Below are 72,089 nucleotides of genomic sequence, written 5' to 3'. Positions count from 1 at the left end.
GAGATTAAATTGAATTTGTTTTTGGTACTGGTTCAGGGGTCAGATTGCCAGTTTTTTTGTGCTACTCTTTTGTGGGATCGCATTGAGTGCAGTTCTTCAGTAAACCATGAGTTGGTGTGTAGAGATTTCTTCTCTTTTTTCCATTCGAGTGGTGCTATTTCATGGATAGCTTTGCTGATGACATCTTTGTAGATGTCTGCTAGGATATTGGGGTCATTAGCGAATGGGGGTGCTAGTTCGGGGGTGTTGAGGTACCGGCGCAGGTTATCCTCTTTGAGTTTTTTAGAGCTTCTGACTTGTGCAGCGATAGCAGGGGTCAGAGTTTTGTGGTTTTTGGTGATAGGAATAGAGAACTCGATACAGTTGTGGTCGGTCTAAGGCAGTGAGGAGTTAGAGGTGATAGTGGAGAGGGAATTATGGTCTGCAATCCAGTCAAGAATGCGACCTTTGGCGTGAGTAGGACTTTCTACTTTTTGGGTGAAGCCCAGGTCATTAAGTTCCTTAGGGAGGGTGACTGCAGATTTGTCTTTGGTATCGTTGAATCCGAGATTGAGGTCTCCTAGTAGAAGGGTTTTGGCGGAGTGTTAGGCAGAAACCTGTGCAGTTCCCTTGGGGAACACTGCAAAAGATTTAAGACTACAGGTATAGCAGTAAACCCACTTGGTAGCAGTCTGCACCACCCAGATTTACCTGGTAGCTGTAGCTGAGCAGTCAGACTTCCCTCAAGAAGAGTTAGGCAGTATGCAAAGTATACACAATATGTACTCAGACACAATAGCACAAGCAAACACTGACCAGAGCTTGGTTTCAAAAGTATATAGTTATTTATTTTTTTAAGAACACATAAGTTGAAAACACTCTAGCAAAGTATAGTAAAAACACTTAAAACACAGTTATAAGGAAAGCAGTTTCAACCCTTACTCCTATCTAGACAACTCTAAGTTAACCCCACATAATTAAAACAGAGGTGAGCGCTTAACGTTAGATGACACTCTAGTAGGTTTAAGGAAGGGATAAAAAGAAACAGAAATGGGTTAAACACACCACTCTAAGGTCCAGAACACTTGCAATAGGCTCAAAGAAGCACAAAGTCACAGGTGAGCAAAAGTCACTAGGCAGGGCCCACTCTTAGAGTAGCCGGAGCGAAAATGTGCCCAGGATCACACTGTTATTAGGGATTCAAAGTCTTGCAAAGAGTTAGAAAGAGTTTAGAGTGGCTTAGAAGTTTAGCCAGGGTATTCCAGGCACTCCCAGGTTCGAAAGCCGGGGGCTAAATCTACCCCGTACAGTCGGTGGCAAGGGAAGCCAGGCGGAACACGGTACCTTAAGCGGAAAGGATCCTCCAGCGGTGGCAGTTGTTCCAGGCAGTGGCAGCAAGGCTCGACGTCGGTCAGGGGAGAAGAAGTTCTCGCAGAAGAGCAGAAGAAGAAGGTCGTTGCACTGCCCGGGAAGAAACCAGCCGCGGAGTCCTCCGGTCAAAGGGTTGTACCGACTTTCGTGGTTGGGGTAAAAGTGGTGGGGTTCCGGTTGCCGGGGTGCTTGGCACTGGCAAGGCGGCCACGAGATACCTCGAGAAGCGAAAAGAAGGCGAAAACTGGTTGTCCCCACCAGTCAAGGGAAGGAGCCACTCCGTTAAGAGTTCTCCTCGGTCGTCGGGAAAAGTGGTGAGACGGTTCAGCAGGGCTCCACCGGGTGGTGTCGTCGAAGCAGGTCGGCTCAGCTCTTCCCTCGTCGGATTCTTGGTCCTGTGGCGACTTCTAAAGTTCCAGTCCCCAAAGCCCTGCTTTTATGCAGCAAACCCCCATTCACCCAGCCTAGCTGTCACTCAAACATGCTAAGTGGTGAGCCGGCCGGCTCACCACTTGGGCCAATCAGGACGGAGTGCGACTTGAGTTACCAAGGTAACTCAGTCCAGGGTGCCTAAACCCCCCTCCACCCCTCCTAAGTACCCCAGACAGAGTGGCACCACTTTGGAGGGCTTCTGTGGAGAAGCCCGCCAAAAGTGGAACAAAGGGCTCCACTTTGGGTCAGAGTAACAGAGGCGAACGCCAACGCCATTTTAGAATCAAGTTTTGGCAAAAAGTCCCAACCGGAGTTATAATAATAAATATATAAACCGGCGGTATGTTTAAGGCTACCGTAAATAAATAATTAAATGTGTTAGCCTAAAACAATGGGAAATCCCATAGGAAAATATTCGCGGTTGAATATAAAACGTAGTTTCCACTGCCACCAGCCAAAACTCGATCAGGGGGGACGGAGACGTGCCCCCTCGACTAACAGACCCTGGGGCAATCGAATTGCCCCAGCCAGTACGTCCACAATATGATGGTTTGTACTGGTTCTGTTCAGGATTCAAGACTAGCAAAGTCTTTGGTGACTTTACATGCCCTGGGAGACAGTAGTCAGTCCCAGGGTATGGAGTCTATGTTGGGGAGTCCCTAGGACACCCCTGGGTCACGGCACAGAGGGTGCTGTGTAACCCACATCACAAAAATACATGAGGCCCTATGGAGTAAAAGACCCCATAGCCCATTCAACACAAGGTTTAACCAAGAAAACACACTTCAACATGTCCAAGAGTGAGGGTAAAAGAGTCTCACTCTTGGCAGGAGAAAAAAAGAAACCCCAGAAATCCAGCAAAGCTGCTGGGGGACTCACTAGGTAGGGAAATTCAGCCTAAACAGAGAATTCTCCCTAACACTCGCCCCCCCCCAGACTAAGGGACAGGAGGATTTAATCCACTCCTGGATGAACCTCATACCTCTAGTCGATGATATACATCCTAGAGAGTCCATCAGCATTTTGATGGTGACACCTTGACCTATGTTCAATGGAGAACTCAGAGGTTTTCTTTTGCAAGCTAAAGGACCTACAAACCCTTTGAGGAACATCAGTCTTTTTGTTATAGGGGATCTGGTTGACCAGTCCCTCAGAAGTTGGTACAACTTCTGAACCAATGTTAGGCTTTTTGAAGGGGTCCTTATAAAGGATTCCCTTAGATCTAGAGGGGCCTCCAAGGTTCCTCACCACCTCTCTTGTGGGAGCAGGTTGGGTCTTAGGCCTCTTGGTTGGAGGGGTTGGGGTTAGGCAATGTACCTGCTTCCCCTTCCTCTTAGATCTACCCTTACCTATTTTAGGAGTTTCCCCCCTAATATTAGGATTTGAGTTGGGGTCTTCAGTAGAAGGTCCAACAGTCTGAAGGTTTTTGGCCTTAGACTTTTCTTTTCTGGTTTTCCACCAGCACTGAGAATTACCAGTTCTCTCAGAGACAGATAGGGGCCTAGTTGGTCTATCCACCTCTTCCTCAGAAGCAGGGGGAGTCAGAGACTCTGAGACTAGGGGAACAATGATGGAGCTTGGTTGGGGCGCCCATGTTCCTAGCATACTATCCTGAAATGTGCCTGGGTTAGAGGTCAACTTACTAACACCAGGGCTTGTAGTGGGGTTCTCAGTAGAGGGTCCCACAGGCTTAGAAGGGTCCTTCAAGGTAGCCTTTCTAGCCAATTTGGTTAAGTTCTGCTTCTCCATACTGGGAGGCCTGGGGGTATGTGACACTACTCCTAGAGTTCTTAGGTCATTCCCTAACAGGACCTTCCCAGGTACCTCAGCCTGAACACTGACAGGGATCCTTACTGTCATGTTGTTACATTGAATGAGGGCTGGTAGAATAGGAACCATTTGGACAGGGCCTCCAGACATCTTAGTGGGACCTTTGGGTGCTTTGGCCACATCCTCAGGTTGAAAGAAGCTTTCATCCACTACTGTTCTGCTGGCCCCAGTGTCTCTCCTGGCAGGAGTATCCTGGCCATTGACAAGAACACTGTCCACATAATACACCTTAGAGTTAACAGGTAGGGAGTTATACACAACCCTATTCTGGGGACTAACTAGACCCATAGGCTCTAAGTTTACAGTTGCTTGCAGACCCAAGGGTTCTTCAGCAAAGAGTTCAAAGTGGGCACTAGCCATCTGTACTTCATCCTCAGGAGTGAAGGCTAAGGAGACTGTGCTGATCCCTGCAGGTTTACCCTTGCACTTGGGATCTCCTTTGATATGGTCAGTACCCTGACAGACATAGCATTGTCCAAATGCTCTCTGGAAGGGTGGCTTGTTCTGACCTCCTTCTGGCTTGTGGCCAGAAGGTACAGTAGCCTGACTAGGTTTCCCATGTGGCTTACCCTGGTTATTTTGTGGTTTGGGGCCCTCTTTGGGATAGGAATTATTAGAATTCTCTTTGGAGTCTTTTTTAGGCTGTTTCTCCCCATCCTTCATCTGAGTGACCCCAGAATCCTTGTGAGTGGCCCTGTTGGCAACCCACAAGTCAGCAGCCTTAGCTAGTTTCCGGGAATCTAATTCCCTGGAATCAGCCAAGTGTTGTCTGAGCTCAGGGGAGCAGGCATCATAAATAGTCTCCAACATAAACAAATTCTTCATACCTTCATAAGTGTTCACCTTGTAACCCTTAATCCATCCCTCTAAGTTTTTCAAACATTCACTCACCCAGGTAGCCCAAGGGGTACCATCATGCTTTTTGAGGCTCCTAAACCTCTTAAGATACTGGGAAGGGGTCTTCCCAAACCTAGCTATCAAAGCTAGTTTCACACATTCATAGTCCTTCCTATCCTCCTCCCCCATCTCCATTACCACATCAGTTGCAACAGGGGGAAGCCTAGAGAACAACCAGGTGAGTAAGTCATTTCCTGTGATGTTCTGGAGCCCATGATTATATTCAAACAGAGACAACCAATCCAACACATCCAACTTAGGCTCATACATACCAACCAATTCTTTAGGCATCCGGGGTCTTTTAGGACTGGAACTTCTAGAGGAGCCAGAGAGAGAAGCATTCTCAACAGATAATTTCTTCATTTCTAAGTCATACTTGAGCTCCATTTCCCTTAGCCTTAGTTCTTTGTCAGTTTGAGCATTAAGTTTCTTATACTCCAATTCTAGCTTCATTTTCTCCAGTTCAAAGTACTGAGGACTAAATGTGGGACCTGGTAAAGGTCCAGTAGGTACAGCAGGTAGAGCAGGCAGAGGCCTAGGGGGGACAGTCACAACAGCCTCACCCTCCTCTTCTGACTCTTCCTCAGAATCATCAACATTTTGCTCCATGTAAATTTCAATACTGTCATCTACAGTTACTGGAGTGGTAGGTTCCTCTGAACCATCACCCAGGCTTTGGTTAGCTAGCAATCTTTCAATCAGCTCCATTTTCTTGCCCTTAGTCAGGAGATCCTTATGTTTACAGAGCACTCTTAAACAATCAGCAGTTTTGGCTGCAAGGGACTCTTGACTATAGCTTTCTATAACTGACATGTTAGAGGATTACTTTTACAGTGCTAAGCTTTGTGGTTAGTTGCACTAAGGTATCTAAAGCACAATAAAATGTATACTCAATACAAATCCCACCGCTGTACACCAGTGTTAGGCAGAAACCTGTGCAGTTCCCTTGGGGAACACTGCAAAAGATTTAAGACTACAGGTATAGCAGTAAACCCACTTGGTAGCAGTCTGCACCACCCAGATTTACCTGGTAGCTGTAGCTGAGCAGTCAGACTTCCCTCAAGAAGAGTTAGGCAGTATGCAAAGTATACACAATATGTACTCAGACACAATAGCACAAGCAAACACTGACCAGAGCTTGGTTTCAAAAGTATATAGTTATTTATTTTTTTAAGAACACATAAGTTGAAAACACTCTAGCAAAGTATAGTAAAAACACTTAAAACACAGTTATAAGGAAAGCAGTTTCAACCCTTACTCCTATCTAGACAACTCTAAGTTAACCCCACATAATTAAAACAGAGGTGAGCGCTTAACGTTAGATGACACTCTAGTAGGTTTAAGGAAGGGATAAAAAGAAACAGAAATGGGTTAAACACACAACTCTAAGGTCCAGAACACTTGCAATAGGCTCAAAGAAGCACAAAGTCACAGGTGAGCAAAAGTCACTAGGCAGGGCCCACTCGTAGAGTAGCCGGAGCGAAAATGTGCCCAAGATCACACTGTTATTAGGGATTCAAAGTCTTGCAAAGAGTTAGAAAGAGTTTAGAGTGGCTTAGAAGTTTAGCCAGGGTATTCCAGGCACTCCCAGGTTCGAAAGCCGGGGGCTAAATCTACCCCGTACAGTCGGTGGCAAGGGAAGCCAGGCGGAACACGGTACCTTAAGCGGAAAGGATCCTCCAGCGGTGGCAGTTGTTCCAGGCAGTGGCAGCAAGGCTCGACGTCGGTCAGGGGAGAAGAAGTTCTCGCAGAAGAGCAGAAGAAGAAGGTCGTTGCACTGCCCGGGAAGAAACCAGCCGCGGAGTCCTCCGGTCAAAGGGTTGTACCGACTTTCGTGGTTGGGGTAAAAGTGGTGGGGTTCCGGTTGCCGGGGTGCTTGGCACTGGCAAGGCGGCCACGAGATACCTCGAGAAGCGAAAAGAAGGCGAAAACTGGTTGTCCCCACCAGTCAAGGGAAGGAGCCACTCCGTTAAGAGTTCTCCTCGGTCGTCGGGAAAAGTGGTGAGACGGTTCAGCAGGGCTCCACCGGGTGGTGTCGTCGAAGCAGGTCGGCTCAGCTCTTCCCTCGTCGGATTCTTGGTCCTGTGGCGACTTCTAAAGTTCCAGTCCCCAAAGCCCTGCTTTTATGCAGCAAACCCCCATTCACCCAGCCTAGCTGTCACTCAAACATGCTAAGTGGTGAGCCGGCCGGCTCACCACTTGGGCCAATCAGGACGGAGTGCGACTTGAGTTACCAAGGTAACTCAGTCCAGGGTGCCTAAACCCCCCTCCATCCCTCCTAAGTACCCCAGACAGAGTGGCACCACTTTGGAGGGCTTCTGTGGAGAAGCCCGCCAAAAGTGGAACAAAGGGCTCCACTTTGGGTCAGAGTTACAGAGGCGAACGCCAACGCCATTTTAGAATCAAGTTTTGGCAAAAAGTCCCAACCGGAGTTATAATAATAAATATATAAACCGGCGGTATGTTTAAGGCTACCGTAAATAAATAATTAAATGTGTTAGCCTAAAACAATGGGAAATCCCATAGGAAAATATTCGCGGTTGAATATAAAACGTAGTTTCCACTGCCACCAGCCAAAACTCGATCAGGGGGGACGGAGACGTGCCCCCTCGACTAACAGACCCTGGGGCAATCGAATTGCCCCAGCCAGTACGTCCACAATATGATGGTTTGTACTGGTTCTGTTCAGGATTCAAGACTAGCAAAGTCTTTGGTGACTTTACATGCCCTGGGAGACAGTAGTCAGTCCCAGGGTATGGAGTCTATGTTGGGGAGTCCCTAGGACACCCCTGGGTCACGGCACAGAGGGTGCTGTGTAACCCACATCACAAAAATACATGAGGCCCTATGGAGTAAATGACCCCATAGCCCATTCAACACAAGGTTTAACCAAGAAAACACACTTCAACATGTCCAAGAGTGAGGGTAAAAGAGTCTCACTCTTGGCAGGAGAAAAAAAGAAACCCCAGAAATCCAGCAAAGCTGCTGGGGGACTCACTAGGTAGGGAAATTCAGCCTAAACAGAGAATTCTCCCTAACACGGAGCTTTTGATATTATTGCTGAGGATGTGAATTATGTTTTCCTGGGAGTCTGGGGTGAGGCTTGGGGGGCGGTATAGTAGGTGAATGTTGAATGCACTATGCACCTGATTGGCTGCCTGCCTGCATGAATGCCCTTCTGACCGATTGGTTGCCTGAGTGTGACCCAGCAGAATGAATGGGAGACCAACTAGTATATCTGGGGGCCTCTCACTGCTAGAATTTGCGTTCAGAAGCTGAAGTCCAAACTACAAAGTGTAACTGGAGTGAAACTGAAGCTTGAACTTGAAGCCGTGCCAGAAGAGAAGAATTACTGTTGCCCTTCTTCATCAATCTGAAAGCTTCTGTGTCTCCAAGGACTGGCCCAGAGAGGACATGTTAAGACGCCCTCTTCCCAAGCTACGAGGGACCATCGTGCACCAGCTGATCTTTGCCAAAGCTCCCTGGTAGACAGACCTACGACAGGCTGCCGACCGGAGACGGGGACTGCCGCGGAATCCCAAAGAGAAGTGGCCGGACTGTTGTCCGCCACTGTCGATGACCACCATCGTCGACCAGAGCCGCCATGCTCCCGTTGCCTAAGAACTTTCGATTTACAGACACGCTCGTCCGCACCGCCGCCCGCCTTATCCCGCCGGAGAAGGCCAGGCTGTCGATGCGCCGAGGAGCATCCGCTGGTGGGTTTCCCACCACCCAAAGACCACAGAGACGCCAACGACTCAACGCCCTTGCTGTGCCACAGTTCTTCAAACTCTTTGAAATCCTGAACTATCGACACCGAAGTGCCCCGCTGTTACTCACCGGTATGGGGAGTGTGTAAAACAGACCGGTCCTCTTGTGCTGGAGAGTTGCTTGAAGGAGCTCGGGTTGGAGCCTCCACCCGAGCTTCCACTCTGTGAGGGAATGAACTCTTTAAACTGATATGACCACCTGCTGAACTATACAGACAAGGGGACCGATCAATCAAAAGAGCGGGGAGAACACACCGCCACGGACCCAGCTGTAAAGAAAAGACAAGAGATGAATATTCTGTCGGATTCAACCCTGGCTTTCCCCAAGACTATTACCCTTAATAGAGTACCTGAGTGAGTTCCCCTTAAGCCATAAAAAAGGACCTGGAGCAACCTATAAAGCAGAAGAGACTTTAGATACTAGCTAAATGTGAAACTGCCCAATGATGGTAATCAAGGCAATATACTTTACCACTGGTGGAGGTAAGAGTAGTGTAAAGAATCCTGGGCAACAACGAAAGTATAAAACAAAAAAAAGGAAGGTTAGTAGGGTAGCTATTCCCGGACGGAACGAGGGTCGCACTGGTTTCGGGATGGTGCACCAAAGCAAAGCATTCCAAAATGCACTTTAGAAATGAAGCAATGTTATCCAAAGATGAGGTAACAGTTCGATGAAGACAGGATCCAAAATGAAGAATTGTTCTTACCAGTGTTATTCCCCAGAAGAACGGAAGCACTCTGAGGAAGGATTTCAAGAGTCCGTGGCCAAGTGAGATATGGTATTCAAACAGGAAGTAGCGGTAGCAAAATCACAATCCAGGAGTCCAGGAGCAGGCAAAAGGTCTGGTACACAGGCGGTCAGCAAACACAACAAAATCACGATCCAGGAGTCCAGGGAGCAGGCAAGGGGTCTGGTACACAGACGGTCAGCAAACAATACCAAAGTAGAATCAAGATGTAGGAGTCCGTGTGCAGGCTAGGTCGGTACACGGAAAAAACAGGTGACTTCCGGAATTAAGGTACAGAAGTAGCACTTCAGAAAATGCCGGTTGTAACTATAAACAGAAACAGCGTTAACAAGGAGGCGTGACATAATCAAAAATGAGGCTCCTGTATTAATGCCGGGAACTACAATCCATTGCAGGTTTTCTGGGAAATGTAGTTTGTTGCAGCTATTCTCCATGGCAGCTGCCAGCGTGAGAAAAATAGTGCATGACGGCGCCGTAGCCCCTTATGAAGAGCAACCACTTTCTTGTCCCTCTTTCTGGCCTTACATAGAGCTCCCCAACTATCCTTGTTAACGCGGGAGACTGAAGAGGCATGGGGCAGACCCCGGGGAGTGTGATGCAGCGAAGGTCGAGGTGTAACAGCATCCAATCCCTAAAGGCGGCGCAGACCCCCTCCGAGCATGGAAACGGCGTAAGAATGCTGGAGAATGTATGTTGCACAATGGCTCCCACGATTTATCTTCGGGACTGTACCCTTTCCAATCAACCAGATAAAGGGGGCACCCCCTGCGGAGACGAAAGTCCAGAATCTCCGCCACTTCGTACTCATCACCCCCATCCACCTGAACTGGAGGGGGGCGATTGGGCAGCTGAATAGAGGGCGGACAAGGTTTCAAAAGACAGACATGAAACACAGGATGCTGTTTCCAAGAGGTAGGTAAAGAAAGGCGTACAGCCACCGGATTTATAATCTCTGTAATGGAAAAAGGACCCACGAATTTAGGCAGCAACAAGCATTTGCCAGGTATTCACAAAATGCCCACTTTATAGTCAGGTGCCGGTTTTCTGTGACGATCAGCATTCTTTTTTGCCCTTATTTGGGCTTGAAGAAGAAGTGAACGGACCGTTCTACGGATCGTCACCAGTTCCCTCACACAGTCCTGAGCCGCTGGGTTGTCGATGGGAAGAGTCGGATCTAGTGGCAATGACCGTGGATGACAGCCATATAGAGCGAAAAACGGTGAGATCGCTGAGGCTGTATGCATAGAATTATTATAAGTGAATTCTGCAGAGGGAAGCATCGTCAACCATGAAGCTTGAAAGCGGAGGCAGAGGCACCGAAGGAATTGCTCAAGGGTGACATTCACCCTCTCAGTTTGCCCGTCAGTCTGAGGATGATAAGCAGAACTGAACCGGTCGTCATACCAAAGGAAGCAGTCAAGGCCCTCCAGAAGTAAACTGAGAGCCACGGTCCGAAATCATGATAGCAGGCAACCCAAAGAATCGGAAAACGTTCCTAAGAAAAAGGGAAGACAAAACAGGAGCAGAAGGCAGACCTGAACAGGGAATGAACAATGCCATCTTGGTGAGGTAGTCAATGACCACCCATATGGTATCAAAGCCTTTCACAGGAGGTAAGTCCACAACAAAGTCCATAGAAACCATGTATCATGGTTTGTGGGGCACAGGAAGAGGCCGTAACAGACCCACAGGTTTAGAACGGGAGATTGTGCATTGAGAACATACTGAACAGGATGCCAAATAGTCAATCACATCCCTTGACATAGTGGGCCACCAAGACCATCGGCGTAAGGCCTCCAGCATCTTTTGGTGACCCGGATGAGCCGCGAATAGAGAGTCATGTGACCAAGCCAGAGCACGTAAGCGTGCCTGTCCTGGAGGCACAAACAAGCGTCCCTGAATGTAGGGCAGGCCTTGAACCATATCAAGATTAAGAGTGTCACATTCTTCTTTATGTGTGGAGACCCAATCTGAAATCAAGGTCCGCAGAGTAGGTTGAGGGGTGCAGGCACAGACAATGTTACAAGGTAACAAAAGATGTTTGTCAGAGACATCGCTGCTAGAATGAAGGGCAACACGTGACAAAGCATCTGCGCAAGAATTCAATCGGGACGGCCGATATGTGATTGTGAAATAAAAATGGGAAAAAAAAGATGCCAACGAGCCTTTGGGGCAGTAAGGCATTTCATTGATTTAAATGCCAAAAGACTACGATGATCTGAAAAGACGTGACCTGATGACGAGCCCCCAAAAGATGATGCCGCCATTCGGAGAAAGCATCTTTTATGGCTAGGAGTTCCCGTTCCGTGATTGGATAGTTGCGCTCATAAGGTGTCAATTTCCTTGAAAAGAACGCGACTGGATGGACCTCTCCTGAATCTGGACATTTCTGGGAAAGAACTGCCCCGATAGCCGACCCAGAAGCTATTCTCCATGGCAGCTGCCAGCGTGAGAAAAAAGGTGCATGACGGCGCCGTAGCCCCTTATGAAGAGCAACCACTTTCTTGTCCCTCTTTCTGACCTTACATAGAGCTCCCCAACTGTCCTTGTTAACGCGGGAAACTGAAGAGGGAGGGGGCAGACCCCGGGGAGTGTGATGCGGCGAAGGTCGAGGTGTAACACCCGCACGCCTCTTCCTTGCAGGACGTTTACGCTTCCCCGTCGACGAGCACCGCTAGGAAAGAAGCTGCCACTTCACTGTCGTAGTTCACCCTGTTCTCCGTCAGACGTTCGACGACCCATGACTCCTGGCTTAAAGGGAGTGCACTCAAGAAATGCAGTCGATTCCCCGACGAGGAACGCTACAACGCCAGGTACTTTGGGGTTGCAGAACTATTGGAAAGTCTCTTGCGAACAATATATGGACTGGGCTTGTGATATATCTTTATTCTACAGGTTGCCCAGATGGGGGGATCTCCACACAGAACTGTGTCTAGGTATCAGGCCAGTTTTCTGCCACTTGTTCTAACCAACTGCTTTCCTCTTATATCTATTGTTGGTTTCCATTACAAACTGATTTGTGTGCCATTTAACCGTACAGTTGATGCACTTTAAAGAGATCTAAAAGTAATTGTGGTACCATGTAGAACTGTATATTTGTCATTATAGATAACCAAGTACAAAGTGAGTTATCGTGATATTGTACATAACCTTGAATATTAATTATATAAAAGCTGAGTTTTAACTAATACAGTGTGCGGACATTCCTTTGTGGATGCTTGGGGACTACACTGTACTTAAGAACCAGCCTGCATCACCTCCTGAGAAGCTAGGCCTTGATTGCTCGTCCATTGCTACCACAATAGAGAATCTTGGCTGGGGTCCTCTGTGCCTCTCCTCTACCATATAGAGAGCAGAAGTACAGACACCCCCCCTCCGGTCTTTACACTTGTGGCAGCGGTGGGATGGTTATGGTTTTAAGAATCAGTGTATAACCTTGCCACTTACAAAATATCTGCACTTTGTTAAATTGAGGTTTAATTGTGTACAAGATAACTACATTACAAGCAATGGAGTCTATTGCAAATGGTAAATTGACTAGGATAAGCTTAGAGGCTCTCCACAGTGCTTGCTTGTGAAGCCAGGGAGTTAGACTTTGTGGATAAGTCTAGGGCTGAGCTGATAGCTGCCCTGGTGGACTACCAGACTGATGGTGAAACACATGAAGGGGTGAATGCAACCTATGAGGACTCGTCCCCTGGGGTTGTTGCTGAATCTGTTTCTGGGAATGCCGCCATTCCTGCTGCCTCTGTTCCAACACCCAGCAATTCTGTGGAACTTGAGTTATTAAGGATGAAATTGGCCTTTGAATACCGGAAGTTGGAAATAGAAGCTGAGCTTAAGAAAGAGGAGCTGGCACAGCAATTGGAACACACAAAACAAAACCCAACTGGCTACCCTTCGATGTTGCAACAGCTAGGGACTTGTAATAGAACTGACAAGGTGAAATATCATCTTTATAAGCATATATCAAAAGATGAAAGTAGGGTCGGATATATAGAAAAGTATGAAATGTATTCAAAACACATAGTAAAACACCTCAGACTGTTTAGTCATGAGAGGTAATAAACACAGACTCATCAACAGTCAAAGAGAATCAACAATACATTTCATGTGTGATCGTAACCATTATATAGAGGAGACAAAAAATCTCAATGTGGTGAATTATGACACAGAGTGGAATTGATGTTAGTAGCTGGTGGGTAACCTATGAAACTACATTTGTTTCGATTTCATAAGTCCCCACACATATATGGGTGTCGACAGTTTTCAATCTGTTTCCAGCCATGCAATTTGAACACAAAAACACAGCCTTATAGATGCAACCAATAGGTGGTGGTGGAAGGCTTTCTTCAGGACAGACACAAACTCCTGCAGATGGAGTGATATTGTATCTTGATTTACATTTAGCCGCATACAATTTTGTAAAAAAACAGAAACATGAAATCTATTACATACTACTATTTTTCTGACCTGGCATTATTATGCCACAACATTACATATAAACATATTCACATTGCGAGTTCACAAGTTCACCCAACATATTATTTTGCTGTGCATCATTTCTATTTCTGATTATCATTATTTTAATTTATGAGAAAACTTTCTCAGAGCTGTCACATATTTGTGGTATTTCTACATTAATAGCTTCAACACTGTTTAATTTCAGTGTATTTAATTAACTGAGTAAGTTTCATTTCACAATTTACTTTTTTTTTACTGTGGGGATACTCAAATAGGTATCTACCGAAATCGAATTACCATAAGTGATCTCTGTCACAACTTAGGACTGGCTGTGTTGGTATGTCAATGCAGCACAGTGCACTGGAATGTATTTTCCTGGAACTACTGCGGGCGGAGACACAGAACCTGGGTGTACATAAGGCACAGTGTCAGGGTATTCCCATGTTAAATATTCTAATGTTGTTTCATTCAGACATTCGAAGAGACAAGCCTACATTTGCATGCTTTTTGTAGTGTGAAAACCTTCCTGGATTTTTGAAGGAGGGCAGATGGCGTGACTAATAGTCTGGGATTTCTCTATCACACCTGGAGCTGACTAGAAATATAAAAACATATAGGGCGCTCTTTAAACAAACGCAGTGTCATGGGTATCAGGCAGGTAGTTGGGGCAAGCTGGGTGGAGGCAGGCCTGGCATAATCACACAAAGGATTCATAGCAGATCCATCCTTTAATTCCTTCCTAGTGTTTGTGGTAACTTCCTGGTTACCATTTCCTGTTGCCAAACAGGAAGTGCCTGACAATTCATGAGCTCTCTAGTGTTTAGGTGTGGCTGGCTATATCAGCCACACCCAAGATTATTCCAGTGCTTTGTGTTGCTTACTGTGAGCTTATCAGCAACACACTTGCCGTGCTCTGGATCAGCCAGCTCTGCTTATCTGCTCTGGATCATCCTACTTCTGCTTACCTGCTCCGGATCATCCTGCTTCTGCTTATCTGCTCCGGATCATCCTGCTTCTGCTTACCTGCTCCGGATCATCCTACTTCTGCTTACCTGCTCCGGATCATCCTGCTTCTGCTTACCCTCTCCGGATCATTCTGCTTCTGCTTACCTGCTCCGGAGGAACCTCCGTTCTTACTCCACGCCGCAGCAATCTCCAGTCAAGAGGGGACTTCTACACCGGCACTTGTAAGAACAAAGAAGAACTGGGTTAACACGCGCACATCAGTAAACGCTGCGCATACTCACCGAATCTTCCTGCAATGCTGGAATCCAGGTCAGTTGTACGAGCCCACAACCCCTGCAAAAGAAAGAGAGACATTATTTATAACGCTCGCCCCAATAACGCGGACACTTATTTCACTGCTCTCTCTCTCAACGCGGTGCATACTTACCAAAGCCTCCGTGCATACTTACCAAACCACCAAGTCTCCAGTAGCGCTGAACCCGGACTCGAGGTGCTACTACCACATAAGTTCTCCTGCAAGGGAAAGCGAGAGACATTACCAGGCGCGCTCGAATTGAAGGCGCTGCGCATACCTACCTGCGCTACTCACCCACAAAAACACTGGCAAACAAAGACATTACGGACAATTTTGGACACTCAACATTCTCCACGCAACGTTCACTTGTGGGAAGGACTTTCTGGCCAGTGAAGAAACTGGCGCCTTGAACACTCGGCCTCGCTGTGAAGGCATAAAACAGCATGTGGCATCTGAACTCAGCCTATAGACATTAGCATCAATCACATGAGTGAATCGCGCCCCTGAGAATGCAGGATGGAATGCACACCCTACTAAAGATCAAGGTAAGATCTTAGGGGACATCACAGCACACAGTTAAGAGAAGGGAAGGGCCCAGGGGAATCAGGTGAATTCAGGTCTAAGTGTACACCTTGTATTTGACAGGTATCCCTCCGGGTGAAACAGGGGAAGTGAGAACTCGGGGTCAAGGGAGGCTCATCCATCGCTCCTGCAGAGACACAGGTGAGTATGAGAAGCAGAAACGATTGCTCCAAGGTCCAAATAAATGGGGTGGCCAGACAGTAAGAGGTTTCAGCCGTGACTTACTTTAAACAGCTTATCGGTCACTCGTTCTTCAAAGTACAAACGCAGCAGTATTCTCGCAGCTGCATTGTTGCGGTCATGTGATTATTTATGCAGAGAGGCGTGCATCGGCGTGCAAGCGCTGTGCATTGGGCGTCAACTGCCATCTTGGATCGGGAGTATTGAATCCCATCACCTCTCTGAGTTCCATGACGAACCGATCGAGTGGGTGTGCCCACATATTAATGAGAACCGCAGCCCGCCCTTGCTGAAATTAAGGGATCATATGAAATAGATGATATATAATCATATATTATCTTATGTTTGTGGTATTAGCAGAAAATATTAACCCACGCTGGAACCTAAACAAAGACGGCAACCCCAAGTCAGAAAAGAGACAAATGACACAAACATTTGTTAAATGTTTCATTTCGTGGAACAATCCCATAGATGTATTTCAAGTGTGCCATAGTCAAGAATATTATTTGGTGGATCTAGTCCAGACAGATCCGTTGCTGCAGAGGAAACTGCAAAACACCTCCCACGTTTCTTTATTTTCGTAAATATATAGGTTAAGGCCGTGATTAACCGAATCCAACTTATAAATCAATTTTTGCTCTAGTTTCCGGAACTTGAGGTCTCGATCAACACCACTTTGGGTGCGCATTTAATGTTTGCAAAATGCACCAAAAGATATCTTTCTACGTATGGTTACCTTTTTTAAAATGCTTGATGAGCGGTTTGTCAGTGATTTAATTTTTAACACATGATCTGTGTTCTCCGATTCTTTGCCTCACAGGTCTTTTTGTTTTACCGATGTAAATGAGGTTGCAAGGACATTTAATGCAATAAATGCCCCATTTGGTACCACAGTTGGTGAATGTATTAAGGTGGCATTTTTTGCCATACAGATCAATCGTTTTAAGATTTTAGGCCTCATCACGAGTTGGGCGGTAATGCCGGTGCTATTAGCGCCAGCGTTAATAGCCCTACCGCCACACCCCCCGGCGCTAATAGCGCCTGATCACGGGTTTGACGGAACGGGTATTGCCCATTCCCCACTGAGCCCATTCGGGAATTCCCCATTCCCCATTGGGCTCAATGGGGAATTTTCGCACTCTTACCGCTGGCGGATTTCCCGCCGGCGGTAATAGCGCAACATTTCAGCAGATTTCCCCCCAGCTCAGAGCTGCGGGGAAATCTGCCAAACCCGTGATTTGGCAGACCCTTAAATGTGGCGGTAATAGCGCTACCGCCGCATTTAAGGGTTACTGCCAAACTCGTGATGAGGCCCTTTGTGTTAAATCACATACCGAACAAGTTCCGCATTTATAATGTCCCCCAACTGGTGGTTGATTCCAAAGTGCCCGTTGTGTAGGGACATTGATGGTTGGTGAACGATAACTATGAACAAGTTGGGGGCGTGGCTACATGGCCACGGACTAGGACGCGCTTTCCGTGTGCTCCTGCGATCCGGAGATGATCTCTCGTCAATAATTTCTCTAAAGCTGATCTAGAAACGTGGATTGCAAGCTACAGCACCATGAAGTTGGCAGGCATGCTATGGTGCAGGGTCCGACTCGAAACGTGCATGAGGGAGAGAGTGAGGAGGCAGTGAAGTTGGAGCGCACCCCGGGACAGAAATAACAAAATGGCATCTATCGGAGAACAAAGAGAAAGGCTGAATGGTGCGGCGCTGATGATGTAATGGAAGGATTTGCCTGCATGCGCAGCAAACCCGATCATACGAGGGAAGATCGTGATAGTGTCGCACCCGCAGTGCTGCAGGCGAAGCCGACACGGAAAAACAATAATGCGGCTGATCCGCGAGGCGCAGATGGACTAAGGAGAAGCCCGGTCTTCCGAGCTAAGCAGTCCCGGCGCGGAGAAAGAGGCTGGCAAGATTGTAACAAGGGGACACTGACGTGGGAAAGCGCATGAAAGAAGCAGAGAACATGAGGGCTCAGCGGCTACATTGTGACATTGTATCACGGCGCGTCAACATACGCGTGCACTGCAGGAACCTCATCGTGATTCCATCCAGTTCTCGTGAATCGCAACGCGGGCGTGGCCGGGAATACTGGAAAAACCCATTAATGCTCGTCGAGCAGTGTAGACACGCTCCCAGCGCGCTTCTGACTTGGATTTAGCAGGTGATTACCGTCACCTCAGCAACACATACTAAAGCCGGGTTGTGCATTTCACCCACGCAAGCAGTACAGCATCTGCCAGCTGTATGTCCGCCTCTGCCTCAGCTGGGATTAAGCAGCACTTCAGGGAAACGAAACGAAAGCACTCCACAAAGGCTGCGAGTAAGCAACTAATTGTAATCCTGACACTGGCTATAAGCGCCAGCCGGAGCACATCGGATATCAGCACCAGGTGACATCATCACGTGGAAGATGAGGCAGAGTGTGACTATATCACAGGAGACAACACCTTGCGGGCCAGACACGTTGTGGGCAAGGGTTGCAGCACGGCCTGGATACTTTAGATGCAACCTACTACTTGAGATCTTACTGGTGGGACGGAGGCAGGTGAGCAAAACACTATCGCTGCATAGTGTTGTATGTGCCGTGGTGCTGTGTGAGACGCTGCGCGATTCAGACCCAAACGTGCAAGGCCTGGCAATGGGACGTAGGAACACCATATGAATGCCACCGCAAAACACGCTATTGAGACACTGACTACAGTAGTCAGAGGAGAGACGTGGGAGGACACAGCCCACTCGAAACGCAACTTTGCGTGCCACCACCCAATGCAGCCCATCGTGGATGGCGCCCCAGTGCCTGACTGAACTGGTGAATACAAAACAACACTGAAGAGCTGGGACCAGACAAGTGAGAAAGATTGCAGAATGTCAGTGAAAGGAGCGAGAGCCAAGAGCAAACAACCTACAATGGAGACTTTTGCAAAGGCACGCGGGCCCCCTCCACCCCAGCACAAAGTGCGGTGGCGGCTTCCGGGGTTGCTACCCCAGAGTGAGAAAACCAAGAAGTCCTAGCAGCCATAACAGAACTGAGCGCTAAGTGGGGTACGACAATGGCAGATTTACAGACAGCCCTGGAGAACAAAATAGATGCTGTAGGAATCAAGGTTACCCTGCTGGGACAAGACGTTAGAGCGCTGGCAGAAAGGACAAGCAGCCTGGAGAGCGTGGTGAAAACTAACACAGATGTAAGCACAAATAATGCTAAGGAGGTCCACGTACTAAGACAGCAGGTTGCTAACCTTGAAAATCGAGTGGAAGAGGCGGAAGGAAGAGTGAGACTGTCATGCCTGCTGGACATATCTCTGGACCAGCAACAACCTCTCCATACAAAATGAGTTACGCCCATAGAACCGCTAGACCATTCTATTCGAAATGGAGGTTGTTCGATGCATTGCCCAGAAAAAACAACGTCTGCATTTTTCACGTCGTTAAATTCACGTGACTTAGTTCTGTCACGTGTATCACGGCAGTACGTACATAAGCAGCGTGGAAACGTCGATCGCTGCTTCTGATTAATTCATTTTTGGCGTTTTGTAGCTGAACTCCGGACCTGCGTCCTCGCATTCCTTTCAGCAACTTCTTTGGCCTTTAGAGCGTGTTTTCCTCCACACGCTAATTACTGGAGCTGCGTGTATCCTTTTCGCGTGTCAAATCTTCACGCGGACGTTGTCTTCAAGCGCAGCTGTCCTGAGCAGCGTGTATCCTGTTTGCGTGCAAAATCTCCACGCGGACGCTGTCTTCAAGTACGGCTGTCCTGAGCTGCGTGTATCCTGTTCGCATGTCAAATCTTCACGCGGACGTTGTCTTCAAGCGCAGCTGTCCTGAGCAGCGTGTATCCTGTTTGCGTGCAAAATCTCCACGCGGACGCTGTCTTCAAGTACGGCTGTCCTGAGCTGCGTGTATCCTGTTCGTGTGCCAAATCTCCACGCGGACGCTGTCTTCAAGCGCGGCTGTCCTGGGCTGTGTGTATCCTGTTTGCGTGCCAAATCCCCACGCGGACGCTGTCTTCAAGCGCGGCTGTCCTGAGCTGCGTGTATCCTGTTCGCGTGCCAAATCTCCACGCGGATGCTGTCTGCAAGCGCGGCTGTCCTGAGCTGCGTGTATCCTGTTCACGTGCCAAATCCCCACGCGGACGCTGTCTTCAAGCGCGGCTGTCCTGAGCTGCGTGTATCCTGTTCGCGTGCCAAATCTCCACGCGGATGCTGTCTGCAAGCGCGGCTGTCCTGAGCTGCGTGTATCCTGTTCGCGTGCCAAATCTTCACGCAGACGTTCTATTCAAGCGCGGCTGTCCTGGGCTGCGTGTATTATGTTTGCGTGCCAAATCTCCACGTGGACGCTGTCTGCAAGCGCGGCTGTCCTGAGCTGCGTGTATCCTGTCGCGTGCAATCCTGCACGTGGTTTTCTGAAACTACTTTGAACCTTTGGTACCTGTGACAGTTAACAGGTGAACTTTTAATTTTTCGTTCTTCGTGGGAAAGGAAGTATTTCATGAACTATTGGAAGGTGATTGTGCACAGTACTTTGGACGCTAACCTGTGGTGCACCAACCCGGTATCTAGCGTGAGCCTAGTGCCGTTCGGGATAAGTCTCCCTTACTAATCTTCCCCTCCTTTGTCGTTGGTTCAACTCCTGGTTTTCTTCAAGAGACTTTCGTTGAATTACTTCAGTTTTTTGCCATAAGGTCAGTATTTTGAATTAATGCTAATACTGTACTATAATAGTGATTTGCGTTTGGGACAGTTTCTTATGATACTTTATCTATCGTAGGTGTACTTCCGATACAATACCCAGGCCCTTTCTAGTGATCCAACTCTCTTCCTGTTTCATCAGTCAGAGAGTTGTATCATTTGGAAGGTCTAATTTGACCTACCTACAATCAAGTTGTGTGAAAAAGGATCCGGAAGAGCCCTACCAATTGTATCCTTTTTTTGGTTACCGTATCCTTTTCAGTTGATACATTGGTGATTTATGACAGAATCAGAAACCATGGAGGGTACGGATCCTTTAACTGTTTTGACTCAGTTAATCACTGACTTGAGAAATGAAATGATTACGGCACAGGACATGCTACGGCATCAAATGGATGTTATGCAAGATGCCATGCTTGCCACTCCTCAGGGAGCACAGATTCCAGTAGCCACTGCATCTGGATCTGGTCCTACGGCACCATCATTATCACAGGAAACTCTTAAAGTGGTTATGCCGACACAGTTTCCCTTGGCTCCCCCGGAAAGGTTCACAGGTGATCCTAAAACCTATAGAACTTTTGTTAAGCAGTGCCGACTTCATTTCCTTTGCCGGCCTAATACGTTTCCCGACCTAACTGCTAAAGCAGCATTCGTGCTTTCCCATTTGGGGGGTACAGCGGCTGCTTGGGCTAATCCTTTATTGGAATCAAATAGCCCCTTGTTGTATGATTGTGATGATCTTCTGGCTGCTATGAGCAAAGTCTTTGATATGCGCTACGCTACTCAAGCCACAGATCTAGAGTTGCTGAATCTACAACAAGACAGTCAGCCTCTGTTGGCTTACATTGCCCGATTCAACCAATTAACAGCCGAAACCCAATGGCCTGAAGACAAGAAGACGGTTGTTTTCTACAAGGGTCTTTCAGAAGAACTCAAAGATGCCTTGTCCACGGTCCCAGTGGTTCCTACAGGTTTCTCAGAATTTCTTGATTTGATTTTACAAATTGATGCCCGAAGAAATGCTCGCAAAGGAGAGAGAAAACCTTTCCTGCATGCACCGGCTCGTTCTGAGACACCGGCAGCTTCTTCGAATGATCCTGAACCAATGCAAATTGGGGCGGTGAGAGGCCGGTTGTCTAGAGCAGAAAGAGAACCGAAGAAAAAACAATTTATGTATGTATTGCGGTTCATCTGAGCATTTACTGGCGGCATGTCCTAAAAAACCAGTTAGGCCTTCGGGAAACGCCAAAACTCGACAGTAGCAGGAATCCCTGTGTCGAGTGTTACATCGGACTCCATTACATTTCCAGCGCACACACCTATAGCTGTTGAGATGACTTTACGTTTTGATGATCAAGAATTGGTTTCCAAGGGTATGGTTGATTCTGGAGCCACTAATAATTACATCGACATCACATATGCCAAGAAATGTTCTATACCATTTGTAGACAAGAATAAACCTGAAACTGTTAATACGGTGGATGGATCTGTCTTGATTTCCGGTATGGTAACTCAGGAGACTGTACCTATTCAGATGACTTTATTAAATGGTCATTCGGAGGAAATAGTCTTCGATGTCATTGCGGCCCCTCAGTACAAAATATTACTTGGACTTGCTTGGTTGACTCTTCATAATCCCACCATTGACTGGGTTACGGGATTGATCCAATATCCTTCCGTTTTTTGCAATGAACATTGCTTTACCAGTCAAGAGGTGTCAAATAAATCACATATTTTGGCCTCTATGGATGGAATGTTCACTATTAGTATGGTACATCAGAGCGGTACACATATACCAAGTGAATATACAGATTTTGCTGATGTGTTTGACAAAGGCCAGGCAGAACAGCTGCCTCCACATAGGCAGTATGATTGTCCAATTGAACTAATTCCTGGAGCTAAAATCCCCACTGGTCGAGACTATTCTTTAACTCCCAAAGAAGATGTTGTCTTGAAAGAATACATCAATAAAGCTCTTGATATGGGATTTATACGGCCATCTCAATCGCCGGCTGCCTCTCCTTTATTCTTTGTTCCGAAGAAAGAAGGAGATCTAAGGCCTTGCATTATTACAGGGCTCTTAACGACATCACCATAAAGAATCAGTACCCTTTACCACTGATAAATGTTCTGTTAGATCAATTAGGAACTTCCAAGTACTTTTCTAAATTGGACTTGCGCGGTGCTTACAATCTGGTTCGCATTCGTGAAGGAGACGAATGGAAGACCGCTTTTAAGACGCGGTACGGCCTTTATGAATATTTAGTGATGCCTTTTGGTCTTTGTAACGCTCCCGCCACATTTCAGTTCTTCATGAATGATATCTTCAGAGATATGATGGACCAATTCGTGGTTATTTACTTGGATGACATTTTGATATATTCATCATCTTTTCCAGAACATGTTAAACACGTGTTAGCTGTCTTACAAAGACTGAGAGAGAACACACTTTTTGTTAAAGCCGAGAAATGTGTCTTTCATGCACAAGAAGAGGAATTTCTGGGTTACGACATTACCAATCAAGGTGTTTGAATGAGTCGTTCCAAAGTAAAGGCCATATTGAATTGGCCCGTTCCACACAATGTCAAGTCATTACAGTCATTCCTAGGTTTTGCGAATTTTTATTGCAGATTTATTCGTTCTTTCTCCAAAACAGTGGCCCCATTGACAGCTTTAACTAGTTCCAATGTTCCATTCTGTTGGAACCAGAATGCCCAAGCATCTTTTGAGATGTTAAAGGAAGCATTTACCAGTGCACCTGTACTTCAACATCCTGATCCGGATTGTCAGTTTATCGTTGAAGCAGATGCTTCCAGTGTCGCTACAGGAGCTGTACTTTCGCAAGTTTGTGCAGAAACCAAGGAGGAGCATCCAGTTGCTTTTTTCTCACGTAAGCTTACCTCATGCGAACAGAACTATACTGTCACTGAGCGTGAACTACTTGCAATCAAGGATGCTTTCCGAGAATGGTGACATCATCTTCTTGGGGCCAAACATCAGGTGCTGGTGTACTCGGATCATAGAAATCTTCAGACATTTAAAACTATGAAATGTCTTACAGCTAGACAGGCCAGATGGCATGTCTTTTTTGCTCAATACGATTTCCAGATTACTTATCGCCCTGCCAGACAACATGTCAAGTCGGATGCTTTGTCTCGCATCGGTGAAGAGGTGAAGGAAGAACCATCGGTGCAAAATAAGTTGTTGGCAGATCACGTGATATGTAGTTGTTCTGCACAACCTTCCCTAAAAAACGAGTTACAGGAGTGGGTGAAACTAAATCCACAATCGATTCAGGAATTGAATCTTGATATATACAATGGTTTGCCTTTCAAACAAGGAGTACTCTATCTACCAACTGGTACCACTCGGAACAAGGCCCTCAGTTGGGGTCATGATTCCTTGATTGCAGCCCATCCTGGACAGAAGAAGACCCTAGAGTTACTGAAAAGATGGTGTTGGTGGCCGTCTATAACACAAGATGTTATAAATTATGTTTCAACTTGTTCTGTATGCAGTCAATGCAAGAACACTCCTGGCAAACCAGTGGGTTTACTCCAGTCCCTACCTGTTCCTAAAAAACCATGGGACATGATATCAATGGATTTTGTGGTAGAACTTCCAAGAAATGATGGCTACGATACCATATGGGTTGTGGTAGAATACTTTACAAAATTGGCACTTTTTATCCCCTATATTGGTTTACCAAAAGCTACTGGTCTGGCTGATTTATTCATCCGGCATATATTCCGTTTTTTTGGCCTACCTTCAGTGATAATCACTGACAGGGGCTCACAGTTTGCATCACGTTTTTGGAGAGCACTAAATTCGGCATTACTAATTGATGACAGGTTGTCTAGTGCTTATCACCCTCAAATGGATGGACAGACTGAGAGAGTCAACAGCACTATGGAACAATATCTACGATGTTTGTGCCTGCAGTTTCAGTCAGATTGGCACAATGTCCTGCCGGCAGCGGAGTTTGCCTATAATAATTCCTACCATAGTGCCATAGGTACTTCGCCTTTCTATGCTCTGTATGGGCAACACCCCAATCCATTCCTTTGGATTCCAGTTTGTCTTTGGATACTCCTGCAGCAGGACGTAATATTAGAGATCTAAAGAGTCTACAGACGAAAGTTAAGCAGCAATTGGAGCAAGCTAAAAAACTAGATAAGACATATGCCGATGCTCACAGAATTCCTGCACCTGTCTACAAAGCAGGTATGAAGGTATGGCTATCCACTAAAAACTTGAGGATACCTGGTAAAAATAAATTGTTTCCTAAATACATCGGGACATATGAAGTGCTCCACGTTATAAATCCGGCTGCTGTCCGTCTGGCATTGCCACAACGGTGATGAGTGCATCCTGTATTCCACGTGTCACTCATCAAACTGTGCTCTGATGCTACTAGACTGCCTATAGGGCCTGTTGCTATTTCTGTGAAAGGCTCAGACGAATATGAAGTACAGGACATACTGGACATGAGGCTATGGTCTGGGAAGCCATATTATCTGGTGGATTGGAAAGGCTATGGTCCCGAGGATAGATCCTGGGAACCTCTGTCTAACATTCATGCTCCTGCTTTATTAAGGCGATTCCACTCGAAAAGGGGAGAGGTTGCTCCTTTGGGGGTGGAACTGTCATGCCTGCTGGACATATCTCTGGACCAGGAACAACCTCTCCATACAAAATGAGTTACACCCATAGAACCGCTAGACCATTCTATTCGAAATGGAGGTTGTTCGATGCATTGCCCGGAAAACGACATCTGCATTTTTCACGTCGTTAAATTCACATGCCTTAGTTCTGTCACGTGTATCACAGCAGTACGTACATAAGCAGCGTGGAAACGTCGATTGCTGCTTCTGATTAATTCATTTTTGGCATTTTGTAGCTGAACTCCGGACCTGCGTCCTCGCATTCCTTTCAGCAACTTCTTTGGCCTTTGGAGCGTGTTTTCCTCCACACGCTAATTCCTGGAGCTGCGTGTATCCTGTTCGCGTGTCAAAGCTCCACATGGACGCTGTCTTCAAGCACGGCTGTCCTGAGCTGCGTGTATCCTGCTCGCGTGTCAAATCTTCACGCGGACGTTGTCTTCAAGCGCGGCTGTCCTGAGCTGCGTGTATCCTGTTCGCGTGCCAAATCTCCACGCGTACGCTGTCTTCAAGCGCGGCTGTCCTGAGCTGCGTGTATCCTGTTCACGTGCCAAATCTCCACGCGGACACCGTCTGCACGCGCGGATGTCCTGAGCTGCGTGTATCCTGTTCGCGTGCCAAATCTTCACACGGACGTTGTCTTCAAGCGCTGCTGTCCTGGGCTGCTTGTATCCTGTTTGCGTGCCAAATCTCCACGCGGACGCTGTCTTCAAGTGCGACTGTCCTGAGCTGCGTGTATCCTGTTCGCGTGCCAAATCTCCACGCGTACGCTGTCTTCAAGCGCGGCTGTCCTGAGCTGCGTGTATCCTGTTCGTGTGCCAAATCTCCACGCGGACACTCTCTGCACGTACGGCTGTCCTGAGCTGCGTGTATCCTGTTCGCGTGCCAAATCTTCACGCGGACGTTGTCTTCAAGCGCTGCTGTCCTGGGCTGCTTGTATCCTGTTTGCGTGCCAAATCTCCACGTGGACGCTGTCTTCAAGCGCGGCTGTCCTGAGCTGCGTGTATCCTGTTCGTGTGCCAAATCTCCATGCGGACGCTGTCTGCAAGCGCGGCTGTCCTGAGCTGCGTGTATTCTGTTCGAGTGCCAAATCTTCACGCGGACGTTGTCTTCAAGCGCGGCTGTCCTGGGCTGCGTGTATCATGTTCGCGTGCCAAATCTCCACGCGGATGCTGTCTGCAAGCGCGGCTATCCTGAGCTGCGTGTATCCTGTCGCGTGCAATCCTGCACGTGGTTTTCTGAAACTACTTTGAACCTTTGGTACCTGTGACAGTTAACTGGTGAACTTTTAATTTTTCGTTCTTCGTGGGAAAGGAAGTATTTCATGAACTATTGGAAGGTGATTGTGCACAGTACTTTGGACGCTAGCCTGTGGTGCACCAACCCGGTATCTAGCGTGAGCCTCGTGCCGTTCGGGATAAGTCTCCCTTACTAATCTTCCCCTCCTTTGTCGTTGGTTCAACTCCTGGTTTTCTTCAAGAGACTTTCATTGAATTACTTCAGTTTTTTGCCATAAGGTCAGTGTTTTGAATTAATGCTAATACTGTACTATAATAGTGATTTGAGTTTGGGACAGTTTCTTATGATACTTTATCTATCTTAGGCGTACTTCTGATACAATACCCACACACTTTCCAGTGATCCATCTCTCTGCCTGTCTCATCAGTCAGAGAGTTGTATCATTTGGAAGGTCTAATTTGAGCTACCTACAATCAAGTTGTGTGAAAAAGGATCTGGAAGAGCCCTACCAATTGTATTCTTTTTTTGGTTACCGTATCCTTTTCAATTGATACATTGGTGATTTATGACAGAGACAGAACAACATCCGTGTGGTCGGTCTGCCGGAGAGAGAAGAGGGCCAGGACCCCACGGACTATGTGGAGAACATGATCCTGCAAGAGATAGGGGCAGACAAGCTCTTACAAGGGTTCACGGTTGAACGTGCACATCGGGCCCTGATGAGGAAACCACGGCCGGAGGCCCCACCGCGGCCGATAATTGAGAAAATTCTGAACTATAAAGACAGGGAGAAGATCTTGGAGTATTTTCGTAAGGGCGGAACGATAGAAAGAGCATCTACCAACATCACAGTGTACCCTGACTATACTATGCTGGTGCAAAGACAGCGGTATAGCTATGTGGCTGTCAAGCGAAGACTGCGTACAGCAGGTATCAAGTACATGCTTCTGTACCCTGCAAAGCTAAAAGTTTTACACAAAAGCAGAGCGCACTTTTTTGATACCCCTGAGGAGGTGGCGTCATGGCTGGATTTGCAGGGCTGTCCGGAGCAAGGTGAGGAGCAAGATCGCCAGGAACACGATAAGTGAGGAGACTGTATCACCAACACTGTGGGGATAAGCGGGGGGAGTCCTAGTATGACACTTTGGGACATTTGATCGGAATCATGTAGCTTTTGGACTCTATGACCCTGCTGGACTGGAATATAGTGAACTAAATGCATAAGGGTGCTGGGTAGCATTAAGCGTAGCAAATTGGGAACAAACAGGAGTAACTGGTGGGAAGCAACATACCCCATAGAATTAGTAGTAAGGCGGCCCCTAGTGCGACGTTACCCTGCTGAGCCGCGAGTACAGGCTTTTGCCAGAAAGGGCTAGATGCAGAGGTGCCTGAGATCCAGGGATGGAGCTGGGCAACAGTTGGGGAGGGTGTTGTTGGGGAAGAGCAGGGAGGAGGGAGGGAGATGAGAGGGATTGTTGTGTTTATAGTTAGGGGGAGTTCAAGTTGGGGTACGAGCCTACATAGTAGAGTTAAGCAACTGGAATTGGACTGCATAGAAGGGGGGGGAGAGGGACTCTGACATGCCATGGGGGATCTTAAAATAGTCACTTGGAATGTCAGGGGGCTCAATAGTTACCTGAAGAGAAATAAGGTTATGCTATACTTACGGAGACAGAGGATCGATATTGCCTTGTTGCAGGAGACGCACCTGCCACGAGACAAGATGGAGACGGTCAGGAGGAAATGGAAGGGAACGGTGGTGGGTTTGCCATATTCGGCTCATGCCAGGGGAGTGATCATCTGGGTGTCGCTGCACTTCCGTTTCCAGCTGTTACAGAAGCTGGTGGAGATTGACGGGAGGATGGTCGTGGTCAGGGGATTGGTGGAAAATAGGGAAGTAAGTATTGTAAACACGTATGCCCCGAACCAAAATACTGCGGCATATTTTGAAACGTTGTGTAACAATCTCAGCATGTGTGGGGGAGCGCGGTGATCTGGGGGGGGACTTTAATTGCGATTGAACCCTAGGGTGGACAGGTCATATGGAAAATTGGATAGGCCCGCGCCATCGGCCAAGGCGCTACAGACGCTGTTGAATGATTTTGGATTAGAAGATGTATGGAGGGCGCGCCATCCTCCTGAGAGGCAACACTCGCATTATTCTGCCCCGCAGCAGCTACACACAAGGCTGGACTATGTCTTCGTCAGTCCGGAGATATTGACAGAAATTACGCAAGTCGAATATAAAGCGAGGGTCCTCTCGGACCACTCGCCTCTGATCCTTAGATGGCAATGTTGTCCCCCGAGAGCAAGAATTCCGACGTGGCGCCTCAGGGTAGAGGCCCTCAGAGACCCCCTTTTTAGGGAGGACATGAGGGAAGAGATAGTTAGCTACTTTGAAACGAACACGGGCAGTGTGGATTCAGCGGGCACATTGTGGGAGACCTTCAAAGTGGTGATGAGAGGAGTGGCTATAGCAAAATCTAAAGGATTGCAGGCAGGGATACTGGTGGACCTGCAGGACGCTGAGAGTGAACTGGAACGGGCACTTAAAGGAGAAAATAGCACCAACCAAGACACTGATCTGATACTAAGATTGCAACAAAGGTGCGCAGGCCACTGGGAAAGGTTGTGTAACCTTAACTATAAAAAGTATATAGAGAGGCAGCATGCAGGGGGAGATAAACCAGGAAGGATTTTGGCATGGCTATATAAGAGTGAAACCCCTAGACCCCGATTAGATCGATAACGAGGGAGGACGGAAGGGTGGTGGACACCCAAGAGGGAGTTAATCAGGAGTTTGCAAACTATTACGGGTTGCTAAATGGGGATCATGGGGAGGATGATAGTGCAATGATAGTGGAAACACTGGAAGACATAGGATTGCCGCAGATCAGTGCTGAGGAAAGAGAGGAGATGGACGTACCGATTACTTTAGAGGAGTTAGAAGAGGTGGTGAGACAGTTGCCAACTAGTAAGACCCCGGGGGCTGACGGACTCCCAAGTGAGTTCTAAAAAATATTCAAAGATGAGGTGCTCCCCCTGATGCTAGACATGTTGAATGAGGCGTATGAGCTAGGCAGACTGCCAGAGTTACTCAGAGAAGCGATTATAATACCACTTCCCAAACCTAATAAGCCAGGGCATAGCTGCAGTTCTTATAGACACCTGTCGATGTTGAATCAAGACAGTAAAATTTTGACTGCTGTTTTGGCAAACAGATTAAGGAGAGTCATAGGCAAATTAATACACCCGGACCAGACGGGCTATGTCCCTAATAGGAACATATCCAATAATCTTAGAAGGCTCCATTGAGTCATTGAATATGGAAACGAAAGTGAGGACGAACTTGCAATTGTGTCGCTGGACGCAATAAAAGCCTTCGACTCGGTCAAATGCTCATGGCTGTTGGTGTCCCTGGCTGGCTATGGGATGGGTCCAGGATATCTACAATGGGCTAAAATGTTATATAGTGAACCGCTGGCCAGGGTTAAAACAGGGTCGGTGGTATCAGAAAGGTGGAAACTTTGTAGAGGAACCAGGCAGGGCTGTCCGTGGTCACCTATGCTCTACACATTGGCTCTGGAACCCCTAGCAAGCTACTTAAGGCAACAATATGACATGATAGGCATCCCTGTGGGTGGTGAACGACACCTGATATCTTTATATGCAGATGACATACTACTGTACTTGCGATACCCAGAGGAAAACCTCCAATATGTTTTGGAGGTGATGGGAAGATATGCGGGAATGTCCGGTATGGCGGTGAACCCTCAGAAGTCTAGCATGTTCCCACTGGGTGGATACAAAGGGATCCCCCTGAAACAATTGCTGGTGTTGGAGGTACCATGGGCAACTAGTACATTTTGCTATCTAGGAATAGATATATACCACAAAGTGGAGGAAGAGCATAAGCACAATACAGAATTAGCTATTCCTAAAATTGAGAATTGCATGCGGTTCTTGGTAAAACTGCCCTTAGCAATGATGGGACGCAGTGCAATGTTAAAGATGGTGGTCTTGCCTAGGCTCCTGCACTACTTCGGGAATATCCTGTATTTGATACCCAAGAAGTTTTTTAGTAGACTGGCCAGCATGTGTAGGGGGATCCTGTGGCATTGTACACGAAACAGAGTGGCCCTCTGGAAACTACAGAACACTTACGAGAAGGGGGGCATAAAATTGCCTAACTATGAAGTTTACTATGTTGCCAGTCAGCTAAAATATGTGGCCAAATGGCTCTCAGAGGACGCAACCTCTGAAACCAGGATGTTCAGACGGGACTGTGTCCCATTTTACCTGAAGGCGATCATGTGGTTGCTCCATGCTGTAATGGATGGTCGCTCCAAGATGTTAGTACTAGGATGGAAGATGTGGCATAGGGCGTATCAACTGATTGGGAACCCATGCCTGTGCTCCCCTCAGGTATCACTAGTTTCATTGGCGGGAGAAGAGGAGCAGCTAAGGATGATAATCAGGAATCATTGGGACCCGGCTGGTGTAGCAACAATGGGGGATATCTGGCAGGAGGGGACCATAACAGATTTTGGGGAATTGGGGGTGGAAACTGGGCTACACACTGGCCAGTATATCACGTACCATAGACTGGTGCAAAGAATCAGGAGAACGTAGTCCAAATTGGTGCTAGGGGAAGAGCCAGATGCTACTATAGACATAATATATGATATAGCAGAGGGGGGACACGAGATATCCAGAATATACGAGATGATGATGTCTAAAGTGGGAAAGGAGGTGGTGCAATTGAGACTAAAGAGGGAGGAGGAAGTGGGGATCCCGATGGAGGATGGGATGTGGGAACAAGTCCAAGGGTACCACAAGAAGGTGTCAAGGAACGCAAGACTTAAGCAGATGCAATTGTATATCATGCATAGGGCGTATCTGACACCCCAAATGATAGCCAAGTTCAAAAATACAGGATGGCAGGCATGCCCTAGGTGTGACAAGGAGAACGCGGGCATGGTGCATATGTTTTGGTTATGCCCAGTTATTGAGCGCTTCTGGGGTGAGGTTGTGCATAAATTAGCAGAAAAGGGTATTAAGATTGTGGTGGATACTGTGTGGGCCTGCCTGGTAGGGGGGTTCCCTAGGCCACGGAAACTTAGGCATGTAAGCAAGCTAAAAGATCTGGCATATGCGCTTGCAAAGAGGAGAATTGCTGTGGGGTGGAAGACATGCCACAAACCAAATGGGCGGAGGCGGAAACCATGGTATGGCAAGAAGCTAGCAATGTTGGGGGGAGGAGAAAACTGAGACCATGATGGCCTGGAAACTACTGATAGCAGAACTATTTGGGTCAGCGCATGACTCGTCGGATCCCACAGAAAGGAATACCCCATCACAAGATGCAGGAATAGAACATTAGTGGAAGTAGGCTCGTAACGGGGGGTGGGAAAAGGGAAGCAGTGGATGCGATTGACCGGTGTATAATTGAAATGTTATTGGATACACTGCAAGTTTGGTTTGTATTATTTGTTTAAATATTCAATAAAAATGTTTTAAAAAAAAGTATGAACAAGTTTGTCTCTTAGATTGGACATACGTACAAAAGCAAAACGTGGAGTGGCAATTTTAAAGGTTTCAGTGTTAATCATGTTACAATTTTTTATTATGGTTTTCCTCAAATCATTACTGATGGGTGAAAAAGATGATACAGAGGTGATTTTCTCAAGATTTACTTTAGGGCGCTTGAGCAAACAATCACTCCTGGGAACATTAGCAGCTCTTTTTTACGCTTGGCGGATGATGTGCGATGGATAACCTCTGGTCGTAGCTTGCTCCCAACTTAAAATATAGGATTAGATAGGTGTTTTTGAAACCCAATTAAGGTTCAATAAACACCCTTGAACTGTGGTCACTTGTGTCTGTCTGACCGTTGATACTATGCCTTCCTTACATGTGGTGTGTGACTCAATTGAGACAAATTGGGGAACCCTAAAATTTCAGATGCTTAGTAATAGAGCCTCAGATCCCTCTATCACCACAAAAGAATCTGTAGGCTTTGATATCTGTAGCAGTAGAGAAGCTACTATCCCTCCAGGGAACAGAGGAATGATTCCCACAGACTTAGTTTTAAAACCCCCCTGCTGGGTGTTATATAAGATTGGCTCCAAAATCTGACCTGGACCGGAAGTTTGGTCTAGATGTCCTAGCAGGCATCATAGACCCCGATTTCGGGGAGACATAAAGTTTCTCCTACAGCATCATGGCGAAATTCCATTTGAGGTACATCGTGGGGACATAATTGTACAGAGTTCTTGAAAGGGCTCTATTTCCTCATTTTAGGGAGAGTGAACCAGAAGATACTGAGAGAGGTACCTTAGGCTTTGGGGAAGCTGATGAATCCTCTATGACTGAAGCAAAAAGGGAAGAAGAACATACCTTCCTTCTCGACCTAGCCTCCGCCCAGCGAAATGATGCATCACTCGCAGACTGTCTTGCAGGTGAATCCTCAAGGGAATGGATTAGAGAAGGGAAGTCCCTTTTTCTTCCAAAGACAAAAGATTACTGTACAGAAAAGAAACATCCTGTCATGATTCCTGCCCCTCATGTCCCCAGCCCTCCAAGATGTCAGGCTGGAGCCAGGCCACAATCACCTACATGGCCCTCAAGGGCCTCTCCATCCCTCCAAAGACCCACTTGGAGTCAGACTTGGCGCTTGTGGCACCAGACTCCTCACTCACTCCCATAGGATAACATTGGGGATTGGACTTGCAGTGCATTGACATATTTCGGTTCCCACAACTGCATGTGCAGTCTAGTCTTTTGGGTGTGGTTCAGCCCAGAGACACCTGGGATACCCAGAGACTATTTAAGCCACGCCCAGGCTGAGAAACATGCTTTGCGTTTTCTGCACCTGCAGCGTGACACTCACCGTGTTCGGATCGGTCTGCAGTAGGCCTGCATCTTTCTTCTGCGCTCAGCTCCTGCAAAAACAAGAACACCGTTAGGAACAGCCTTACCTTGCGGCGCTTCTGCCCATCATTCATCGCTCCTTCTGTTCTGCGGGCATCTTCGGCGGTGTCATTCCCAACCCGGCACGCCGCTTCCTAAGGAAAACGGAAAAGAACAGAAAAAAGGCATTAGTAAGCATTCTGAAAATCTTCGCTTATTTTTAAATACTGTACGAGTTTCAAATGCTTACCTGAATCCCAGCCGCTCTGGTGTGTCAAGGAGTTCCCCCTTCTCACCTGAGTTCGATCTTTGCTGGATTTCTTGACCGATGTCTTCTTGCGTACTGCTCGAGTCTTGAATAAGGCTGCACGAGTCTCTTCTGACTCCAGCGTGCGTTCAAGTACCGGGATGCAGGGATCCAAGAATCCAGGAAATAACAGGGTGCGCAACTAGCACACGAGTCCAGGAATCAAGAAAGGAAGGTAAGGGACTAGAATTGGGTTGAGTGGAAGAAGCAAGGGAAACAATACCGCGAGCTACGGAGCACATGTCTGGTCGCTACCTCGCAATAGCATTGAGATGCATGGGGCCGCGGGGGCGTGGCATATTTATGGAACGTACTACGTCCACCGTGAAGGCTGGTGCGAGGCATGTCACGTGATATGGCCATGTTGGGAGAAACAATGAATGTAAGCCCCGCCGTGACAAGGACCAGGAAGTCCAGAAGGGGCACGTTCTGTGGGTCATGACATGGGGGAACTCTGTCTCCGGAACTTCTCATCCATCTGCAAGAGGGAAAAGACACTCCAGGTTAGCGTGGAAACATCTAGAGGCGCCGCATACCATGCTTAACCACCGCATTTGTTCTTCATAACCGGCATCCATGCTGAAAACGTCACGGCACCTAAAAGACCCAGAAAAATAACTCAGTTCAATGCAAATATGAAAGGGGTGCATTGCGCATTGCGCTCTCACTCACCTTCAGCGCTACTCATCTCAGCAGCACGCCGCCATCCCCGGACGCCAGCCATCATCTAAGGAAGGAAAGGAACGAAGTTAGAGAACTGTTCAAAAGACTCATTATACTTACCTGTCGGACTCTTGCCAGTGAAGTAACTAGGCAGCAATGGGCCTGCATCAATCAACATGCCCTGCGCTGAAAGCAGGATGGAGAGCACACTATCCAAGAAAACAAGGTGAGCTGTGGATCAAAGGGAAGGGTTGGACCCCGGGGAAGAAGGGGTTCAAGCACACAGAGACAATAGGGAGTTAAACTCTACCAATCCTGTGTTTCAGGCCCAGTCTCCAGTCGAATAGCCTCCAGGGAAGGGTTCGAGGTCATAAGAGGTCAGAACAGGCTGAGTGACGTCCCCGTGGATACCAGGTGAGCGTTACAGAACGCAAAGCCTCACATCAAAATCCACCTGGGCGTCATGGAAACGTCAGAAAATGACCAGTTAGCCCACATGTTGGGGCAGCTACGTTTTCGAAGTACATGCAGCAAGGCAGGAAACCAACACCCTGAGGAGAGAGCTGATAGTAGCCAAAGAATGCACTGGTGATTTAAGCCGGCAACGTCTCCAGTCACAAGCAGGGCATGCACCATTGCCGGGAAGCGTGCCCTCGATGACAGCGCCATCAGCCAATCCCGTTCAGATAACCCTTCCTGGGGCAATTCCCTTGGCCCCGCCCGAACGATTTACGGGGGATCCCAAGAGGTTTGCAACGTTCATGACCAGTGCCGCCTGCACTTCCTTTATAGGCCAGTGACCTTTCCGAATGACCGATCACGGGTCGCTTTTGGTGCTATCCTACCTGAGTGGTAGCGCCGCGGACCGGTTTGTACCCTTTGTGGCCCAAGACGATCCTTTGCTGCATGACTTCAGGGCCTTTCAGCAGGAGATGGAGAAGCTGTTCGCCCGTCGTACTCATGGGCAGGCATTAGACAACGAACTTCTGTCCCTACGCCAAGGGAATCAAGACCTATTAACATACATAGCCACGTTCAATAGACTCGTAGTTGAAGCAGAATGGCCAGTGGAGAAGAGAACCACGTTATTTCATCAGGGGTCTCGGGGGGAGCTCAAGGATGTTCTCGCACAAGTAGTGAACCCCCCGAAAGACTGTTCAAAATTCATTGATTTTGTTGTTCAACTGGATCATAGGTTGCAGGACCGAAGAGCAGATCGAACCAGACCGGACCCTCGCCCTATGTATGTGCGTTCAAAGGACAATACTGGCCGAACAACGCAAGGTTCAGGAGAACCAACGCAAATTGGGGGGGTCGATCCCCCTTCACTAAAGCGGAAAGGGATAAAAGGAGACAGCAGCAGTTATGTCTGTACTGTGGAAGGTCAGGTCATTTCCTTAAAGAGTGGCCTGTGAAGCCACTGAGGAGGACGGTAGGGGCCACGGACAAGGAAGTTACCATCAAGGAATCGGAAAACTCCCCAGCCCGGCAAGTGTAGTGGTCCACTTGTCGAGCGAAGAAAGTGAACTACAGACCTCCCATTTTGCACTTACTGTAGTCTTGATCAATCACCAACAACCATCTCGGATGCACGCAGTAAGAGCATACATAAACAGTGGATCCGTTGGGAATTACATCAACCAGGATCTTGCGGCAAAGATGGGGCTTCCGTTATACCCTAAATCAACCACCGACACTGTTACGACTGTCGACGGCACGGAAATAGCTTCTGGTCCAGTATCCCAATGCACTGCAGCTTTAACTCTTCTGTGCCAGGATGGACACCAAGAATCTATCGTTTTCGACCTCATTAAGGCACCACAGTTCTTGTTGATTTTGGGAATGGCATGGTTGGTAGCTCACAATCCTCGAATTGATTGGCGAGCAAAAGAATTGGCCTTTCCCGAGACTTGCGCCCACACATGTTATCACCAATAAAAACAACCAATAGACACCAGAACCTCCATGCTTGCGACTGTGGCAATCGGCACCCTACCAAGTGAATACCAGGACTTTCAAGATGTCTTTCAGAAAGAACAGGCTAATACCCTGCCACTGCATAGACCATACAATTGCCAAATCGACCTGATACCCGGCGCACAAATCCCTTGTGGGTGAATTAACGCGCTCACGGAACCAGACAACCAGCACCTGAAGGCCTATCTTGACCAATACCTGGCCAACGGGTTCATCCGTCCCTCGAAGTATCCAGCAGCCAGACCTCTATTCTTCGTACCGAAAAAGGAGGGGGACTTGAGAACGTGCATTGACTATTGCGCACTGAACCAGATTACTGCAAAAATCGCTACCCCCTGCCACTGATCCCTGAATTGCTTGATCAAGTCAAAGATGCCCAAATCTACACAAAACTAGACCTGACGGGGGCATATCACCTTGTTCGCGTAAAATAGGGGGACGAATGGAAAACCGCTTTTCGCACCAAATACGGCTTGTACGAATATCAAGTAATGCCCTTTTGTCTTTGCAATGCGCCTGCTGCATTTCAATACTTCATGAAAGATGTCCTACGGGAATTGATTGATGCCTGTGTTCTAGTGTACATCGACAATATCCTAGTATATTCCGCATAAAAGCAGGACCACGTTAAACACGTCCGATCCGTATTGGAGAAACTCTGTCAACACCAGCTCTACACCAAGCTCGAAAAGTGCTCATTCCACGTCTCTGAGGTGGAATTCCTGGGCTTTATTCTCAGCCCGAATGGAATCCGAATGGATGTACATAAGGTAGATGCTATCCAGAACTGGCCATCCCCAAATTCATTCAAGGGGGTTCAAAGTATGCTTGGTTTTGCAAACTTCTACCACCGGTTCATCTCAGGATTTTTTGCAAATCGTGCATCCCATCACGTCATTACTAAGGAAAAGCAACAAAAAGTTCCAGTGGACAACAGAAGCCGAGGAGGCTTTCCAGGAACTCAAAGCAAGATTCACATCTGCCCCAATCTTACGCCACCCTTGCCCTGATCTCCCATACCTGGTGGAAACGGACGCCTCAAGCATGGCTATGGGAGCCGTCCTCTCACAAAAGGACCCCGAAACGGGCCAGTTATACTCTGTTGCCTTCTGGCCGCATAAATTCACACCCCCTGAACTCAATTACGCTATCACAAACAAAGAACTCCTGGCCATTAAGTCAGCCTTTAAGGCATGGCGGCACTACCTCTTGGGCGCCAGACACGCAATCACCATAATAACTGACCATCGGAACCTCCAGTACCTAAAAATGGCAAAGGCCCAATCCTCACGACAACTACGTTGGGCTCTTTTTTTGCTGAATATGACTACGTGATTACATTTTGACCAGGGGTGAAAAACTGGAAGGGCGATGCCCTTTCCCGTATGGGGGTGAAAGAGCAAGGGTATCAGACCCCTGACCCAATAGCAATCATCCCGAGTGACAAGCTCCTAGGAATCACAGCAACCATAACTCAGAAAGAATTACATGAAGAAATCCAAAACCTGATGAGTCCGGAGCAATTACAAGCGTGGAGTGCACAAGGAGAACATTACATGATAAAAGATCAATTGCCTTACTTCAGGAATTGTTTATTCTTACCAAACCAAGAACTACGAGAACAAGTCATGTCCGGTTATCATGATTCCTTGATCGAGGGCCACCCCGGAATCGCTAAAACCCTAGCCAAGGTAAAACGAAATTATTGGTGGCCCACGTGGCGTAAAGACATTATCAAATTCATCCTATCTTGTGGAGTGTGTGCTCAAAACAAGTCATCCAAGCAGAAACTGGCTGGGCTATTACAACCATTGGAAATCCCACCATCACCCTGGCACACGTTGTCCCTCGAATTTATTACTGACTTACCACCCAGTAAAGGGTTTAACACTATTCTTGTGGTCGTGGACCTATTTTCAAAAATGGCACATTTCATTCCTCTTAAGGGGCTCCCAAATTCTTCCACTCTGGCAAAGATATTTCTTGAAGGCATCGTATGGCTCCATGGGTTTCCTTCAGTTTTGGACTCAGACCGAGGTACTCAATTTGTATCTAACTTCTGGAGAAAATGCTGCTCTATGGCCCAGATCGACATCCGGCTATCCACCAGTCACCATCCCCAAACGGAGGGTCAAACTGAGAGGACATGTTGCATGTTACACCAAGATGAAGGAAGCTGGTTCGACCTATTATGGATAGCTGAATATGCTTATAATAATTCCCTACACCAGCACTGGGCAGACAACCTTTTATACCATGTATGGCAGGCACCCACGCACTTCTGAGTTGGACGTTCCTACAACCCTCTAAATGTCAGCAGTCAAAACCTTTCACAGGACCATTTCTCAAACCTTTAAAATGGCAGCTGAACACCTACTTCAAGCTAAGAATCGCCAAAAGAAGTTTGCTGATCAACACCGAGCAAATGCCCCCAACTACCAAGTGGGAGACAAAGTCTGGCTGGCGTCTAAACACGTGTCCATTAAAGGAGCCCGATTTTCCGTCCAACATACCTGGGTCCATTCAACGTCACCTCCGTGATAAATCCTGTGGCTGTCAGACTAGCTTTGCCGTCAAACATGCAGATTCATCCTGTGTTCCACGTGTCTCTCCTTAAACCCGTTCAACCTGGGACCCGGGTAGGAACGCCACCGAAGCCAGTAGTAGTCGCCGGGGAGCCAGATTTTGAAGTCAAGGACATCCTAGATTCAAAGTACGTCAGATCCAAATTATACTACTTAGTAGACTGGAAGGGGTCTGGTCCACAAGACAGGACATGGGAGCTTTGTGTGTTCATCCATGCACCTCGCTTGCTTAGACGATTTCATCAAAACCATCCAACCAAACCAGGACCAGACAGAAGAGCCACCTTGAGAGGGGCCTTGGGGGGGAGTGTTGTCATGATTTCAGCCCCTCATGTCCCCAGCCCTCCAAGATGTCAGGCTGCAGCCTGGCCACGATTACCTACATGGCCCTCAAGGGCCTCTCCATCCCTCCAAAGACCCACTTGGAGTCAGACTTGGCGCTTGTGGCACCAGACTCACTGACTCCCATAGGATTACATTGGGGATTGGACTTGTAGTGCATTGATGGGGACAAGATGGATGCCCCCACATATTTTGGTTCCCAGAACTGCATGTGCGGTCTAGTCTTTTGGGTGTGGTTCAGCCCAGAGACACCTGGGATACCCAGAGACTATTTAAGCCACACCCAGGCTGAGAAACATGCTTTGCGTTTTCTGCAGCGTGACACTCACCATGTTCGGATCGGTCTCCATTAGGCCTGCATCTTTCTTCTGCGCTCAGCTCCTGCAAGAACAAGAACACCGTTCGGAACAGCCTTACCTTGCGGCGCTTCTGCCCATCATTCATCGCTCCTTCTGTTCTGCAGGCATCTTCGGCTGTGTCATTCCCATCCCGGCACGCCGCTTCCTAAGGAAAAGGGAAAAGAACAGAAAAAAGGCATTAGTAAGCATTCTGCAAATCTTCGCTTATTTTTAAATACTGTGAGAGCTTCAAGCGCTTACCTGAATCCCAGCCACTTTGGGGGAACTCTGTCTCCGGAACTTCTCATCCACCTGCAAGAGGGAAAAGACACTCCAGGTTAGCATGGAAACATCTAAAGGAGCCGCATACCGCGCTTACCCACCGCATTCGTTCTTCATAACTGGCATCCACGCTGAAAACGTTGCGGCACCTAAAAGACACAGAAAAATAACTCAGTTCAATGCAAATACAAAAGGGGTGCATCGCGCATCGTGCTCTCACTCACCTTCAGCGCTACTCATCTCAGCAGCACGCCACAATCCACGGACACCGGCCATCATCTAAGGAAGGAAAGGAACAAAGTTAGAGAACTGTTCAAAAGACTCATTATACTTACCTGTCGGACTCTTGCCAGTGAAGTAGCTAGGCAGCAACAAGCCCGCATCAATCAACGCGCCCCTGCGCTGAAAGCAGGATGGAGAGCACACTATCCAAGAAAACAAGATGAGCTGTGGATCAAAGGGAAGGGTTGGACCCCGGGGAAGAAGGGGTTCAAGCACACAGAGACAATAGGGAGTTAAGCTGTACCAATCCTGTGTTGTTTCAGGCCCAGGCTCCAGTCGAATAGCCTCCAGGGAAGGGTTCGAGGTCATAAAAGGTCAGAACAGGCTGAGTGACGTCCCCGTGGATACCAGGTGAGCGTTACACACCCACAGAAGGCCTAAGTAAAACTCAGTTAGCAATCCCCAAAACCCATTGGAAGATCGTACTTGACAGGGGGACACTTAGGACAATCTAAGACCCACGCGCACATCAGTGGGAAGTTTTACTGGCCATGTATCCATGCTGATATAAAGAACTTCATTCAGACATGTGAACTATGTCAGAAAACCAGTACTCATATGAATCCTTTACCAATAATAGAAGTCCCTTTCTCAAGGATTGGGATGGATATCATTGGACCATTGGAAACCTCTAGACTGGGTAACAAATATGTCCCTGTAATCGTCGATTACGCTACCAGATACCTCGAGGCATTCCCTATGCGCAACAACACAACCCAGCAGATTTCAAAACATCTATTGCCATATTTATCCAGGGTGGGCTTTCCTCAGAACATTCTAACGCATCAAGGATCCAATTTTATGAGCAAACTCATGGGTGAAGTCAAGGAATTGCTCCATATTGCTACGTTAAGAACCTCAGTTTACCACCCCCAAACAGACAGATTGGTAGAAAGATTTAATAAAACACTCAAAATGATCCTAAGAAAGCTGGTAGATAAGGACGGGAAGCACTGGGACCGCATGATCCCCTGGGCTCCATTTGCAGTAAGAAAAACCCCTCATGCCTCCACTGGATTCTCTCCTTTCAAACTACTTTATGGTAGAGATGTCCTGGACATGCTGCAGGAGACCTGGGAAGAAAGAGAAGAGGCAACCATTCCTCTTTCCCACACAGCTACCAGATTGCAAGAGCATATGAAACTTGTTCGAAATCTAGCCTATACTGTGAGAAACCTGAAGGTGACTCACTTGCTAGTCCCCAGGGATCTGTCATCCAGGTGGCCAGGACATGGCCATCGCTATTGGATCCAGTTCCTGGGGGTGGACCAGTGCGGCAGCATCACATGGATGAGGGATCTTCGTGGAGTGGAAGTGGAATGCTGACGGGCGAGACGCAGTACCCCTTCCTTATGACACCTTTTCCCCATGCTACCCCATAGGATATTTAGAAACTCTACCCCCCATTCCTACACAAACATTTTCTCACACTGTGAAAGACAATGGACTAACACCAGAGTGATTTACCTGATATGTCCCAACACAAGAAAAACACACAAAAAAACCTTACACCAGGAGTGCTTGAGCCATGGCTCACCCCACTGCAACAGAACATGAATGACTCCACCTCAGTAGATGAAATTACAGAGGCATACCAACACACTTTACAGAAAGCTGAGAATATACTAGCTCTATGGCGCAACAAGAAAGTTATTCAAAGGGAGACTAACCCTTGGTTCTCTGCAGACTTACAAAAGCTAAAAAGTGAAAAAATTAAAGCACTTTATAACTGGACAATATCACTCACAGAATCTGATAAAGAAATGTATAAAATAACAGTAAAAAGATTTAAGTCAGCTGTTATCACAGCAAAAAAATCATACCTGGATGACGGTATATCCAAGGCACATTCCCAACCTAGGGAACTCTTCAAAGTATTAAAAGAGTTAGAAACTCCCAAGCAAGATAACAGTGAGACAGTATCAGAGACTCTGAATGGTGCAATAGAGTACAAGATGCTATGGACTCTGAACTAAAGAACATTAAGGAGACAATTGTTCTATCTAAAAAAGCAATCACTCTGAAAGATACCGACATCCCAGACACTAAACGTAGAATATGGAAGTCAGAACAACAATTCACGTTTAAACCCATAAGTGAATCTGAGTTGGCCCTGATTATTGAAAAACTAAAACCCACGAACTGCAAAGGCGGTGTCTATCTGACCTTGGCCATTAAGGCATGCTCCTACGCACTTATCTCAACTTAATGCAGATTCGTGAATGCATCCTTTAGGGACAGCATTATAAATTCATGGACCACCCCTGTGTTGTAAAAACCTGGTCTTCGTCCGGGAGATCCTTTGAATTATCGCCCAATCTCAAACTCCCCTTTTCTTCTTAAAACTTTGGACCGAGTGGCGTATTCGCAAGTTCTTACCCATCTCAGATCTAATAACATCCTGAACTGGTGGCAATCCGGATTCAAAGAGAGCCATGGGATGGAGACAGCGTTGCTGGACCTCAAATCCAGGCTACTCCGTCACATGGACCAGGAAGAGACAACAATGCTGATGCTCCTTGATCTGTCCTCCGCCTTTGACCTTGTCTACCATGCACTCCTGGTCGCCAGGTTGGAGGAGGTGGCAGGATTCACAATACCAGTAGTGCAGTGGGTTAAATCTTCTCTTAGTGAATGCCATTGTAGGGTGTGCAGCACTTTAGCAGATGCTAGACCCAACGAACTTGCTCAAGGAGCGCCACAGGGGGCTTGCTTGTCTCCAATGTTTTATAACATCTTTACACTTCCTTTCCTTGATTTTTTGGAGGATAATAACGTCAAGTTCACCAATTACTCCGACGACAAACAATGTTTCATCCCCCTGACAGGCAATTTTGAAGAAGACGAGCTTAACATCAACAAGATTTATGGCCTAATACAAAGGTTGATATGTATCAATGGCCTCTCACTTAATACTAATAAAACAGAGCTGATGTTAGTTGGGACTGTAGCTAAAACTCGTAAGATGGAGTTGGAATATGCTCAGCTCCAGATTGATAGTTGTATGATCAAAACTAAAAATAAGGTCAAGACGCTCTGGGTTTACCTTGATCGCAACTTTATTACGAAAGCCCAAGCTAGCAGCCTGGTCTCGTCGGCCTCCTACTATATCAAGCTACTGACCCACACGCATCCATTTATTTCAAATGAGAGTTGAGAAATATTAGCAAGAACATTGATGGGATCAATGATTGACTACTGCAGTAGTCCCCTTATTGGTTTGCCAAAAACAGAGGTTAATAGACTATAAGTGGTGCAAAATAATTGCGGTCAGAGTTATTATGGACCGCAAGAAAAAGGACCACATATCTGAGGCCAGAAGAGGACTACACTGGCTTCCGATCAAAGATAGAATCTTTTTCCGTCTCATTCTGATCAGTTATAAATGCTTCAGAAGCATAGCACCAGCCTATCTTAAGGATGAACTGGTTGCTAAATCCAATACACACAATTTGAGATCTAATAACTCCACTCATTTGAAAATCCCCGCTTGCAGATTGGCACAGGCCAAGAAAGGAGCCTTTTATGCAGCAGTGCCGGCTGCCTGAAACAGCCTTCTGATGAGTCTGAGACAGGAACCCTCAATTACGACCCTTAGGAAAAGTCTTAAGACTTCCCATATGTAGGACCACAAAGGTGGAAAAAGTAGCCTTCCATATTGCGGCTCCAAAAGCTTGGAATAACTTACCTCCGGATCTCAGACATCAAAGCGCTCTGGATTCATTCAAGAAACAGCTGAAAACCCTGATGTTTGCCTGATTCTGTACCTATATGATCCTGGATCCTCATAGCTGTCTATCTTAATCTATCCTTTTTATGTTTTGTCTGCGCCCTAATGCCCACGGGTCCATTGATTGCGCATTATAAATACTAAACTAAACTAAACTTAACTAATCTGACTCGCCCACTTTTAAGCACTTCTATATCATATGGGCCCTTGTCCATTTCTGTCTTTTAACTATTGGTTGTGTTGTATTGTCTTTGTCTGTTAGTGCCCTTAAGCCTCCGGGTCAGTGGCTGCGCTATACAAATTGTTAGGAAAGATTCCCATTTATGTGAAGTTTTCCCTCCACTTGTGTAACCTCCCAATGTTTCGCTGCTGTTAAACACCATAGTCTGACTTTACCAGTGGAGCACAGCCTTCAGCTGCACTCCACTGGGCTTTTTGCTCACTTTGTTATGGGGAAACGGACATGCCCTTAAAGACAGTCAGTACTGGGAGACTTTGTTTCCCTTAGTCCTAGTCAATGTTGCAAATTTTCTGCAACATGTTACAAGTGCACAATGTACCTTACAGTATAGTGTGCTTGGGTCTTCTAGTCATTTCAAAAGGCCCTAGACACCCTTGAAGCAGATCTCCCACTGGGTCCTCTTCATTTTGGTGCGAAGGAGATTCCGGATAAGAGAAGGCTCCAAACACCCATACCAGGTCGATCTCTTGATTTCTCACTGAACAAAGGACAAAGGAAACTAAGAAGCAGAAGAAACTGCTGGTGTAAACGGCTGGAAGGTTTGGCACCCTGAGCCCGCTTTTGTCCTGCTGGACCCCTCTGCATCTGATCGAACTATAAGGTCTGCGAAGACGCTTCAAGCCATTTGAATAGTGGACCCAACTATTCTCAGCACCTTCATCAAACCCTGCAAGTGTCATGATTCCTGCCCCTCAGGTCCCCAGCCCTCCAAGATGTCAGGCTGGAGCCAGACCACGATCACCTACATGGCCCTCAAGGGCCTCTCCATCCCTCCAAAGACCCACTTGGAGTCAGACTTGGCGCTTGTGGCACCAGACTCACTCACTCCCATAGGATAACATTGGGGATTGGACTTGCAGTGCATTTATGGGGACAAGATGATGCCCCCACATATTTCGGTTCCCACAACTGCATGTGCAGTCTAGTCTTTTGGGTGTGGTTCAGCCCAGAAACACCTGGGATACCCAGAGACTATTTAAGCCACGCCCAGGCTGAGAAACTTGATTTGCGTTTTCTGCACCTGCAGCGTGACACTCACCGCATTCGGATCGGTCTCCAGTTGGCCTGCATCTTTCTTCTGCGCTCAGCTCCTGCAAGAACAAGAACACTGTTAGGAACAGTCTTACCTTGCAGCACTTCTGCCCATCATTCATCGCTACTTCTGTTCTGCGGGCATCTTCGGCAGTGTCTTTCCCATCCCGGCACGCCGCTTCCTAAGGAAAAGGGAAAAGAACAGAAAAAGGCATTAGTAAGCTTTCTGCAAATCTTTGCTTATTTTTAAATACTGTTCGAGCTTCAAACGCTTACCTGAATCCCAGCCGCTCTGGGGGAACTCTGTCTCCGGAACTTCTCATCCATCTGCAAGAGAGGAAAGACACTCCAGGTTAGCGTGGAAACATCTAGAGCCGTAGCATACAGCGCTCACTCACCGCATTTATTCTTCATAACCGGCATCCACGCTGAAAACGTTGTAGCACCTAAAAGACACAGAAAAAGAACTCAGTTCAATACAAATACGAAAGGGGTGCATCGCACTCTCACTCACCTTCAGCGCTCCTCTTCTTAGCAGTACCCCGCCACCCCCGAACACCAGCCATCATCTAAGGAAGGAAAGGAACGAAGTTAGAGAACTGTTCAAAAGACTCATTATACTTACTCTTACCAGTGAAGTAACTAGGCAGCAACGAGCCCGAATCAATCAACGCGCCCCTGCGCTGAAAGCAGGACGGAGAGCAGACTATCCAAGAAAACAAGGTGAGCTGTGGATCAAAGGGAAGGGTTGGACCCCGGGAAAGAAGGGGTTCAAGCACACAGAGACAATAGGGAGTTAAACTCTACCAATCCTGTGTTTCAGGCCCAGTCTCCAGTCGAATAGCCTCCAGGGAAGGGTTTGAGGTCGTAAGAGGTCAGAACAGTCTGAGTGACTTCCCCGTGGATACCAGGTGAGCGTTACAGCAAGTAAGCTTTCTCGTAAGTGCCCCTGGGCCAACCATTGGGCTGACCAGCTTGCGCAGGACCTTTGCTCTGATACCGTCATCGTTTGGAAGAGACCCTTGAAACTTGGTACACCACAAGCTCTGTTTTCACAGCACCCTCACAGCGAATTTCGTACACTTGACATTCCGAGGTCTGGAGTAAAGAAAGAGAGCCCGAACCGGAGTATACACGGTTACCGTGTCGCCCAGCCGTGGTGACGAACTTTGCAGGTGCCTTGAAGTTGTGACCCTCTTTGCCCTGAAGCCTGCTACAGTGAAACTGGCCTGATCCATCCACCAGGAGCTGAGAAATAGCCACTGCCTTGTCTGGGAATCAACTCTGTAACTTCGTCGCTGAAAGTCACAGAACCGCACAAGTGCTGCATTTGAACCTGCAACCGAATTGGACTCCACTGCCGAAGTTTGGTCCGGAGTGTGCCGGAGGTCAGTGAGTACTAGCAACCCTTTCCGGCGGCCCCCAGCGTGTCCACCAATTTGTACACACAAGTGCCCCCTGAGGGCCACTCTCCTTTCCACAGATCGCCTGAGCTATCGAACCATTCCCAACTCCTGGAACCTGTTCTGCCCTTTTGGGTAGACTCTCCACGAATAGTGAGAACTTATTCTGCATCACCTCACCTGCCTTTCCGTGCTGCTACAGACCCTACAAGAGTCCCCGTTTTCGCCCATCTGCACTACCATGTGCACCAGCATTGCAAGTACATTTGAGCAATAGGCTACTCTCATCGTAAGGATTGGACTGCTTTTCCGTTAGGATTGTGATTACTGCAGAATTGCACTGCCTGCTTCCTTCCCTTTTTAGGTTGTGGACCCATTTCGTGCATTTAACCCTTTATGCCCATTGGTTTTGTATATATGTATTTTAGGAGGATTGTGTTGGTTTAAAAGTATTACTGTTGATTATTACTGTGTGTTGAACTTCAAAGGCCTTGAATACATGTATTTGTATTTTTAATATATATATACACCTGACTGGGAGTAATTTGTAAGTGTCCTTTACTATGTGTGCTCATTGAGGTCTTTCAGTCACTCTCACCCCTCCTAAGACCTAGTCTTGACCGCTGCCAATGCTACCTTGATTGGTCTGGCTTGTCCAGAAGGTTACCCTGTTCCAAGAAACTAGGCTGGCCTTCTGAACCTTGGCCCACCAGGTCAGAGTTCAGAAATCCATCTTAACACAAATCAATAAAGTGAAGTAAAGTAACAAGGATGAGGCAGAGTCAGGCAATTGCCAATAACTACACACACCTGACAGCCCTTTCCCTTCCCCACAGGAATGAAAGGCAGAGCACGAGAGCACACTTTGAGCAAGGCCGAACCCACAAGGAAGCTGCTATTCTGGGACGGCAGTTCAAACAAAGGAGAAAAGCGGTGGAAACCGAAGGTATGACAAAGAGGGAGTTGCCCATGCCCTTTTCAACCCAGAGCCGCTAAGCCTTCGATAAAAGAACAGTAAGACCAGGAATTGCAGATGGCGATTGGTGTGACAGATGGCAACGGTACACAGGGCTCTCCCGCAGTGATAGCCAGGATGGGGAAAAGAGCTTGCCGCAGTGGTACCGCCCTTGACTCCAGCGGAAGAAAAGCCAACAAGTTCAACACAGCCGGTGAGTCAGAGGAAGCTGATAGTGGACTGTAATGCATTTGCGTAAAAGAAAAGAAGATAACAGACAAAGGTCTTTTGTGAACAGCCAAGGTATTAGGATTAGAGTGATCCGGCACCACATTGGCGCTCAATCGAAAGACTCTAATGAATGCCCCACTCCCGAACAAGGAGGATGTGTTGAAGTGAGAAAAACTACAAAAACCAAGAGGCCCAAGGGGAGGACGGCATGATCAGTCAAAGTGGTCACACAAGGGTCAAACCAAATCCCCTTGTACAGTCGAAAGTCTTTGACACGTTGTGAAAATGAAGTGAACTCTGCTACTGAGGTGAACGCCATGCAAATTGTGATAGCGTGAAACCTATACTTGCTAAATAATCACGGAGTGGCCCAATGGGACTTAACCGCCCTTGGGAAGTCTCTGTGTGAATTGGCAAATGCTTTGCGAGGCAGGTGAAGGAAGGTCTGAGCCCGAACGAGGGGGACCTAAGTTAAGTGGAGAAGGTATCCTGGAGGATTGTTTAAAAGGGCATTAAGATCCTTGAATATTACAAGATGGTGATGCTGTGCACTGAAGAGCTAAGTGAATTGCATTGTGGTGACAAACATGAACCTGACTGAGGGATGTCCACAGTGAGTTGTTGGTCTGAGCCCGTTCTGAGTATGTTGGAGGCCTGAGATTGTGCCATGCGTGACACCAGCAGTCGCATCCATTCCACTGTCACAGTTCATGCCCGTGACCCCCTCAAGCATAACAGACCCCCGGCAACAGTGAGACTGCAGCTCTTAAAAGTGGCCCCAAGGGCCTTTAAACACCGTAATCAGAACATTTGGAGTCAGTCCTGGCACCTCTGGCACCAGGCTCATTATCAGGAATAGAACAAGTATCAGTCGTGGGTCTAAATCCAACAAGGAGGTCTATAACACAGGTCTGTTCCAAGAACTGAACTATGAAGACCAGTTTTTTGGGTGTGGTCGGGGCTTTCAGGTGTGGCTGGCTATATAAGCCACGCCCAGGCTGGAACACATGCTTTGCGTTATTCTGCACTCCTGCAGCGTAACGCTCACCGTGTCCAGCTCCTGCTTACCTGTTTATCCTATCCGATCCTGAAGCCATCGATCTGGACGATATCACCGACCTGGAAGAAACAAGAACAACATTACTAACAACACTTACCTGAGTAAGCAGCGGATCCTGGAACCATTCCATTCTTCGCTCGCCACTCCGGAATATCACAGCAACCTGTACGGGTGAGAAAGAGGAGAGAGAACACAGGTTAGCAAACTTACAATAAATCCAATACAGTGCTGCGCTCCGCGCATCAACACTTACCTGTAATCTTCGCCGCCCGGCGCTGCAAGCTCATCTTAATCCGGCGCCTTGACAAGAACTCTATCCGCAACCATCCCTGTGGAGACAAAAGACATTATTAGAGAGACTGCGTAGTCGGAAAAGACAACATCGAAAATACAAATACGGAGGGAGGAGAAAGGGACAGATTAGAAACTGAAATGAAACAATAACTCACCTCAAGACAACAAGGAGTGGGAGTCACAGCCGGTCTGGACCCGATACATGGGCCCATGGACCAGTAAAAAAACTAGGTCCAACAACGTCCGCACTCACAAGGTGCCCCTGCCTAGAGAAGCAGGACGGAGAGCTCTACGTATATAAACCCAGGGTGAGAAATAACCCCCGGGGAAGTGGATTCGGGATCACAAGGAGGTGAGAGTTTCACCCGCCGCGGACCTAAACCTAATTACTCCATTCTCCTGTCATAGTATAGTATCTTCACAAAACATAATATTCAACACAAGAAGAAAAAACATGTTGCTCCAAAAGTTCAATAAGATCTCAATACTCTATATCATGTGGATATTGCTTTGCTCGAGCCTGAAAATACACACAAGGTGATCTTTAAATGTTTACAGCATTAGTTAGACAGCTTGGGTTATCTACATTCTTGTTATTGTGAAGAAAGAGCTGTTTCAATGATCCGTAAAAATTTAGCAGTTGCCATTATTATAGCGTTACTGGTCCCCCACATGCAACTGGCCCATGTTTTAACGTTTCCTCTGCCTCTGCATGACAGCAAAAACGACAGGATAGATCACAAGCTAATGATGCATTTGAGTACCAGTGTTTCGTGCGCAATTTGGTCTGAAACAAATCGAGTCTAAATCTTATATATAATTTACGAGACTCAGGACAAGGGCATAGATTTAAATATGGCAATCGAGGGCATTGACTGTGCCTGAAATTGGAGTATTCAGAAAAGGATGAATACGTTGAAATTAGGTGAGAGGTTGTTGCCCAGTCATTCAAGAATCTTTTTTTTTGCAAGAGATATTGTCCACTGCAATTCCTCTGGGAGAATATTAATCTGCCCTAACAGTATATGAACGCGCCTATGAAAAAGCTCAAGCAAAATTGGCTTAGATTGAGTAAGCATAATTGAGAAGTCCTCATATAAGGAATTTGATGGTGGAGATAGCATTTTTGTATATGTATTTAGCAATCTCCAATTAAACGTGAAGCTAAGGAATTAAGCCCTACCTCGTGCATTGGGGAGATAGTTGGGCAAACAAAGGGTTGACTTCCATATTTTCCCTTGAAGCTTGTTCAGAAACAAATCCAAATCTGTGAGGCAAACATCTAACGCTTAAAGAATAACAGCCTCCACCTTTTTGGCATAAAATTCAAATAAGGGAAAAAGCGAGAATCTACAATATTTGTGATAGATTAATTTCATTTGTCCAATAAGTGGTGCAACTTTCCCAGCTATAAGATTCTGCCAGTATATAGTGGAGGTGTTATTGGAGAGATTATAACCCAAGTATCTGAGATGTGAAAATAAATGGATTTCCTTTGAATTAATTGACCAACAAAATGTGCGCATATTTTTGAGGGAGGATAAGATTATGATATTGGATTTCAGGGAGTTCACGGAAAGATTGTTTTCAGTATAATACAAAAAAAGCATTCAAACTTGTTTTATAATCCTGCATGAGTGCGGTCCAGAAGGAGAACGTCATCGGCATATGCGAACCAAGATAAATGTAAACTGCCTATTCTAACAGCGAAAGACTTCTGAACATCCCAAATTCGATCAATGTCTGCTAAGTAGAGATTAAACAATACCGCAGCGAGGTTACACCCCTGTTTGACACCGATAGAAGTTGTAATGGCTTCAGTCAAATGCCCCTCCCTTGAGATCAGCACTTTAAGGTTAGTATTGTGGTGTAGGAGTTCTATCAACGCAACCAAATGCGGAGGAAATTTTAAGTTCAACATTTTTTGCCAGAGTGTTCCCCGGATCACGCTATCAAAAGTGGATGAGAGGTCTAACGAAGCAATATAAATAGGACCACAGACAGAAGAGCGTGAGGAAGCGGTCAAATGAGCCAAAATTGTGGCATCTAATTGCGTTCCCATCGATTTGCAGAAGCCTATTTGTGCCTTACTGAGTATAGAATGCTTGATTATAAAGCTATCTACCTCAAGAAGGATCAATAGTCCAATCACTTTGGCTGCTACGTCAATGAGCGCAATAGGCTGAAAGTTGGATGACCCTTATAGAAACTGACTATGAAATAAAGAATCAAGCAAACTTCCATATGCGAAAAGAAGATTGCATGTATGAAAAGCACGGCAGACAATGCAAGTCGTTTAATAATTGTACAGATGCAGCAACGCAAGTAGATCAAGTTATCTTAGAAGCTGGCTATATGTAGTGAATAGACTGCAGGCAAAGCCGCCATTGTATAGAAACTGAATATCGGAGTCACAACTTTTAGTAAGCTTAAGCCCATGGAGAGAAGAGATGAGAGCTGTTTCGGAGAAAAGAATTAACAGAGATCATGGATGAGTCTGGAAGGGTTGTCTGGCCTGGTGTCAAGGCTGAAGCAGTCAGGACTGGTTATCTATTCTTGAAGGCAATGAGCGTGAGATGCTGAATCATCCCTTGTTAAGGTACAAAGAAAGAACACCAGGAGTGCCAAGTTTTATTCATTAAAGACAATTAAATGCAGCAAAATTGACCAGATCATGGTCTCCTGTCACGTGAACCAAGGATGGAAATAGAAGTAGGTGAAAAATTTGAGAACAATGATAGCACATGCTTGCACTCCCTTATATTCCCAGAGGCAAGGATACTTTGCAAGGCCAAGTTCAAAGACAATCTTCATGGCAGACAGCATGGGTGATGAGAGCTGTTGGGCTAATTGGGTGGGGAGGTACAGTGAAATCCACCTCCTGGCACCTTGGGTATGAGCTTACATGCTGCTAGTGAGCCGAATGTTCCAGACTGGCATGAGCGTGCCAACTAATTATAGAGGGCTGTTACGCTCACTTGGTCTCTGCGGGGACGTTGGGGCACGGTTGCAGCCTTCAGTGCAACTGGCTCCCCTGGGTCAGGCTTCTTCCCCAGCTCCTGTGTTCAGACTGCGCTGGTTGTTGATACTGCCCCAGCGAGAATACGAGAGACCGTGAGAATGCTGCGATATGGCTGTGGTTTCCATCAAACCCTTCTTCCCAGAATGTGGTGAGCATGCGTTTACCCATATAGTCTCACCTGTTTATTTATGAGGGTGAGCTCTCCGTCCTGCTTCTCAACTGCAGGGGCAACTTCAATAGACCTAGTTTCTTCACTGGTCTATGTGCGTGGCAGCCCAGACCGGCTGTGACTGATCCACTTCAAAGGTAATTGTTCTTCAACAATGATTATTGTCCGTATTCTTAGGCAATGTCTTTTTTCCGTGATTATTGTCCGTATCCCTTGTAATGTCTTTCCTTCTCCCCAATAGGTGATGAGAGGCCCAGCGGAGTCGCAGTGCTGGACGCGAGCGCCAATGGAGACCTGAGGAGTTTACGATGTCCCAAATAGATGGTAAGTTTGGTTCTAAGGTCAAGCGCGAGGATTGTGTTGCGCACGACCTTAGCATAATGTCTTTATGTTGTTTCTAACCTTATTTGTCCTTTTCTCCTGCAGAGATGGCCTGACGAATTCAGATGGGAAGCAGCTATCCAAAGATTTGCCGGCAGGTGATGGATGGCTGGATCCACGAGGATGCTGGCCGAAATGAGCTCCCGAGTAAGTGTTGGAAGCCCGGAACAGGTAAGGATGCGTTCCGACTGCAGTGACTGCTGGAATCAGGTAAGAAGCACTGCAGGCGATGATTATTGCTGGAATCAGGTAAGATGCGCTTCAGGCGATGGTAACACTGGAATCAGGTAAGAAGCGCACCAGGCGGCGGTGAGCGTTACGCTGCTGTAAGCAGACTAACGCGAAGCGCTTGCATGCGGGAGGGGCAGGCTTAAATAGCCTGGCCCCAGCCACGCCCCTTTGCTCTGCTTTGTGGCCCCACCCTGCCACTCCCAGAAAATGCTGCATGTGCAGCCCAATGTATTCCTATGGCCATGCCTGACCTGGATGCACGTGGAGGCACTGCAGGGGAGGAAATAACATGTGCACCAGAATAAAAGTGTGCAGAGCACACTTTCTCATGAGCCAAAGGCGCCAGGACTGGGTCCAACTGGACCCTTTATGTGATGGAGCTTGTGGTCCTTGCTCTGTGGCCATGACAAGGGGGTTTTATACGAATTGTTCGTTTTACAACTGTTCGAATTACAATTGACCTTTTCACAATTGACCGAATTGTGAAGGTCAATTGTAACATATATGTGGGGGGAAACCCCCCACAATCCGCCACCCAACGCCAAACCCCCCAAAACCCTATATATATATATATATATATACATGTGAAATAGCCTTGTACCAGAGTATAAGGCTGTCGGAGTGCACTCCAGAAAACGAACCCACCTGGTGATTCCACACGAGACCCAGAGTAGCAAAAGACCAGCAGTCATCCAAACGTCCAAAATGTTCTTTAATGAAATGCCATGGACAAGAGAAAAATGCGGACAACGACGTGTTTCGCGGCAAAGCTAGCCGCTTGATCACGATGAGGGTGCAGAAACAAAAGAAGTCCATTTAAACCCGTATATTCTCTATGGTATACAAGGATAGATTGTCCTGAACAATGATAGCCATTTTCTCACACGGAATCCACCATGTTTGAAAGTGTTTAAACCCACAGTGGGTTATGTTAAAAACATTGAATTGCATGCAATACATTTGTTAGGCAAATCCAATTGGCTGGCGATATATCGCTTTTCTCAACATGTAAACCACACATATTAAACTTAAAAAATGTCCTCCTATTGCACATGTTACATTTTTTGGTGTATTGTTTTTTTGGGAATGTGTGATTTTAAGTGTGTATTAAATTAGGTGTATATGTATGTGTAGTGCTGCGTGTATCATGTTTATTTATTAGTCTAAAACACGTTTTACTGATGTCAGAAAACATGCAGACAAAATACCAGTGTATTTCATAGTGTTCACTGGTCGCAGTTCTGGCTAGCTTGCAAATATTATTCCTGCAATTCGAAAGCGAATTGCAAAAAGCTATGTGTCAATATAACTTGTGACATATGCTAGAAATTACCATACATCATATTGTTAATAGGCTATCTGATGAAAGTGCAAGTGCCTTAATGCATCATGGGCTGCTTTTTGCATATACCGCATATAGAGATGCATAAAGTGCAAGTGCATGTGTAAAATCGCAGCAGCTAACCCCGACGGGTAATGTGCAAATAGCAATATAGCAGCATAAAAATCCTATACAAAGGTATATAAAGTGCTTAGTGCATTCATAGCCTTAATGGTGGAACAACAAATTATATACACACAACCGTACAAATGATAATACAATTGAAATACAAGACTGCGACAAAGGATAAAACCCTAATTAAAAAATCACACCAGAACAATAATCGTAACTAATCTTATGTGCATTAAAAGAGGGGGGACACTTTAAAAAACACTAGAGTGGAATATAACTGCGGGTTAAAATAAAGTTCCTAGACAACATAGCAATAAAATTGCTCACCCTTCATATAGAAATAGGAAAGAAAACATTAAAATTAGATAGCTGGAAGTAAAAGGAGATCTAAAATTCATTCAATTACTGTCTTTAGAATATTGAATTGATAGACTCTAAAACCTACAAGCTAATGTGAGAAATAACGGTGGTGTCAACAAACCATATAGCATAAAGACCTGTGTGCAATTGTAGTAAATAGCACAAAGTAATCCCATATATGTCAGTCCAGCTAATGGAACTACAAATTATGTCAGACGTGTCCCAGAGAGTTACAGAGAAATGCAAAGAGTTGACACAGGGGGGTCTCAAAGTAAAAACTCAGGACTAAATACAATTCAAGATACATAAAACAAATACAGATAATAAGTTTAGGTCCCAAGAAAAGTATAAAGTTCCTCATCCAGATTGTGTCCCTTGGGTTTCTTAGTTTCTAGATCCAGTATGTATTTCGTCTCAGTTTGTCTAAGGAGCAATTCACGGTTTCCTCCTCTAGGTGCCTTTGGAATAGCATGTATCCCAAAGTAGGCAAAACCTTGAAGGTTGCCTCCAGGTGTTTCCTGAAAATGAAGAGCCATCGGATACGTAGGATCTATATTCTTGATGGCTCTTATGTGTTGCAGTATTCTCAGTTTCAATTTGCCAATGGTACTACCGACGTACCACTTGTCACAAGGGCAAGTGAACACATACACAACATACTCAGTTTCACAGGTGATATGAGATTGAATAATCATGTTTTTGTGTAATATTGGATGAAGGTAGTTTTTTGTATTCTTGGCAAATTTACACGCTTTACATTTCTGGAAACCGTCTGGTATTGCTCCGAGCCAACTTTGGCCTGTTGAGACGATTTTGGGACACATATAGCTGGATACAAGGTGATCCCTAAATGAGGCAGAGCGTCTAAAGGTGATGCTGATGTTATTACCCAGAATGCTTCGCAAATGTTCATCTTGTTTCAATATATGCCAATGTTTATGCATTATATGACGTATATTGTTGGAAGCTTTACTATATGTTAAAATTAATCTGGTATCTCCTGTTTCCAAACTGGTTACTATTGGAACTTTGGACATCAACAAAATAGAGCGATCTTTCTCTCGTGCCTTATTATACGCTCTTTCCAACACTTTTTTGGGGTAACCTCTTTGTAAGAACTTAAGGGCCATGCTACCACATTCTTTGTCAAAGGTTTCAAGTTGGGAACAGTTGCGTCTTATGCGAATAAATTTGCCATAAGGTATGCTCCACTTCAGGGCTGTGGGGTGGTTGCTTATAGCGTGTAGTGGTACGTTTGAACTGGTAGGTTTGCAATACAATTCTGTCACTAGTTCACCTTCTGCCACAATAACAAGAATATCTAAATAGACGATAGCAGTCTTGCTATGGGATTCGGTGAACTGTAGATCAAATACATTGATGTTAAGTAATTTGACAAACTCCAACTATTCAGTAGTAGACCCATCCCAGATAATGAACAGGTCATCTATGTAACGTAGCCAAAGTACAACCTATCAGTATTTACAGCGTTAGTAGATGTCCAAACTTCAAACTTCTCCCACCAGCCCATAGTAAGATTAGCGTACGAAGGAGCAAATGTTGTTCCCATAGCTGTACCTTGCAACTGAGTGTAGAAGTTCTTGTTAAACAAAAAGCTGTTATTTGTCAAACAAAGGTTAATCATTTCCAGAATCATCTTGACATGTTCTAAAAAGTTAAGTGATCTGGTTTTTAGAAAGTAATCACATGATTTGAGGCCATCTGTATGCTTGATGGATGTGTATAAAGAGACCACATCGAGTGTGGCTAGTATGTATGTCTTTTCCCAAGGTATCCCATCAATTTTATTGAGGAAGTCTTTAGTATCGCGTAAGTATGACGGTAGAGTGGTGACAAGTTGAATAAGGGTTTCATCCACTAATTTTGATATATTTTCAAGTAGTGCACCACATAGCGTAACTATCGGCCTCCCTGGTGGTTTAATTTTGTTCTTGTGCACCTTGGGTAGGAAATAAATAGTAGGCATCACCGGAAATTGCGGATGTAGGTATTTACAGATGTCCTCATCAAGTAGGCCTTTCTCTTTCCATTTTGTGAGCAGGTCAAAAAGTGTTTTGTTCATCTCTGCTGTAGGATCTGTGGCCAGTAGCTTGTAACAGTCAGTATCCTTAAGTTGTCTATTGGCCTCATCAATATAATCTTGCCGATTCATAATGACTATGTTAGTGCCCTTGTCTGAGGGTTTAATAACACAGTCATCCATTCTGCGTAGATTGGGCAAGATCTCCTGCTCACGACGAGTTAGATTATCTTTCATATTCATTTTCTTTTTTCTGAATTTTTTCAGATCACTTATAACCAGGTCTTGAAATGCCTCAACATACCCTCCTGGGTTAAACATCGGATTGAAGCGTGATTGTAATTTAAGTTTACTTTTACTGGGCCAATCAGTTTGTATATTCATTAGTTCCCAATGTGGGTCACTGATGTCTTCATTGTCTTGCCATTTCGTTTCGAGATGGATGAGGTCACGTAATATATGTGAATCCTCAATTGTCACAGGGGTATAGCCACCCAGAAGCTCATCTTTTTTAGGTGCGGGTGGATTTATGGCAAAAAACATTTTTAACCGAATTTTACGCATATACTTGTCAAAGTCAATTCTAGTTTCAGCGTAATTGTATGGGGACGTAGGGCAAAAAGTAAGACCCAACCTTAGTACAGTTTGTTCTTCGCGGGTAAATTCTCGTGATGTGAGGTTAATGATAGACATGTCTGGTATTTTGCTTTGTTCTTGCATTCGTTTTTTGTCCCATAGCGTGTTTTTCTGTCTGTCTTTTCTGCTGCTGCGATTTCTGTGGCAGTAGTTGTGAGGAACCAAGATTGGAAGCATTGGTATCTATGGCGGTTCAGACGGTGATCGGTCTAGTCCTCATCCAACATGGCGCCCAACAGGACAATGGAGCTTATATATATCCGGCTCCGCCCACTTTTCGGCGCGTTGTATCTGTTATTTCACGCTCTCATCGCTCCCACCTCGGATTATTGCCTTCCTGTGTATTTCTCCTACTCTCTGGTTCCCTCTCTTTACTTCTATTGCCCTACCTTCCCTTTATCCCGTGTTCGCTACGGTCTGCTCTGCACTCACCTTTTTCCGCGGTTACTACAGCTGCGGTACCCTTCCGCTTCTCTGTTTCCTCCTTACCTTAACTTCACCCTCGCTCTCCGGCCACGTAGGTGCTCGCGCACTGTGTTCCGCGTCCGGAGGCAGGAGCTTTCTTACGTGACTTGCTGTTCCTTCAGCCCTTCTGACTGGTTGTTTCTTCCGCTCTCACGGAAGCGCTGTGCCGGTTGTTGTACCGGTCGCCTCCGAGATTCCTAGAGCCTTTATCTCTTTCCTACCTTTACGTTCCCTTCAGCGTATACCTGCCGGCGAAGGGTTCCCTTCATCTCGCCGGATTCAGGGGCTTAGTGCTATTCCTGACTACGCCTTCTCTCGGCAGTCCTTCTCTTTCCTTCTCTTGTCTTCTACTCACAGTATCCCGTTACTTTTCTATACCTTCCCTCCGTGTCCTGGTTTCCGGCCTCTTGAGTTCCTGCCATCTCACACGTTGACTACTTCATCAACTCTGACATCATTGAAACATACCATCTAAAGAACCCATCTAGGGACTAGGGTTTTTTCCGCCTTCGGGCTTTTTCCCTAGAACTGAGGCTGGCCCCCTGGGGTTCCCCGGTGATAGGTTCACTCTTCTGTCAAGGTGGCCTCCGGAGGGGCCAGACCTTATCTTCACGAAAAGAAGACCAGAACACCGAAAGTCAGGGTTCCAAGGACTATAAAGAAGCAAGGCAAAGTTGATACTGAGCCTAGTGTACGTGCCTCGGAGGAGACAGGTGAGGAGAAGGAGGAGGTGGACTCGGAATCGGACAGTATACAACGCCCGAATCCTAACATGGCTTCCTTGGAACAATACCAGGAATTGGTAGCGCCAATGCAGAATCTCACAGTTGAAGTCCAAGCCCTGAGGACAGAGAACATAGCACTCCGACAGCAGGTAGTCCTGCATAGAGACGACCGTGGAGACCTACCTGCGATGCCCCTTTCCTTTGGCAAATATAACGGTTACCCGGGAGGAATGAAGGAATTCCTTGATGCCTGTGGTGTGTATTTTGCCTTCCGTACCCATGCCTATGAATCAGCAAGATCGAAGGTTGGATTCATCATCGCCAATCTCACAGGAAATGCTCTGGCTTGGGCAACTCCCTTGGTTGCCAGAAACGACCCTTCCTTGATTGATTATGATCGTTTTATAGAGGGCTTCAAGGAACGATTCGACAGACCAGAGGTACTATACTCCTCTTTAGAAGCTATCCTGGATGTCGAACAAGGGAACACAGACGTGCAGACCTACATCGCCAGATTTCAAAGACTAGCAGCTAAGGCAGACTGGCCTGATGCTGCCCAACAAACGATATTTCGGAGAGGACTCCACGACGAGCTTAAGGACGAGTTGGCTCGTGTTGCCCGGCCAGTATCTTGTCAGGAATTGATGACCTTAGCATTACAGATTGAATACCGAATAACAGAGAGACGGCAAGAAAGAAGACGATACAGGAGTAATTCTCATTCCCTCAGTCTACCGAACCCTTCTCCAACGACCCGGACCTACGCTCCTTCGGAAGAACCCATGCAGGTCGGAACTACTAGGGGACCTCTTACGCCGGGAGAACGTAAACGAAGAAGAGAGACCGGGTTATGTATGTACTGTGGTTCCGCCAAACACTTATTGAGAAGCTGTCCGGAAGTGCCACCCCGGAGGAAGGAAAACTTCAACCCCCGATCTACAGCAAGGGAAGTCTCAGGGGAAGTGCCAAGTACCCTTGCAACCATTCAAGAACCATGAACAACCCGGAGGAAAACAACCTGATGGTGTTCCAGGTCAAGTTATGGTTGTCTCCTTCGAGTTCCATAGAGGTACTTGCTATGTTAGACTGTGGAGCTGCAGGTAACTTCATGGATGCGAACTGGGCGACAGAACATCACATAGCTACTAAACGTAAGACAACTCCCATTCCGGTAGAGGGCGTAGACGGTGTACCACTGTCATCCGGTCCCATCACCACAGAAACGATACCACTAAAGATGGAGATGAGTCATCACTCGGAGTATCTGGTCTTTGATCAGATCAGAGCAGCCCATTTCCCTCTGGTCATCGGTATTCCATGGCTAAGGAAACACAATCCCCACATTGACTGGAAGGCAAATAGAGTGAGCTTCAACTCATTATTCTGTAAGTCAACTTGTATGGGCCACATGGATTCCTACACTCATCCTGAAGCAGAACCACCTCCTACACCGAGTTCGATCATCATAGCCTCAGTTCCACCTCAATACCACGTCTTCTCTGAGGTATTCATAGACATCCAACCTCGGGATCTTCCCCCTCACCGACCAGAGGATTGCGGTATCGATCTGGTACCTGATGCAGTGATTCCTTTTGGGCGGATGTACCCTTTGTCACTCCCAGAAAGGAAGGTTCTACGAGAATATCTGGACTCTAATCTCCAAAACGGGCTCATCCAAGAGTCGAAATCAGCCTGTGGAGCCTCCTTGTTCTTTATACCAAAGAAGGACAGCTCCGAACTGCGTCCATGCATCGACTATAGAGGGCTTAACAAGGTGACCATTAGAGACCGGTATCCTATGCCATTAATCCGAGACATCTTGGAGGCGGTGCAAGGAGCCGTATATTTTACCAAACTGGATCTAAGAGGGGCCTACCATCTCCTAAGGATAAGAAAAGGCGACGAATGGAAGACCGCGTTTCGCACTCCTTTCGGATTGTTCGAATACCGGGTGATGCCATTCGGCCTGGTCAACGCCCCCGCTGTCTTTCAGAGGTATATGGATAAGGTGTTCGCAGACATGTTATTTATCTCAGTAGTAGTGTATCTGGATGATATCCTAGTATACTCTCAATCACTAAACGAACACAGGTCACTAGTGAGAAAGGTACTCCAACGTCTTCTTGAACACCAACTTTTGGTGAAACCGGAAAAATGCATATTCGAGTCCACTTCCGTATCCTACCTGGGATTAGTTTTGTCAGGAGAAGGCATAGAGATGGACCCAGCCAAGGTTAAGGCTATCATGGAGTGGAGAGAACCCAGCACTATCAAGGAACTACAAAGCTTCTTAGGGTTAGCCAACTTTTACAGAAGATTTATACCTACGTTCTCCAATCTAGTGCTTCCTCTCACGTCCCTGCTCAAGAAAGGAGTCAAGTTTACTTTGGGAGATGAACAAAGGAGAGCAATTCAGGCTCTTAAGGAATGTTTTTCCTCCGCTCCCATTTTGATCCAGCCGGATCAGACTATACCATACATCCTGGAGACAGATGCTTCGATAGGAGCTGTAGGTGCTATCCTGTTACAGAAGACAGCCGATGACATTGAACACCCGGTGGCGTATTTCTCGAAGACCCTCACCAGTAGTGAACAAAACTACTCCGTCTTAGAGAGAGAACTTTTAGCCATCAAGTTCGCCTGCCAGGAATGGCGACATCTCTTACAAGGCGCATCCCATCCCTTCGTGATCAGGACTGACCATCGCAATCTCCGAGTACTACAACAAATGGAGTGCACCAATGCCCGACATGCCCGGTGGGCATATTTCTTCCTACAGTTCGATTTCATACTAACTTATATCCCGGGCACAGAAAACAAGAAGGCAGATGCCTTATCCCGGAGTATCGGAGACGGCTCAGGAACCTACAATGAACACGACTACCTTTTCCCAAATCTCAAGATTGTAGCTTCCACTGTCTCATTTTTCCGAGATCTGATACCTCATTATCAGGGCGGTGCAAGACTACCCGCCTCAGTCATCCAAGGCAAGGATGGACTGTACTATCATGGTCACGCCCTGTTTATTCCCACCAAAGAGCTCCAGAAGCTCGTCCTTTCGTGGTGCCATGATACCCCCTTGTCGGGTCACCCAGGCATCAGAAAGACCTATGAACTCTTGCAAAGAGGCTTTTGGTGGCCAAGATTAAAGACTGATGTATATCAGTATGTTACCTCCTGTTCAATCTGTGCCTCTAACAAATACCGAACCGGTAAACCACTCGGACTCTTACAACAGCATACCTTACCGTCACGACCATGGGAACATATCTCTACAGATTTCATCGTTGATCTTCCCCCGTCTGATGGCATGACGGTGATTATGGTCACAATAGATTCATTTAGCAAACTGGCCCATTTTTCGGCCTTTAAACAAATCCCTTCAGCTTCTGAGACAGCAGATATCTTCCTCCGAGATATAGTCCGTCTACACGGTCTGCCCCAGACCATTGTATCCGACCGAGGACCTCAGTTTACGTCCAAATTCTGGGCTTTGCTTTGTCAGGTCTTGGGTATCAACAGAGCCCTCTCTTCGGGATACCACCCCCAGAGCAACGGACAAACCGAAAGGTTAAACGCAAACCTGGAACAGTACTTAAGGTGTTTCTGCAGCAACCAACAAGAGAGATGGCATAGTTTCCTTTCTCAAGCAGAGTTTGCTTATAATAATACCCTGCATACCACTATCCAAATGAGCCCTTTTCTGTGCACGTACGGATTTCATCCCAAACACCTACCGGGGTTGGGCTCCCTAGCCACTAAGATTCCAGCTCTGGACGGAGTGATACAGGAACTGCAGGAGGTCCATGAACTCGCCAAGAAGGCACACCAACTCAGTCAACAATCACAGAAGAGATGGGCAGATAGGAGCAGAGCTCCCAACCCTACGTGGAAACCTGGACAACTAGTCTGGTTATCCACTAAGTTTCTTCCCAGATGGGTTCATGCTGGAAAATTCTCCCCCTGTTATCTTGGACCGTTTTCCATTCTCCAACAGGTCAACCCGGTTGCTTTTCGACTCAAACTTCCGGACTATCTCAAAAGGGTTCACCCGGTGTTTCACGTATCTTTGCTCAAAGAGTACAAGGCAGACCCGTTCCTGAGACCCTTCCACAAGAGTCGAACCCAGGTACGTTCCAGTCCAGAAGAATACGAAGTAGCATACCTAGTGGACTCCAGATATCACAGAGGTCGACTCCAATACCTGGTTCACTGGAAGGGCTATCCCGTGGAAGAGAGGTCTTGGGAACCAGTAAGTCATATTCATGCCCCTCGGCTCTTGAGGAAGTTTCATCGCCTTCACCCGGGCAAGCCAGGGGGTTCCCTGAGAGGAAGGGGGTATACTGTCAGGAACCAAGATTGGAAGCATTGGTATCTATGGCGGTTCAGACGGTGAACGGTCTAGTCCTCATCCAACATGGCGCCCAACAGGACAATGGAGCTTATATATATCCGGCTCCGCCCACTTTTCGGCGCGTTGTATCTGTTATTTCACGCTCTCATCGCTCCCACCTCGGATTATTGCCTTCCTGTGTATTTCTCCTACTCTCTGGTTCCCTCTCTTTACTTCTATTGCCCTACCTTCCCTTTATCCCGTGTTCGCTACGGTCTGCTCTGCACTCACCTTTTTCCGCGGTTACTACAGCTGCGGTACCCTTCCGCTTCTCTGTTTCCTCCTTACCTTAACTTCACCCTCGCTCTCCGGCCACGTAGGTGCTCGCGCACTGTGTTCCGCGTCCGGAGGCAGGAGCTTTCTTACGTGACTTGCTGTTCCTTCAGCCCTTCTGACTGGTTGTTTCTTCCGCTCTCACGGAAGCGCTGTGCCGGTTGTTGTACCGGTCGCCTCCGAGATTCCTAGAGCCTTTATCTCTTTCCTACCTTTACGTTCCCTTCAGCGTATACCTGCCGGCGAAGGGTTCCCTTCATCTCGCCGGATTCAGGGGCTTAGTGCTATTCCTGACTACGCCTTCTCTCGGCAGTCCTTCTCCTTCCTTCTCTTGTCTTCTACTCACAGTATCCCGTTACTTTTCTATACCTTCCCTCCGTGTCCTGGTTTCCGGCCTCTTGAGTTCCTGCCATCTCACACGTTGACTACTTCATCAACTCTGACATCATTGAAACATACCATCTAAAGAACCCATCTAGGGACTAGGGTTTTTTCCGCCTTCGGGCTTTTTCCCTAGAACTGAGGCTGGCCCCCTGGGGTTCCCCGGTGATAGGTTCACTCTTCTGTCAAGGTGGCCTCCGGAGGGGCCAGACCTTATCTTCACGAAAAGAAGACCAGAACACCGAAAGTCAGGGTTCCAAGGACTATAAAGAAGCAAGGCAAAGTTGATACTGAGCCTAGTGTACGTGCCTCGGAGGAGACAGGTGAGGAGAAGGAGGAGGTGGACTCGGAATCGGACAGTAGTTCCTCCTTGTTTTTTTGATCCTTGCGTCTTGGTTGGTTTTCCTCACCCTCTTCCTCTGGTTGTTTTGCCATTGTTTTTGTTTCTGCCATCCATTCCTAAAAGTCACATTTCTTCTAAAAAATTCAACTTTCTCTCGGGCTGTTTGCTTTCGCTTTCTGTGGTGTCAATATCTGAGGATCATGGTTCGCTGAGCATATCATTTTCTGCGTTGGGTGTGACTATTGGGAGTTTCTGTCTTAGAGTATCGAACCTTTTGGCAAATGTCAAAACTCTTCCCTTCTCATAGTCATCTTTATCCCGCAAGAATTTCCGCTGTTTTCTCAGCTTAATTTCTTCCTCGAATGACTTATATCCTTTTTCCATGCTTAGACGGATGCTTTTCCTTCTTCACTTGGACTAATGGCCTGTAAAGCTTCTTCTGTTTCCTGTATTTTTGTCAAGAGTTTTTCTCAATCGACTTTGGCGTATTTGATGAGGATTAGAAGAAAAGTCACTGAGCAAGTATTACTTAATTGCCCTCATTCGTCCAACATTGCAGGATCCTGATCTTCGTAGGTGGGTGTGGTTAATATGCGCAGACCTCTTGGGATGCGTCCCACATCGATGTAATTTTGCAAGGAATATTCTTCCCACCATTTACTTATTTCCCGTCTTTGCAATTTTTCTAATTCTCTCAATAGCCTCACTTCATTGTTGGGCTGAATTTCTGGCAATTTTTTGCTAATTTTGTTTGTAGCACCTCCAGTTTGTTTCTCACAAAATAAAAACACTGCTTGTTCCTTACGCGCACTTTCTCTGTCCATTTGTGTAGACATTGTATTATTACTGATGTTTGGGTGTTGGTCTTGCACTCTCTTAGAAAATGTTTTCCGTTTTTCATGCAAATGTTTCTTGTAGCTAAATGCTTAGGAAACTATCCTTAACGGATGGCCAGTTAATGTGAAGCTGATGAAATACAAAGCACAGTCCTCTGCTGCCAACATAGGACTCACCTGAGCGGTTGAAAGCTCCTCCACCCTCCGATGGCAATGGCTCCTCCAATCCGTATTCAGGTGGGCACTTAGGTCGACACAGACGCTGTGGCTTCACGATGCCTTAATGGCTCTGGCAATCCGGAGCGAAATTCCACAGCTCCTCAAAAAAGCGGAATGTATTCCTATGGCCATGCCTGACCTGGATGCACGTGGAGGCACTGCAGGGGAGGAAATAACATGTGCACCAGAATAAAAGTGTGCAGAGCACACTTTCTCATGAGCCAAAGGCGCCAGGACTGGGTCCAACTGGACCCTTTATGTGATGGAGCTTGTGGTCCTTGCTCTGTGGCCATGACAAGGGGGTTGTATACGAATTGTTCGTTTTACAACTGTTCGTATTACAATTGACCTTTTCACAATTGACCGAATTGTGAAGGTCAATTGTAACATATATGTGGGGGGAAACCCCCCCACAACCCCCCACCCAACGCCAAACCCCCAAAACCCTATATATATATATATAACCAAACCGATATATATATACCGTATATATATATATATGTATATATATATGTAAATAAAAACGGTCAATTGTAAACGAACAATTTGGGTAATACAGACAAGGGCCATATAGCAAACGGCCTTATAGTTGGGAGCCAATAATATACTGTGGGCCTCATTACGACCCCAGCGCTAAACCATGGTGCTATTAGCACCATGGTCAATGTCGGGGTCCGCCATGGTGAATGGCGGAATTACCGCCCCATTCCAAGGTTGGCGGGGCAGTAATTCCCCATTCACCATGGGCCCTTCCCCATTCCCATTTTTGCCCCATAGGACTCAATGGGAATGGGGAAGACGCTAAGTACAGTGCCACAAATTGCGGCACCGTACTTAGCACCAAGGTCCCTTTGTGGCACCCTACTTTAACGCCTGCTAAAAGCAGGCGTTAACGTCGGGTCCCGCAAAGGGAACTCGTAATGAGGCGTTAAGGGTTTAACGGCACCGACACCTTTTACGGGGCCGTTAAACCCTTAACGCCAGGGTCGTAATGAGGCCCTGTGTACTTAATAATTATGAAGATGACTTGCACTAGAGGTGGGCACAAGGCTTCCACCTGACAGTAGAGACCCAATCACAACCCAACCCCTTATAGAAAGTATACTTAGATGTTCTCCTTGAGCGTATCACAACCCCCTGTTGGTTTCCCTTATTTGCCATGTAGTATAATATCACGTATGACACATTTTTGCTATATAAATGTAATTTTTCGTATGATGCACCAAGAAAGCTTGTGCGACGTCTGTTGATGTCCGTTTTAACTCCCTGTTTTAGACAATTGATATTAAACCAGAAAACCCTTTACCATCTTCCTTTACTTGGTTTGTTTATTTGGTGTAAGAGTTACTCTGCTTATCATCCACTGCATGACCCGCAACCCAAAGGGCCATAAATTCACATGGTAGCAGTGTCAAAAAAAGTTCAGCTCCAGTATTTCAAACGATCAGACATTCTCCGCCATCTAGCTGGAATATCGCAGGGTTTCCTGTGGAGAGCGGCCAAATAGAAAAACCGAGACTGTGGGCAGGCCCCGCTGTGATGAAATCCCTGCCCGGTTTACACGGGCGCTCTGCGGACGGAAAGCAGATAGTTGGTTGGAGGAGGAGAAGATACCGAAGGCCTTGAGTTGATTAACGGACGAATGGTGAGTAGACTAAGGAGAATGGCAAATTAAGGAGGCAGGGTTGTTATACATTTTGAGTAACAGGAAATATTGTGTGAAGATAGAGAGAGCGCCAAGAGTCCTAATTCAATGGAGTTCAGAAGGAGACATTTCAATCTACAGTTGGAGTATAGTGAAATATATAACATGCAAACAGGTATGCATGAGGCGATGTCTTAAACCCTGTACAGAGCATAAGTAAAGGTGAGGAAAAAGAAAAAGTGTGATCAGAGTGTTTATTTTTTGTGTAAAGTCGACTAGTCTTTGTGTTGTTTGTTGAGTAGAGATATTGAAAAAAACTATAGAAGTTGTGAAGTCATTAAGAAAAGAATTAAGCAGCTATAGTGACTACCTAGTGAAGTGGTTGGTACCAATCCAGAGGTAGACATAGTGAAGTGAAAAAGTAGAGGCTTGAGCAGCGATTGTTGATGCACGCTCATATTTGTTGCTTTAAAAGTATTGAGAAAGTGGTGAGAGTATTTTATAAAGTCTGGTAAGTACTGACAGTCGATTGAGACTTGTCACAATGGAGACGCTCCTTTGATGCACCTATGCAAGACACTGCCAAAACACATGCCCAAGCGCAAACTGTATAGTGCAGAGTAGGTAAAAGGTACGGCAGATAATATTTTCATGCCGTGGTCACAAAGGGGATCACTGTCGAAAGCGGTATTGCAACACATGACCACATACTTGCATGCTGCATACACAGGGAAGAAATTAGAGCAAAGATTAGCGATCCTAGAGCTCTGTAAGATGTACCAGGAAGAAGGCACGATCCGCTGAGGAGCGGATGCTTAGCCAGTGTAAGGAAGAAGATTTTGAGCCTTCAGCTCCTATTACCTTGCTTGAAGTGAAAGGAGCTAGTCTGAAAGAAGTAGGGTTGCATCCTTTAAAGGAACTGAAAGCGGCGACGGGGTATAGTAATCCAATATACGAACCACCCGCTTATAGCAGTGATGATAGCCCGAATGAGAATAAGAGAAAAGAGGAGATCTTTAAGATCCTGCAAGACAAAAAGAGAAGAGTGAGCGATTGAATGTATCAACAGAAATAGAAAGAGAGATTAAGAGATGGAAAGGAGAGAAGGATAAAGCTGGCAAGGTAACACTCGTACAGAATGAATGGATGGGAGGACATATATTAATCAAGCTAAATGGTAAAAGCATCGAGGAAGAAGACAAGGATGAACAGGATACAAAAGACCGGGAGTGAGAAAAGAGCTTGAAGGAAGATGAAAATACAAGAAAGAGCAGGGTGTGACGAGTACAGATGTATCAGGAGGGTCAAGAGAAAAAGGAGGAGTGGGCAGAAGAGCAAAGAAAGTATGACAATGGACAAAGGGTGTTGGAAGACAGGGACAAGAGATAAAGGAAGAGAGAGGAGGAGGAAGCACAGAAATTAAGGGACAAAAGAATACAGAGGTAAAGAGAGGAGGAGGAAAGGAGGGCAGGAAGGAGAGAAGAATGAAGACAAGAGAAACACAGAATTAGAAGGGAGGCTAGAAAGCAAAGAGAATTAGATGAAGAGCTAGAACAAAGAAGGAAACAGCAGGATCTTGATATTAGCCTTATTCGCAAGGAGTCAGTAGGGCCAAGTCCAGCAATACGATGGGATAGAACAGAAGAGTTCCTTCCGATAAAGAAAGCAACGTCAGGGGCATCTAGAATAGTATTGGAAGAAGAAAACTTTGATATAGGAAGCATCTGAGATAGGATCGATAAGGCCTATCAAGAATTAAAGGAAGGTAGCAACTATGGGAGACAAGGCAGGCGGGAGCAATCACCAGGACTCCAATAACGAAGCAAAGAAGAAAATCAGTTCAGTCTCGAGCATAGACCCTTGTCCTTAAGCAGACTGAATTTAGACAACAGTGAAGGGGATGATAGTCACACTTCTTGGTGACGAGACATGTCTGACGAGGAAAGAGAATCCTTCCTTGGGGAAGAGGGAGCAAGCACATGTGCCCCAAAGGGAAGCCTGCAGAAAGACAAGGAAGTAATATGGTTGGATTTAGAACAACCTAAGGATAGGACGCCAGATCCCATAGTATATCCAGAGCGTCCCAGAGGACAATCATATAGTGAGAATGGAGAATCACTGCTGTATATGAGCAGATCACTACCAGCCAGGATACGGTCAGTGACAATCGTCCTTGCTATGGATAGGCTGATGATGGGAGCTGACTGCGTGTTAGGGTTTACGCAGTTTCCCTTATTGGAAAAAGGGGGAGCAAGACCACAATATATTCCATGGCTGCAGATGGATAAGGACACTTTAAGGTGCAAGCTCCCGAGCTTGACTTCGGGCGCTGGGAAATGGATATACGAGTTAGAGTAAATGACAGGAGGAAACACATTGGCCATAGGGGACATTAAGGGTCTCCTGGCAGCTTTTCTTGGAGAAAGGGCTGATGACGTATGGAGGAGAGCAGGATATTCAAGTGTGACAGCACAAAATACAGAGCATGATGGAGCACTGTTTAATAATTGTAGAGCAGATGTGCGAAGGGCCCTTAGAGTACAGTATCCCGACACATCAGATATGAGTCCAATCATGACACGTAAAATGGAGAAAGATGAATACCCTATTGCTTACATTCAGGATATTCAAGAGCGATGGCAACTTGAAACGTGCGAGCTGTGGGAAAAAACAGTGGCATTATTTTACCACATTTGATGTCAGGGGTTGCCTGAGCCAGTACAAAGGCAAATGAAAAAACAAGTGGGAATGGAAGCAAAGCCATGGGCTGAGATACAACTAACAATAGTGCATCACTGTCGGTTGTTGCAAGAGAAAAATAAGAAAAAAAGATGAGAATAGGAAAATCGAGGAAACCAAGTTAGTTCAGAAAAAGTTGTCAAAATTTGCCATGGAAGGGGCGGTAAAGACAAGCAGAGAAGGATTGGGGATGAAGGAAGCAGTGGGTAAATCGCAGACAAATAATTAGCGCCAGTGGACCAAGGTGGTTATGGGTTCATGCCACGAGGCAGAGGTATGGGCTATAGAGGAAGGGGTGGATTCCAAAATAATCAAGGTGGGTTTCAGAATGCACAGAATGAGAATCAGTATACCCAGGGAGAATTTAACCAAGGGGGACTTGTCAGGCGGGCTCCCGCTGTATGTTGGACATGTGGGATAACAGGACACATTGCACGTGTATGTAGAAGCCAAGAGAATGTACAAAATTGGCATTTCACAAGAGGGGGGACAGCTTATCCTCCACCAAATAGCATGCAAATGAGGGGAAGGTTTGGCCAACATCAAACAGTGTATCAGACACAAGCGCTGCGAGTGCAGCAGATACAGCTACCAGAGCAAGTGCAAATGAATCCACCACAAGGGCAGTCGCAACAGGCCCCCGTGCAGACACAGCAGTATGCAAACACAGGACAAGTGCTGACACCCAGAATAGGAGTTGTCACTGTGGTAGGAGGAAATCCTTTGACAGGAACAGGGATGAGCCTGTACCCACAATAGGACAGCTCACAGGATGACTTGATGTGTTCAGTACTATCAGTGACACCAGACCCTAAAGAGGAATCAAGGGTCGATGTGATGATAGGAGGCACATCTGTTTTTTTTTAGTAGAAACTGGGGCTACTCATTCATGTATACAAGAGCGAAAATATCCCATGTCTGGAAATGCCATGAATGCTCAAGGGTTCTCTAGAGCTACGAGTCAAGTTCCTTTTACTGATGAATTACCAATCTCTATAGGAGAGTATGGCATGTCTGTTCCTTTGTTGTATTCACAGCAGACACCAGTTAACATTTTGGTAAGAGATTTGATGACAAAATTAAATATGATAATTTCATTTCCTGATCAAGGAATTGTGTGTTCTACACCAGGAATACACTATTTAAACATGGGAGAATTTATAATGGCGCTCACAGGGTAAGTGGCTCTGCGAGGCCTTCCAATAGAGCCAGAGGATTTCCTATATGGGGTGAGCATTCTATTGACATGGCTGCCTGGCTTAGTGGGACACATTGTGAGAATACCTGATGAATTTCTGTTTAGATCACAGATATCTATTGACAAAGAGGAGGGACAGACTATCCCTATAGAATTAGATGCAGCCATAGTACAAAGGGAAATGGCGATGCTTGAAGGATTGGATGATGAGGGTAGACCAGGGAGGACTCAAGAGGAAGAATCGAGATCAAACTCCTGCCCCCTCACCCCAGGCACATCAACAGAAAGAACAGCAGGAAGAATAATGAGCATACTCATCATTTTGCACCAGGCTCCAGTGCGCCCATGGGTGAAAAATATGTTGAAAGACACCCACTTCACCAACATTGCAACCTAAAAGTAACACACACCTTGCCCAGAGTAGATGAAGGGCTCTGAGTGCCAGCAGAGACATTTTAATTGACAGTGCTGGCTAAAAGTGCTAAGCAGACATGCTACATTAGCCTCAGTGCAGCAATACCGCCATACGGAATCTACAAAACACAAGAATTCCTCTTTAAAAGCTTGCAGATGCTCACATGAATTAACCTAACAGCACTATAACTCATCAATTCATGCATTATCGAATAGCAGAGTGTAAACCATGACTGGCTTTGGAAAATCACAATAAAATACACTTGTTTCTGCAGCGTTCGTGCTAGACACTGGAATGCATCTTGCAGGCCCAGCTCAGCCAAGGTCGTCTCTAACCAGATTAACTGTTTCTTTGCAACAAGATGAAATTCCTTTGTTCTGAACGACAGGGAACAGAGCGCAGACAGCTTCAATAATTCTCATTAAATACAGCTAATTCAGCCCAGAGTGTGGAGGCAAGACACGTGATTCTGTCGCTTTTCTATGAGAACAAAAAAGCAAGCTCAGGTAGTGGAGATTCATACATAGTTATGACGCACAAGAGAAAGTTACTTTATCGAGCTGGGAGCAGAGTTGTCTTAGGCTTGGAGACCTCGGAGACCTCAGCTCTGGCCGATCACCACTGAGGGCCCAGGGGCGAAAAGCCTGCTCAGCTAAAACTGATGGGAACAAATGGCTCATTGCTCCCTGTAAGGCCCTTGGTGTATGGGCACTGCCTGCACAAGCCCTGCATTGAACTGCCCCCCCTGCCGCCGACCCAATGAAGCTATGGGACCCTCGCCTGAACCTGCAGACCACCAGAAAAATGCAGTAACCGGATAAAGGCATTGGGGGCCCCTTAGAAATACCCTGCTTGAGGGCAGGGGGGAGCCGTGCAGAGGAAGGGGTCTGGTGAAGCACCTTGATGGGGGGTCCGGTAGCAGAGCAAGTGTCAGTGCAACATAGGAAATGTAAGTACAAGTCAAAGCAACCAGCAACATGGGCTTTGATGGGAGGGTGTGATTGTGTGGGGTAACAATGTGCAAATGTTTTAAGTATTAGAAAGTTTTGTTGATCAGTATGTTGTAGAAATGTTAAATTGTATTGTCTGGATAGGGACTGGAGCTTTTCTGTGTGGGGAGTGTTCTTCTTCGAGGTAAAAGGTTCTGGTGAACAACCAGGACTATAGAGTTTACAGGCTTGGACTGCAGAAGTATGTAAATAGAGGTATACCTGTGAGTTGGGCGTTGTAGTCTGGATCATGGATGATGTATTCGTGTAGTGATAGGTTAGCTGGAGCTATCCTAGATTGCGGAAGGTGTTTGACTGGTTAAGTCTCCTAGAGAGAGGCGTATCATTCGTGAGGCGACGCAACGGGTGCAAATTAAAACACACACAAGAGAATAAAGAGAATACTCCCCCCTGGTGAGTGAGAA

Source organism: Ambystoma mexicanum, chromosome 9 (genome assembly GCF_040938575.1).
Source record: "Ambystoma mexicanum isolate Mex_15411 chromosome 9, UKY_AmexF1_1, whole genome shotgun sequence".
Classification (NCBI taxonomy): Eukaryota; Metazoa; Chordata; class Amphibia; order Caudata; family Ambystomatidae; genus Ambystoma; species Ambystoma mexicanum.
The sequence above is the reverse complement of the archived record's forward strand: the minus strand, read 5'-3'. Positions refer to the sequence as shown.